This window comes from Rhinolophus sinicus, chromosome X (genome assembly GCF_036562045.2).
Source record: "Rhinolophus sinicus isolate RSC01 chromosome X, ASM3656204v1, whole genome shotgun sequence".
In the NCBI taxonomy this organism is placed as follows: Eukaryota; Metazoa; Chordata; class Mammalia; order Chiroptera; family Rhinolophidae; genus Rhinolophus; species Rhinolophus sinicus.
The window spans coordinates 105618445-105690533 of record NC_133768.1 but is presented as its reverse complement, the minus strand read 5'-3'; the positions used below and the strand labels follow the sequence as shown (position 1 = coordinate 105690533).

Sequence of the window (72089 nt, the reverse complement as noted above, 5' to 3'; positions counted from 1 at the left end):
ATGTATGCATTAATTATAACTTTTTATACATTAATTATACCCCCAATAAAGATTTTCTTCAAAAAATAAAAAACAAAATAATCCTAAAATTTATATGAAACCATAAAGGACCCTGAATAACCACAGCAATCTTGAGAAAGAAGAACAAAACTGGAGGTATCACATTACCTGATATCAAACTGTATACTACAAGGCCACAGTAATCAAAACAGCATGGTATTGGCATAAAAACAGACACATAGATCAATGGAACAGAATAGAGCCCAGAAATAAATCCATGCTTATACGGTCACTTAATCTATGACAAAGGAAGCAAGAACATACGTTGGGGTAAAGACAGTCTATTCAATAAATCATGTTGGGAAAACTGGACAGAGGCATGCAAAAAAATGAAACTGGACCACCATATACAAGAATAAACTCAAAATGGATTAAAGACTTAAATGTAAGTCCTGAAACCATAAAACTCCTACAGGAAGCTATAGGAAGTAAACTCTCAGACATTACCCTTATAATACTTTTACCGATATAGTTCCTTGGGCAAGGGAAACAAAAGAAAGAATAAACAAATAAGACTACATCGAACTGAAAAGGTTTTGCACAGCAAAGAAAACCATCAACAAAACGAAAAGACCTACTGAATGGGAGAAGATATGAATCAATGATATATCTGATTAGGGGTTAATATCCAAATATATATAAAAACTCATACAACTCAGCACTGAAAAAATGAACAAGCTGATTAAAAAATGGGCAGAGGACCTGAATAGACATTTCTCCAAAGAGGACATACACATAGCCAGTAGACATATAAAAAGATGCTCAACATCACTAATCATCAGAGAAATGCAAATTATTACCACAATGAGATATCACTTCACACCTATCAGAATGGTCATCATCAATAAATCAACAAACAAGTGTTGGCAAGGACGCAAATTGGTGCAGCCAATATGGAAAACAGTATGGATGTTCCTCAAAATATTAAAAAATACAACTGTATGACCCAGCACTTCCACTCCTCGGTCTTTATTCAAAGAAATCCGAAACACTAATTTGAAAAGAAATATGCACCCTTATGTTCCCTGCAGCACTATTCACAATACCCAAGATATGGAAACAGCCAAAATGCTCATCAGTAGATGATTGGATAAAGAAGAGATGGTACATATATAAAATGGAATATTGCTCTGCCGTAAAAAAGAATGAAATCTTACCATTTGCCACAACATGGATGGACCTAGAGGATATTATGCTAAGTGAAATCAGTCAGGCTGAGAAAGACAAATACCATATGAGCTCACTTATATGTGAAATCTAAACGACAAAATAAACGAACAAACAAAACAGACCTATAGATACAGAGAACAAACTGGTGATTACCTGATGGGAGGGGGTTGGGAGACTGGGTGAAAAAGGGGAAGGGATTAAGAAATACAAATTGGTAGTTACAAAAGAGTCATGGGGATGTAAAGTACATTGTGGGAAATATAGTCAATAAACAATATTGTAACAACTATGTATAGTGTCAGATTGGTACTAGACTTATCAGGAGGTCACTTCATAAATTATATAAATGTCGACCCCCGATGCTGTAAACCTGAAAGTAATATAAAATAATACTGAATGTCAACTATAAGTTTAAAAAAATAGTCATGGGGATATAGAGTACAGCATAGGGAATATAGTCAATAATATTCTAATAATTATGTACAGTGTCAGATGGATAATAGACTTATTGGGGAAACATATGTTTATTTTACTGTGAGGTATATCAATATCTAATCACTGTGTTCTGTGCACCTGAAACTAATACAAAAAATTGTTAAGTTTTAAATATAAATACATTAGGACGGTCTGTTGGCTCAGTTGGTTGGAGTGCAGTCCTCATAACACCAGGGTCGCCGGTTCGATTCTCACATGGGCCAGGGGTCTGTGCCCTCCACAACTAGAGGGAAAACAACGACTTGCCTTGGAGCTGATGGGTCCTGGGAAAACACACTGTTCCCCAATTTTAAAAAAAAAGAATTAAAAAAATTATGTTTAAAAATAAATACCTCAATATATAAAATAAAAATAAAAAACACACCAGAACTAGGCAGGAAAAATGTCCAAAGGGAGAATATAAAAGACAGCTCACAATAAAACTCGAGGTTAATGACAACAGTTACTGTTTTATTGAGAACTTGACATGATCGAGGCACTGTCCTAAGAGCTTTACACAGGTTATCTGATTTTAAAAGCACAGAAAATGAAAACTACAAGTGTTATAAACTAAACCATCACTTTTAAAAAGTAATTTAAATGTCTTAAAAGCTAGTTTCAGATATGAGCTTCTACACAGGACAATTTTCAGGAGGATGAATCTAGAGAAGAACAGGGATAGGAAACTGACCACAGTCCCGAGCTTTGTCCTTTGTGTTCAAACCGATTCATTTGTAAAGTCATTCAGTGGGCATCCATTATATACATGATACTGAACAGGGAAAGCACCTGGGTGGGGGGAGGAGACACAAATCTGAATAATACAGGGCCTCTGTATTGGTGAGAGCGACAGACTCAGGCATAAATCACATTGAGTTAAGGCTGACTCAAACCAGCTCTTCTCGTGGTCCCTTTACACTGACTGGATCTAAAGACATTCACCTGAGACTCTTGTTCCCACTCTTGTTCTAAACACAGCGCACTTTCTTTCTAAACTACATGAAGCATGTGTTAGTGGGTGTGTGCGTAGCGAAAAGACTGCAGGGTTTGAAACCTCACCCTTATCCTATTTATCAGCTGCAGCTGGGCAAGTTCTACCAGCACCTTTCACCTCCAGGTTTTGTTTTATCCTTGGAGCTCAGTAAATATTAGCTATTCTTTGAGGTAATTTTAATAAGTCATTTGATACCAGCTCCTGTAACAAACAAATCCCAAAATATATGATGGCTGAAGCCTGAAAGAAGCTAATTCACATAAATTCCCAAATGGATTTTTCTGATTAGCAGGTCGCTCTGCTTCACCTGCTGATTCAGGAACATAGGCACCTTCCATGTCATGGATTTACCGTCTTCAATAAACACCTTTCAAGGTCATCAGGCTCTGCTGCTTCAACCAGAAAAGAAAGAACCTGGAGAATCCAATGTGGAAGATTTTATGGACCAGTCCTGGAAGGAGTGGCTGTGACTTTCTCTCATAGCCCATTGGCTAGAACTCAGTCATATCACTACTCCATGGGAGGCTGGGAAATGTAGAAATCAGAAGAAATGTTTTGGCAAATAGCTGGTTAGTCTCTACCACAAAACCAAGTAACTCCCTATCACACTCTGAAGATCTTACCCAACATAACACCATGTGATGTCAGGTCCATGTACTCATTTTTCAATCAATATGGTAAGTATCGGAAATTTTTTAGGTACCATAGTTTCATATTTGGATACACGTTTGCAGGAGATAGTGTTTGAAGCACACTTTCTCTCTCCCGCCTTTGCTCTTGGTGATTTTCCAACAATTTGTTTCTGTCTTATCTACTTTTCATCAGCTTCTACCCCCTGGTACTCCGGTTTGCATGGTCTATTGTGTGGAACTGAAATGATAATAATAAAACACAATCTGAGAAACAAGCTAGGCATCAAGAATCAGAAATAAATCATGAATAAGTCCTAAGTTGATAAACGTGAAAAGGGGGCAGGAGAAATGTCAGAAGCCTAGCTAGACAGACACAAATGAAGAACTTTCAAGTGCTATGGATGGAGATAACCAAGCACCATATATCACAACATAATTAGAGATCAAGGTATTTGCTGAAACTACCCTATGTCTCAGAGGCAGAGCTAGAATAGACCGTTATTTGTATAATGCAAAAGCAACACACTTGATGAGAAGAATTAACAGATGTGTGAGTATTCAGTCTCATTGGCAGGGGTACTCTCAGAGAGCTCTATACTTTATTCATATGAATCATCACAATTTGTAATTATATATTCATTTTTGGATTATTTGTGTAGTGCATATCTTTCCAACTAGACTGAAGACCGTATGAGAGAAAACACTTTATATACATCAATGCTAATCACAGTGCTTGATACAGAGTATTAAATGCTCAATAAATACTTTTTGGATGGATGGATGGATGGATGGATGGATAAATAGTTACATTATTATCTTAGTTCAACTAAAAATTAAGTGACCCCCTAGAATATATCCTCCAACTTTAGTGATTTCTTTCTACTTAAAACTGCTTTTTCTCTTGTCTCCAGTCAACCTTTCCTATTTCTGTCCCCATAACTGATAACTTCTATTTAGCCCCTTCATAGGCTTCTGTTTCTCTGCTCATCCCCTAACTATTGAGTCTCCCAGAGTTGTTCTCATAGACCACTCTTCTTTTGTTCTATATGTTAGGTTGGTGCAAACGTAATTGCAGCTTTTGCATTTATTTTTAACCTTTTAAACCACAATTACGTTTGCACCAACCTAATACTTTCCTGAAATGGTGTCTTCCAACTCGACCAGCTCTTTGTTGATGGCTCTGATAACGCCATACAACTAACCAAGACCTTGCCCTCAAATTTCAGATGATAACTAGAACCAAACTCATCCTACTTTCTTGCAAACCTGCTTCTGTTCCTATGTTTTTTATCTGTGTTTTTCTATGTGGAAGTGTTTTGCCCTCCTGTGCAAATATATCTATGAAAACGATCAGCACATCCTATTGAAATTCTGCCTCCTATCAAATACATGGACACAGAATGCGCACAGAGAGAATACCACGTGAAGAAGGCAGAGATGGGAGTGACGCTTGTACAAGCCCAGGGAACGACAAAGATGGCCAGTATGAGAGGCCTGGAGCAGATTCTCCCTCGTGGCCTCAAGAGGAGCCAACCCTGCCGACACCTTGATCTCAGATTTCTGTTTTCTAGAACTGTGAGACAATACATTTCTGTTGTTTAAGTTACCCGGATTGAGGTACTTTATTATGGCAGCAAACTAATACAGGCACCTTTAGGGTTTTTTTTAATCAACAGAATATAGGAAAAATGAAGGAGAAAATACCTGCAATAAGGGCAAGGACCTGAGATTGTGAGTTTGACAGTGACTTGAATCTGGTTGCATATTTATCCAAGAGAAACTAAATTCTAAACCAGAAGTATCTGACGCATTATGACGTTGAAGTGAAGTGTGATAAAACGAGTTCTCTTCTCTGGGCATAGTGGGGGTTCAAATCTAAGAAGAGTTATGTACAGTTTTATGACTAGATCAAACTTTACAATTTTTCCCTCTCAGAGCAGGGCTGGCTTCAGATGACTGTTTCTCTTATATAATACACTACTTTGGACAGTCCTTTGTGTGTGTGTGTGTGTGTGTGTGTGTGTGTGTGTGTGTGTGTGTTGGAAAGTGGGTAGTTATGTAGTTACAAACTGTCAGCCTATTTATGGCCAATTATATTAAAGCATATTAGCCAAGTTTCAATCACTATTTAAGGAACAACCTAAGTGATTTTTGTAATATTCTGTAGTCTTGGTAAGTCCAGCTTAGCAAGACCTTAGCTGTTTTTCAGTTTAAGACCTGTGGCATTCATATAGTTCAAAAGAAAGATTAACCCTCCATGCAAGGTTCAAACCTGCTTCATAATTCTCAAAGATTCACTGGGCAGTTCCTAGATGCTTATGTAGACTGCAAGAAAACCAAATATATCCACTAGGTATTTTTTTTTTACATGATTATGTAGGCAAAATCCATTTTTCCTTTAAAGAAGTAAAATTGGAACAAAATGCAACATCAATATTTTCCGCCCTGGACGAGGAAAAAAAATATGGAGGAGATATACTTATAGCTGTCTTGCAATTCTAAAGATGCCTTCATTAAATTCTTTTTTAAAAAAAAAGATTTTATTGGGGAAGGGGAACAGAACTTTATTGGGGGAACAGTGTGTACTTCCAGGACCCTTTTCCAAGTCAAGTTGTTGTCCCTTCAATCTTAGTTGTGGAGGGCGCAGCCCAGCTCCAGGTCCAGTTGCCGTTACTAGTTGCAGGGGCACAGCCCACCATCCCTTGCGGGACTCGAGGAATTGAACTGGCAACCTTGTGGTTGAGAGCCCACTGTCCCATGTGGGAATCGAACCGGCAGCCTTTGGAGTTAGGAGCATGAAGCTCCAACCGCCTGAGCCACCGGCCAGCCCCATCTTCATTAAATTCTGAGTGCTCTAATATAATGATCCTAACTTATCTTTAGATGCATTTCAAATAATTCTCCGTACATAGATGCTTCCTGTGTGCTGTTATGTAGAGAGTCTTTCCTATTCATAATAACTTTATTTTTTGTATGTATATACATAAACTTTGAAAATTTCAGGTTTTTATTGGGGGAAGTTTTATACAAATTGAGTGGAAAATATTATATGACTTCACAGTGTGAACATTTGAAGTAATAAAGTAACTATTTGATTATTATAATGCCTGAAAACGATACACGGATTTTATTTTAAACATATTAGTGCTGGATCGTTTTGCTGAGTGGAAAGAATCCTTTCTCTGAAGATAGTATTCCAGTAGTGTTTGCTTTACCAGACACTGGCTGTGAAAATTTAGCTCCTTTGTGTCTCATTTGCTTCACTGATAAAAGAAACAGATTGGGCTAGATAAATTCCAAATTTTCTTCCAGTGCCAAAATTCTAAATTCATTCAACAAATATTTATTGCCTAATATGTACAAAGCACTGTGCTAGCAGTCACTGGTTACACACTAGTGAATAAAAACCCTTGTCTTTGTGCAAAGAAAACATTGTTGGTACCCTCCTGGACTCCAACGTCTGTCCCAGCCCTTCCCTTTCTGGGGCATGTGTCATTTGAGTCATTTTCTTAGAGCAGGCTAATGAGCAAGCCCCTCTCACATTCAATTTCAAGGCTCTCTATCAATTACAGAATAGGTTGGAAGCTCTTTAACCAGACATTCTCTACACAGTGTGCCCTGGCCCGATACCATGTTAACAATCTCATTACTTCAGAAGAAGTATTGGGTAGTACGAAAAGAACCTATGTGGGAGTCCAAAGCTCTATAGCTTTTTGGCAGAGCATAAATATTCTCTGAGCCTCTATTACTTCATTTGTATTAGGTTGGTGCAAAAATAATTGTGATTTAGAAGGTTGAAAATAATTGCAAAAACCGCAATTACTTTTGCACCAACCTAATAAAATAGGAACGCTAATAACCCAGCTCCATGGGGCAATATGGAAGCAGTAAATTATACTTGATAAAGATATGAAAGTACCTTGTAACTATTAAGGTAAGGTGGGATAGTGGAAAGGCTCCAATCACTTAAAACTAGATTGGAAATCTAGCCCAGCACTTCATTAGCTTTGTTACTTTCAACAAGTTAATTAGTATGTCTAAATTCCTTATCTATAAAATGGGATCAAAATAGTTGTTTTCCATGGTTATTATGAGTGCTAAATAAGAAAAATACTTGACAGTTAATGGGTAGATAGATGATCATTGTATAGTTGCTATTGCAATATTAAGGCAGCATTTATTTTAATTCTGCATAGAGAATGAATTGTATAGATACCATGTTCCTACTGGTCGACAAATTTGTTCAAACTTTCCTCAAGAGAAATACACACACACATACTCACACACACACACACACACACACACACACACACACACACACATTTAGAAGAGAGAAGGAGAAGGGGGACGGTGGAAGAGGGAGAAGGGAAGAAAATTATGAATGATTCCAATTGGAACAACGGTGAATTGCAATCCAAATTCCGAAGTCAGGCTCATCTTACAAGACTATTAAATAGCAGTAGATAGTCCACACTTAGAAATGCATAAGAAATAAAAAGAGTGAGGAGATAGATTTGGTATTATTTAGTAGAATTGAAGAGTCATAAACTTTAAACCTACAACTCTACTTTTAATTAATTAATTAATTTATTTATTTATTTTATCATAGGACAGGCATAAATTTATTAGGAAAAGCAAGTACACTCAGAGACATGGAGAGAGGGCTGACCCAAGAGAGAAAAGCCCTAACAAAATGGGGTATGAACGTAAATGCTAATGACAGAATTGTTTATAAAAGCAAAACATTGGAAACAAGTTAGAAGTCCATCAATTGAAGAGTAAGTAAAATAATCGTGATTTATTCAATAAATAGAATATACACAGCAGCAAAAATGGATGAACTATATAGCTTACATATCAACAGGATTTATTATTTTCAGACACAATATTGAGTAAAAAAATTTAGATGTACAGAAAAGTGTTTGCAGCCCAATGTAATTTATTTAAGTTAAAAAGCTTACGAAACAATACTATGTAATGTTTTAAAGCCTATACAGAGGGTGCCAAAATATGTACATACACATTTTAAGAAAGGAAAAAACTGTATTAAAATTGTAATAATATATACCAACAACAAAAGATGAATACAAGTTATATGTATACATGTTTTTGGCACAACTGGTATATGTGGTAAAACTATAAAGACCCGAACTGGAATGATAATCACTAAATTCAGGGTAGAGGCTAATTCTGGGCAAGGTGTGTGTGTGGGGGGGGAGGGCAGGGGAGATAGCGCAATCAGGATGAGGTACCCAGGGAGCTTCACCTGTGTTTACAATGCTCTGTTTCTTAAGGTAAATGGCATCTATATGGCCACTTGCTACATTGTTTTCTACACTTTGTATATATCGGAATTATTTTGTAATAGTAAAAAGAGTGTGATAATAAAGTGAGATGAAAGGAGGGGAGGGATCTTGTTGCCCATGTTAACTGATCGGGAAGTCATGATGAATTGTGGGTGCTGATTACCCAGCTGGAAGCTAAGAGAAGTAATCATCACACCCAGAGTGATATCAACATACTCCGGATTAAAAGAAAAGAACCATGAAAACTTAAGTAGATGATGTTTGTATCTCCTGTACTCAGATCCGAGTATCTATCAGACCTGCTCCTGGAGGCAGCTGGATGGGAGAAGGCAAGCACATAGTATCAAATGAGTGGGCGAGAAGTGCAGGCTTTGGAGGCAAACTGACCTGGCTGTAAATTCCCTTTCTGCCACTCATCCATGGAAATAAGCTGCAAACCCAGGACTGCAAATGATTTGTTGTATTGCCTTAGACAATTTTTAGTTTCAGCATGCTTACATGTAAAATGAAGATTGTAATATCTATGTCTATCTGTATCTATAATATCTACCTCACAATATTTCCAGGAATACAGACACACACACACCTAGCAAATAATAGGCACTCAATGAATGTTAATTTTCTTCCCTTTCTATCCACTAAGACATTTCTTACCCCCTGCGTTTTCATAAGATCGATTATTAAGTTTTAGTGCAATCTACTTGAGAATCAGTTTGAATAATCTCATTGTAACAATGACCTGGAGCAGTCTCGATGTAATGTAATTTTTCTCATTTTAATATCTCTTTGTTCACCCTCACTTTTATTACTATAAGTGGCCCAAAAATACATTAAATTTGTAAGACAGTTGGATTGAAGAAACAAATGATCTGTTCATGTTCTCCCCTGACAGGTGTTGCAAAAGCACAGGAGCGGCACCAACTCCGTTTGCCACCAAGATGGCATGCCTGTTGCAGAATGAACTTAGAGCATGTAAGCTCCCGGTGCTCTGGGTCACAGCACCATGTATTTTCTCAGCAGCATATGAGGTCTGACAATTAAGTTCGTGAACTCATCCTAGAAAAAGTGCTACATACCTCGTTGCTGAATATCACTACGGTCACCTTCGAAGTACTCCCCTTGGGAAGCTATGCACCGACGCCAGTGCCTAGTCCACCCTTCAAAGCAATTTTGGAACTCTTTTTCTGGAATGGCCACAAGAGCTGTCTTCATATTACCCTTGATGTCCTGAATGTCATCAAAATGTCTTCCTTTCAATATTTCCTTTATCTTTGGGTAAAGAAAGAAGTCCTTGGGGGCCAGATCAGGTGAGTAGGGAGGGTGTTCCAATACAGTTATTTGTTTACTGGCTAAAAACTCCCTCACAGATGGTGCCCTGTGAGCTGGTGCATTGTCGTGATGCAAGAGCCATGAATTGTTGGCGAAACGTTCAGGTCATCTATTTTTCTCACAGCCTTTTCAGCACTTCCAAATAGTAAACCTGGTTAACTGATTGTCCAGTTGGTATAAATTCGTTATGAATAATCCCTGTGGTATCAAAAAAGGTTGGCAACATCATTGCAACAAGTTCGTGAACTTAATTGTCGACCTCATACGTAGGTGGATTCTAGTTACAGAAGAAGCTGAGATCTCTAGAGTGAGCCAAAGGAGGACAGACAGAGGCCAAGAATCATGGGCCTATCACTACGAGGAAGGACAGTTTTGATTATAGTACCTGAGCAAGGGACTAGCAACTCAAATTCAAGAACTAATGGGAATCAGAGAGCTCAAACAGACGCCAACCTCTCACAAGCTTGTGGGTCCTAGAGACTCCCATAGCATATTCTTGGAGGAAAATTAAGAGGGACAGAGTTGTTAAATATCATACATAGCCCAGGTACAGACAACCTGATTTTTGTCTCCCATGACCAAGCTAACTTAAACTCATCCGGGATAACAAGCCAGGACCTTTTCAGTCAACAACTTTTTAAAAGAATTATTCTGCAAAGAGGATCAGGGACAGGGGTTAGCGGCTGGAAAGTGATATGTGAAGTTAAGAAATGTTTGTGGATTGTGTGGATGTCTGACCACAGTGGTTACCATCAGCATCCAGACGCTTCTGATTACGGCAAACTACTGCTTGAGCAACGTTGACCAAACTGTCCACTTGTATACATTTTTTTGGCACCCCTGGTATATATATACACACACACATACACACACATATATACATATATTTATATATATTTATACAAAATAATTAAATATATATATATATATATATATATATATATATATATATATAGTCACGGGGTGTAAAGTACAGCGTAGGGAATATAGTCGATGGTATTGTAACAGCTATATATGATGTCAGAGGGGTAGTAGATTGGGGGAGGGGGTTTATCACTTTGTGAGGGGGATAAATGTGTATTACGTTGCTTTGTACACCTGAAACTAATAAAAAATACATTTTAAAAAGAGAGGTTTGTTTTTTAAGACAGAAGATACTAAATTATTTTTGTATGTTGATGGGGAGGCTGCAGTAGAGAGGAAAAATTGATGATGCAAGAAAGAGGAAGCTTTGGCTTTAGCTAGGAGCACGTACGGTTAGTCCGTGCCAACAAGAAAGGAGTAGACTGTATGGACCCAAATGCAGGCAGGTGGTCAGATGTGGATTTGGGAGTTTGTTCAAATTCTTTTCTAATTATTTCAAACCTCTCAGTGAATTAAGAAGAAATTTCATCAGCTTAAAGTGAGGGGTGTAAGAGGATATTGGAGTTCTGAGGGGAGAAGGTATAAATAATCACTTTGGAAAGTGGGAGAAAGAACTTTTAGGTAACTAATATAGACAAATGTGGGAATTAGCATATAGACAAAAGTGGAAATTAATATATTAGAACAGAGTAAAACAATAAAATTTATAAGTGCATCTAAAGCTTATTTATGGCCCCGAGAGGAAAGATCAATAAAATAGCAAACTTCTGATAAAACTAATAAAGAACAAAATAAGAAAAGAGAAAATAAACATATACAGTATTTGAAATTAAGAAAGGATAAAACTACACTTTTGGAGATTAAAATACTATATATAGAAATTTAGGCTAATATATACAAATATCTTCACATAATGAATAATTTTCTAGGGAAATACATATCACCACAGCTATATTAAGAAGTAGGAAATTGGAATAGGACGATAATCACAGAAAATGTTTGGAAATTATCAAAGAGCTATCAGCAAAAATGACGGAAGGATGAATCCAGACCAACCAGATACCTAATTGAGACCCCTCTTAATGAGCTCTGTCCTGGCCATAGTATGGTGAAAGTGAGCTTTAGGGGTTATCACTTCCATCTAGGAACCAACAGAAGGAAATTCACATTCCATTAAAAGTATAACAATATGCAATGTGCTATCAAATGAGCTACTATTACTCCTCAGTACTCTGCAACTTTCCTAGCCATAGATGTCACATTTTCTCTGATGGTTGATATGAGATCCTGAGAACTGGTACACCGGGGACTAGAGCTTGAGGTCACCCCATTTTCCAAGCCTGTATTTTCTGAGGATCCAGGGAGAGAGGCAAACAACAGCCCTGATGTGCTGCAGGCTCCAAGTATGATGACAATGTGCTTGTGGCTTACTTTATTAGCACGACCTCTGGTCTCTGTCTTGTACAGGGATGGGGGTGGAGATGTCAAGATCAAGTGCTCTCTGCCCGAGCCCCTGCGACTTCCTCTCCACTGATTACTAAATGATTACACGCCACACATAGGAGAGGGCCTGAAGATATCAGAAGTGACAGAAGCATTTGAGAAGGGGTTAAGAGGACAGTGTGATTTTCACCTTTGTTACCAGGGACAGCCGATAATGTGATTCTTGTCATTACGGCCCATAGAGGAGAAATGACACAACTCAAACTACACTGACTGCTTCATTACAACCAAGAATGGTGGAAAGAAGAGAAAGATGGCTTTAAGAATTCATTTCCATGGTTCTTTCTTTGGTTTGGTTAACTGTCAGTTTGTATATCATACAAAGTAATGATATGCTGCCAATAAAATAATATTTTTGAAGAATATTTAATGACAACTGACAGTCTTATGATATAATCTTAAATGTAAAAAATGCAAAACTTCATTTTTTATGGGATCATTTACAGTATGATCCCATGTAGAGGGAAAAGCATGTAAGGAATTATATAAAATGATGGCATCTCCTGGTGATTGGAATAATTCTTTTTCCTTTTTCTTATGTTGCTGTATTTTCCAAATTCTCCATATTAAATTTCTTTTGCCTTTGCAATTACAAAAACGTAAAAGAAAAAAAAAACATTGATTTTTAAATGTCAGTTCTTTCCTTGTTGAAACCACAGGGTTCACTTCTAGGAACGGCTGAAATGACATTAGGTTGGTGCAAGAGTAATTGCGGTTTAAAAGGTTAAAAAAAATTGCAAAAACCACAATTACTTTTGCACCAACCTAATACAAGTAAAAGGTGGGAAAGGGAGGATGGGGTTGGTTTTCTCATTTTGCTTTTCCCTGAGCCATTTTGGCAGCTCAATTTGAATTACTCAAGCTGATGGGTTTTACTTTACCCTTGTCCAATGGAGAAGCAAGAGGGATAAAGTAAATGGAAGGACAAAGTACAGAGTTGGCTAGAAATTCCACTGTAATAAAGAATTAGAGGGAAAATGTGGGCATTGGAACAGATAGCCAAGTTTATTAATTCTTAGAAAAAGCAGAGGTGAGGACAGCAAGGGGATATATCTCTTTTCTGAAAGTATCTGAGAATGTCTCGGTAACAAAAGAATAAATAACAACAAATAAAGCTATGACATGAAGAATAGTTCATCAGCTCATCACTACATCTCCCTACATCACTGGTATAGTTTAGTTGTTGTTTTCCAATTTTAAACTTCAAATTTCAACTATTTCAGAGTAAAAACAATAACATAGTAGCAAAGAATTTTGAAGCTCCTTGTAATAAATTCAGGATTACTGAACCCAAACGGTCATCTCCATGGATCTCCTGGTTTTATAAGCTGCAAATGCTGTCCTAAAAATCTGCAGATAAGTCTACTTTGGAGGAATTTTTGTGCATGCTCTTGAGTCTGTACAATTTTAATAAGGAAAGAAAATAAAATGTTGACAATCTAATATAGGTTCCATCCCAAACCATCGCTAGATTCGAGGGCCTTTTTATATAATGTTACTGTTCATTGAAGTCTATTCGTAAAATCATTGAATGTTAGAGGCAGAAGTTATTTTAGAAATACAACAAAAGCCAACTGTCTCACCTTACAGATTAGAAAACTGAGGCTGAAGAGGTGAAGTGTGTGTGAAACCTAGACCTAAATTCAAATATACAATTGCCACTGCAGTATGCTGCCTATTCAACTGGTCAACCATCAGAGATTACTGATTCTTTTATTTGAAAAGTCACCAGAATCAAAATGAATCACCATAATATTTTAAAACTTAAAATTTTCCAGCTCACACTAAGCTATGAAATTCCTTCTCTAGCATTCCTGACAGGGTGTCGAGAAGCTACTGCTTAGGAGTGGGAAGACAGGCTTAGAAGGGTTCAAAAAGGAATATATGTTGTTTGTGAGTGTGGACAAATGAACAGATTGCGAGTGGCAAAAAAGGATGCAATGCCTTTTTAAAGTATTTCACTCAGCAAATAAAAATATCAATGCATCAAGGGTTAAATTTCATTTATCTTAAAAATTATTTCTCCAATGATGATGGATGAATTAAGGAGCTACGGTATTTGTTTCTCTTTTTCTTATTTCATAACACATAATATTTACTTCCCTCCTTGACCCCCATGCTTCCTGCTGATGGTTTTAGTACTGCTTTCATGTTACTGTATTTTGATTAATTTATTAAATATACTTTTCACATTTACTTTTAAAGCCACGATCATTAGCTTTGTAATTCTTTTACTTTGGCCACTATGTTCAATGATTGATATTCTTGGTTACAATGGGAAACAAAATAACCATAAAGAATCTGTCCTTTTGACCAACAAATAAGCAAGCCAATTGCTCCAAATCCAATTAAAGTTCACATACAAGGCCTTTGGTTGAACAGAGCCTTTCTAATAAAATTACAAGGAGTTATCCCATTCTCTAATACTATTTTTAATCTTCTAACTTGACATATTAAAGTGGTACTAACTGAATTCATTAAACATGTGATAGTGGATAGGACACTTAAGAACATCATACAAATATAATTCCACTCTTGTTACCTACACATTGCTGTAAATGAAACACATGTCTAAGGGCCAGCTAATCTATTCATTTTATAGCACTTCCATTTAAAATGTGTATTTGTATAATAATATATTCTTTCATTTATTTCTCAAATATGTGTTAAGTCCCTGCTATGAGCCAGGCACTTTTGTAGGTTCTGAGGATATTGACACTTTCATTCAGTTTACTTCTCAGTGGGGTGGGGTAGATAACAGAAAACAAATGAAAAAGACTAGAGGAAGTGTGGTAGGAGACGACTGGAGGAGGAGAGCTACTTTAGACTGGGTGGTTAGGGACATCTGACGTTGTCACACAGCAGCCTACCCATCTGTCTCCTGGTACCCGCCCTTAAAGAAAGAAGAATGTGTGAGACAGATTCTTTCAGGGACTTTGCTTCACCTTTGTGCTTGCACCTTCTGTCTCCTTGTTTGGCCCCACAATACGGCTGGTCAGCCAATGACGGGTACGACTCTCCACGTGGAAAGCAACCTAAGACAGGTGGAGCCCTGTGGGGACCAACAGGATAGAGGTGGGCACAGCCCCACACCTTCCCCAGGCTAAGGAGAGCCTCTGCCTCTGTGGCTGCATTCCTTCCCACAACCTTCAGGGGAAGAGATTCAATGATGTGCTCTCCATCTATTCATATGCATAAAGGTTTTGTCCCTTGGAGAAGTAGATACATCCTGAGACTTACGGTTCTGCTGCCTGCAGGCAAGGGTGATTGGCTTGAATTGGTTTCCTATTATGATGTGTGGGATTCACAGATCTTGAGATTGACAAGGTTTATCTCCTTTACTTCCTCACCTAACTAATAAAACTAAGCTAGGCCCAATTCGAGGTTCAGTCCTTGAGGCTGAAGTCCTTTGCCGCCCCCCCCTTGCACTCTATTCTTAGCTACTGTATTTCTTAACCCTGCACTGGCCTCCTCGCTCCCCACAACCCTCGTTGTTCAGGATGTGACATCCTAGACAGGGGATGTGAACTAACATATGAATGACAAAAGATCCAAGGTTTGAGAGACAGGTAAGGAGAAATTTGATATGGTGAGGGATCAAGCCACTGAATGTCTAGTGGAATGATATTCTAGGGAACAGGTCAAAAACTCTAAGGCGAGAATGAAAAGGACACATTCAAGGATTAGAAAGAAATCCAGTGTGGCTGGAATGCACTTAGTGACTGAGTAAGTTAACAGTGGAAGAAAAGGGGGTGTACTACTGAGCCATAGGGTGCTTCAATATTAGGAGGTAGAATTGAGGAGGAGATGACAGAAAAGGGAACTGAGAAAGAATAGCCAGGGAGCTAGGAAAAGAAAAGGGTGATATCATGGAAGCCAGAATTTAAAAAAAAAAAAATGGGGGGATGGTCAGCTGTGTGGAATGCTGCTGAGAGTTCTAGCAACATTAGGGCAGAAGAGTGCTTGTTGCCGTCGCAGAATGGAGGCCATTGGTGACCGTGACCTGTACAGTTTCAGGGGAATGGTAGGAGTCGGAGGTAGGATTGGACGGGTTGAAGAGAAGAGCGGGTGATGAAGTGGTGGCAGAGTACAGACAGCATTTTAGACAAGTGATTCTGTGAAGAGTGGCAGAGAGATGGGGATGGTAGCTGGAAGGCATGCAAAATTGGTCAAGGGAGGTTCGGTTACTTTAGTTTATTTTTAAAATTTTATTGGGGAATATTGGGGAACAGTGTGTTTCTCCAGGGCCCATCAGCTCCAACTTGTTGTTCTTCAATCTAGTTGTGGAGGGCACAGCTCAGCTCCAAGTCCAGTTGCTGTTTTCAATCTTTAGTTACAGGGGGCGCAGCCCACCATCCCATGTGGGAATTGAACCGGCAACCCTGTTGTTGAAAGCTCGCACTCTAACCAACTGAGCCACCTGACCTCCCTCGGTTATTATTTTTTTAAGATGTAAGATATTTGAGCATGGACCACATTTTGTTTATCCATTAACCAGTTGAAAGATACCTGAGTTGTTTCCAGTTCCTGGATGTTAAAAATAAAGCTGCTACAAACATTTGTGTACAGGTGTTTGTATGAACATAAGTTTTCATTTTTGATGGATAATGTCCCAGGACTGCCATTGCTGGATCATACAGTAGTGCCATGTTTAGTTTTTAATGAAACTGACAACCTGTTTTCCAAAGTACTACTTCATACTCACACCAGCAATGTATGAGCGATCCAGTTTCTCCACATCGCCATCAACATTTGGTGTTGTCACTTTAAAATATATATATATTAGCCATCCTTGTAGGTGTATAATGATATTTCATCGTGGTAAATGGCTAATGATGTTGAACATCTTTTCATGTGCTTATATACTATCTGTGTATCCTCTTTGGTGAAATACCCTTTCATGGTTTTTTGCCCATTTTTTAAATGGATTGCTTGATTTTCTTCTGTTGACTTTTGAAAAATCTTTATATATTCCAGACACTAGTCTCTTGTCAGATATATGGCTTGCATATATTTCCTCTCTCTTGCTAGCTTGTCTTTTCATCATCTTAACAGTATTTCACAGAGCAAAAGTTTTACATTTTGATGAGGTCCAATTTATCAGTCTTTCTTTTTATGGATCATATTCTTGGTTTCAAGTCTAAGAACTGTTTCCATAACCTTAGGTCTTGAAGAGTGTCTCCTATGTTGTTATATAAAAGTTTTATGGTTTTACATTAAAAACCATGATCCATTTTGAGTTAAATTTTATATAGTGTGAGGCTAGGTAAGGGTTCATTTTTTTTTGCCCATGGATGTCCAATATATGATATATTTTAATTAATATATTTAATTTAGAACCCAAGTGGAATAAGTGTTGCTATTGTTCACATCCTTCATCAATTTAGATATTTTCCTGTTATAAATGTAAGATAATCCTAGAAAAGTCAATTTGCATAGCAGTATAAAGCAGGAACAAATATTTTCATGAACATGAACAATTTTTCTTTCTACTATATGCAAAATAAGTTTTAACTTAAATGTATGATCAGTGATAACGTCAGGATTTCTGATTAGAAAGAAGAGTTTCTAAATTTCATTTTAAAAGAAAAAAAAACAACTTACTCTTTTGTCTACCTTGCTCTACACAGGTAACATAGAAGAAAGCCACCAATATAGACATTCAATCTACTTTTCAGAATTAACAGCACTGTTAAATTTTTTCCTTCAAATTATCAAGAAAATGACCTCAACCCTAACCTCAATTTCATATGCACTATGGCCATAGCTTCCTAAACTGTGTCCCTGAGTCCAGACTCATATACATTGAACTCATAATATATCATCTAAATCTTCTTTAAAACCCCTATATGGTCATATTTCTTTCTGCACCCCTCCCTTACAGTCAACGACTCCTCATTTATTAATAAATAGGCCCGATTTCTTACCTTGGCATTGCAGGCCCCCACCCCCGGCCTCTATAGTAAGTATTTCACTCTGTAAACCAGTCTAATTCTATCTCAGAATCTTCCATGCACTGCCTGCAACCATTCTTTTACTCATGCTATCCTCTTATAGCTGACATTCTATCTGTTGAATAGACGACTCCTGTTTTTCCTACAGTCAGTGAAACACTAATTCCTCCAGTCAAACCACCCTGGTCATTCCAGTCCAAATCTTTCAAGGGTTTTCCTTGTCACCCAGAATAAACTACAAAAGCCTTCCCATTACCTAGGAGACCCTACCTGATCTGGCCAGTGTTATCTTGCTGACCTTATCACTGAGGCCCATTTCTCTATTCACTACTGACCTTTTCCTCCATCTTCAAAGCCAGCATCATCACATCTTCAGGTCTTTCTGTCTCCCTCTTTTATTTATGAGTACAGGGACCCTGTTGATTACATTGGGCCAACCTGGATAGCCCAGAATAATCTCCTTATCTCAAAATCCTTAACTTAATCACATCTACAATCTCCTTTTTGCCATGTGAGGCACCATATTCACAAATTCCAGGGGTTAGGATGTGAATATCTCTGGGAGCCATTAGTCTATAAACCACAACTCCCTCATCTTCATGTATTATTTCCCTTACTTCATTCAAGTTTTCCATCAAATGCCACCTAATCACTGATGCCTCCTCTGAGTGCCCTAAATAGAATACCATACCTTCTTGTCCCTGAATATTCCTCCTCCTTACTTTCCTTATTAACACTTACTACTACTTGACATATCATTTTGGGCTCTAGCCTTACTATACAGATGGAAAAAAACAAACAAACAACAAACCTGGAAACACATTAGTAACTTAAATATCAGATCACATAACTGGAAATAAATTTTAAATAAACATTGGCTTAAAAGTATGCCCTTAAAATAAATAAAGGTCATTTAAAAAGTCACACTAAAGCTTAATACTCATTTTTCTGTTAAGGATACTTTTAATACAAAACAGAAACATCAGCATCTAATACAATCAATGGGGTGGAAGGAAGAAATGCAGGAGAAAGGAAATTTTGATTGTGTCAGTAGATTATTGGACATTATTAGATGAGATCATTTTTGTACTTCTTTGAGTCTCAGTTTCCTCATTTACAAAATGGTGACAATAAGGGCAACTATGTTTACCTATCTCCAGACATCCTGGGCAAAGGAGGGGGGCAGTCATGAAGACCACCCACTTTCTAAGATATATGCATGCTGCTACTGTGTTTCCCCAAAAATAAGACCTAGCCGGGCAATCAACTCTAATGCGTCTTTTGGAGCAACAATTAATATAAGACCCGGTATGATATGATATGATATGATATGATATGATATGATATGATATGATATGATATGATATGATATGATATATGATATGATATGATACGATACGATACGATACGATATGATAATATTATAGTATAAAGACCCGGTCTTATATTATAGTAAAATAAGACACGGTATAATATAATATAATATAATATAATATAATATAATATAATACCCGGTCTTATAGTAAAATAAGACCGGGTCTTATATTAATTTTTGCTCCAAAAGGTGCATTAGAGCTGATGGTCCGACTAGATCTTATTTTTGGGGAAACACAGTATTTGTGGATGCTCAGGTTCTGTGGCTTGGGTGTGTCACACAACAGCATAATCTCAGTATGGCAGTATTTTGGCAGTATTTTGTTTGCAGGTGAATCATTCTAATACAATGTCAGGCTAGGCTCCTGTTCCTGATTTTACGAAGTGGGGAAATGTCGGGCTAGGCCTGGTTAGAGACTGACAAATAATCGGAAAGCCTATTATCCAATTACTTCCATTAACATATATAATCACTTCGATTAATCACTTCTATTAATATATATATATATATATATATATATATATATATATATATATATAACAATAAACATGGTAATAGCATTCAAAACCTGGCATACAAGCAAGATCCAAACAAATGTTTACTTTAGATTTAAGCTTTTTGCTAATGCTCTTGCTTTAACATTGATAAAAATACCATCACAGTCCATTTCAAGAGTAGGGAAGAAGAAAAGAAGGTTAGGTAGATGATCTGTTAGCAATGATCGAAAAGAACCCAAATGAATCATTTGGGGCTGTCACTGCTGAGAAACAGATGCTCTGATATCTTGGCCTATTTCATAAAGGACTTGAATATATATATATATATATATATATATATATATATATATATATATATATATATATATACATTATATGTGTATATAATATATATAATATATGTATATATAAGTATATATATTGTATATGTATATGTGTGTGTATGTCTATATATATTAGAGGCCACCAAGTGACTTGCCATTATGCTAAAACAAGTGGTATTTCTGGTCACATCAAAAAAACAAATCAATTCGTTGAAGACAGATAAAAATGTAATTTGCTTACCAGAGTGTGGCTATAATATACTAACCCCCTCCACTCACAGCCCTATGCCATCAAATGCCTGTTTTACCACATTTTTCCCTTTTTTACTAGTCGGCTGTCTTACTGTAAGTACAGTGCAAACAAACGCCTCAACTCATTCATCTCCATGGATTAATTCACTCATTCGGTAAACATTTTTTGAGCATTTGACTAAGTGCTGAGTAATTCTCTAAGCCCTAAGAAACATATATGAACCAGACAACATCCCTGCCCTAAGGGAATTTAGAGTCTAGCCCCCAAACTTCACCCTACTGCTTACCTCTCAATACAGACTCCAGTGCTGAGGCCAGTGCAGTCACTCTCTGCTCCTTTATTTTCCCCAGTATTCCCTGCATGCATCCATGATGCCTTTCGGCACACCAGGTTGAGCTGTCTGCTAACTGGGAGTACCCTGTTAGGCTCCGAGCAGCTTGGGAGAGGCTGGGGTGCTGACTAAAGAGAATCCTTCTTCAGTTGAGATCCTGGGGAGGTAACTGCATGTATTGTCTGTCTCACACACTCACTGTTCTGGACTCTAACCAGACGGGCAGGGGCTTTGCCTCATTCATGGCTGTATCTCCACCACTAGGACAGTGTCTGGAATATAATACACACTCAATAAATATCTGCTGAATTAATTCATTGACAAAGAAGTCAGTTTTTCTAGGATCTGATTCTTTTCACTACACCCTAAACCACTGTGTTCTTGCTCATTTCACAAGACATATGGCAAAATTCCCAAAAGGGAGGATACTGCTGTCTCTTATGCCAGAACTTTGGCACCAGTGTAGTTTGTAAAACTGAACTTTATGTTGGCACATTTTCTACCCATGACTCTGACTCTAGCTGATTTGTCCCCTTCCAGCTGGCACCCAGCAAGTGAGAGCTCCAAGCCCCTGCACTCCGTTCATAGCTGAAGTTCGTAACCCCTCTTCCTGGATTCCACTTTGTTTCCTGACTTCTCTCTCCTTTTTCCTGGTTTTTTATTTCTTGTATGACTTCTCATGTTAAACCCTGCATTCACCCCCTTGGATCTGCAATTGCTGCTCCAGCTTTAAAATCCATACAGCAATGCTAAAATGGCCCCATAGTCTGTCCAGTGTTTCCTGGCTGTGCTGAGTAACTGCATTTCTTAGTAAGACCACCAAATGCCATCATCCCCTTCAGTGTTGGCTCACATGGCTGGCATCCCCTCGTTCTGACTTAATCCAGTCCCCAAGAGGAGGAATCAGATACAATAGGCATTCAATGAATGTTTGTTCATTTGAATCCCTTCGTAATAGTAGTGGACATAAAATGGGGCCATCGCCTGGCTCACAAAATCCCTTCAGTGACCATGCCTGTGTTGTCCTCCAAATTCTTCTCTGCCCCCAAAACACATAGTTTCAATGGAATCTACTATTTTCGTATATCACACACCTCCCTAGATATAGTTTGTGATCAAGGGAGGGAGAAATTGACCAAAACTTAACAAAGCAAGTGACCTAAATTAACCCTAATTCTCTTATCAGGAATGGCCTTGGAAGACTTGGAAAACGGACGCAGAACCAACCGCTATGAGACAGGCTGGTCAAATAATTCCTTCTCTACTCAAAAAATTAGTCAACAAAGGAATGTCTTCAATTCATTTTGCTATCACTGTCTATCAGGGTGAAGTATATGTACCCTTCCTCTTTCTCCCTTTCTTGAATTGAAGTTTTTATTGCTATTTTATTCTGGTTTTGTTGCACTATTATATATTAGTTATCTTGTGTGTGGTTAAATTTGTCATTTAGTCACAGGGTGTATGACCCAAAGCAAAATTTCAACTTGGTCAAAAGGAATAGATGTTGAAATCTTGGACTTGGAGATGATGTTATGTCTATGTATGACCAACTCTGGGTTGCCTGTCATGGGGAAACCTGGGAATGTTTATGGTTGCACGTGGGAAAATTGCATTATTCTTGGTGCTAATGATAATAGGAAGAGGGGTATTTTTACAAGCATATTATAGGAAGAAGATGTGTATATGCTAGGAAGTCTGGGGTAAGATAAATTTTTCATAAATTGACATGGCTACTTGGCTTCCAATGATTATCTTAATGGTGATATCTCTGCTATCGGCTCTTCTTTGTAGAAACTCTACCCCAAACACTGTCCATGGTTCAAATGAGTGCTTCCATAACCTCGCATGACCTTACTAAGCCAACCACAGGGGTCAGTTTTTTTCAGTGTGGGGAGAGGTCACATGTCCCAAAGTAGTCCAACCAGAATTTTTTCCCTGACATTTAAAAACTTCCTGTGGTAGCCATAGTATCTAGCTTTATAGGGAAGGATGTGAACACTCCAAAGCACAAATGAGATATGGAGAAAAATAGAGTAAGGAAAGAAAGAAGAGAAAAGAGGAGAAGGAGAGAGAGAGAGAGAGAGAAGAAATGGGAGGTTCTGAGCGCTCAAGCCTCTGCTTCTTGTACATCCAGAGTGTTCTGGTTATTCTTTCCTGGAAGCTTGGTTGTTCCTTTCTTCATTCATTTTTATGAACACTTCACAGCCTTCCAGAACATACTCTCTTTACCTAGGCTACTTTAAGTTAGGTATCTCTTGCCTTAAAACCATAACAGTCCACACCAATTTGTAATCCATTATTTGGTGATTAAATTTAAAAATTAAAATTAAAAAAATTAATAGAACAAAATAAGTAGAATATTTTAGTGCATCACCTGACATGAGGACAAGTATTGCTTTGACAGTTTTGTTTTGTGTGTGTGCACACGCGTGCATGCTCGGTCACTGAAGGGTCATGCGCAAAAAAGTTCAAAAGTTATGGCACTAAAGCATTTGAATCTGCAACTCAGTGGAGTCACTTTAAGAGTGTAAGAAATCAGTCTAGAAATTGTTTCATTTTTAATGAGCACTCCAGGTATGTGAGAGGTGAAAAAACTTCGAGAAAGGCTAAGTTATTAAGTCTATACTTGAAGCAAAATACTCTCCCCAGAGTGACACTGAGGAATAATTTATGCTTATGATTTGGTGAGGACTGTAAACCAAAAGACCAGAAAGAAGTTCCTTTCAGGATTTACAGCCTCAGAAGCTATAGAAGAGTCCCAGTTACCCAGGAGATTGGCTTGGTAGGAAATGTCCATATTACGCAAAATCTGACAGAGGATCAGAGGAAGTTAACAGAATCCAGGCAGTGCTGATTGCACAGTCATAGGAAGATAATGGGAAGGCAGCAAGACTTGCTTAGACAATAAAGCAAACTATCAGGATGACTTAGTTATTGAATGGACACCTAAGCTAATTTCCTTCAGTCCTGCTGGAATGACACAAGCCTCCTGTTTGTGGAATTCTGCTTCAAAGGGAGTGTTTCCAGGGAAGGATTCAGTCTCTAAATGGAACCTGCTGTGAGATATCAGCCTTATTACTGAAGTGGAAAACTTCAGTTGAGTGACACTTACAGTTGCTCTATGGTGAAGGGAAAGAAAATGAATCTGTATCAAGTTGAGTATGGATGCAGAGAGCAGTGTCTCGCCTGAAGGGGGAAGTACCGTTTCCCCGAAAATAAGACGTGGCCAGACAATCAGCTCTACTGTGTCTTTTGGAGCAAAAATTAATATAAGACCCGGTACTATATTATATTATATTATATTATATTATATTATATTATATTATATTATATTATACTATACTATACTATACTATACTATACTATACTATACTATATTATATTATTATATTATATTATATTATATTATACCCATTCTTATAGTAAAATAAGACCGGATCTTGTATTAATTTTTGCTCCAAAAGACGTATTAGAGCTGATGGCCCGGCTAGGTCTATTTTCGGGGGAACATGGTAATTCCTGGCTCTGATCAAATTATCTGGAGGAAAAACACAATCTTCATAACAGAAAGCAGAACTGTCAGAGAGTGTTAGGTATGCTTTAGGGTGCTTGAAACTCTAAAACAGCTCTGTCCAATCGTGTTTTATGGTGATAGCTAGGTTCTATGCTGTCCGATACAATAGCCACTAGCCATGTTTGACACCTGACCTTTGAAATAAGACTAGTATGACTGAGGAACTGAATTTTAAAATTCTATTTAAATTGAATTAATTTAAACTGAAGTTGAAATAACCACATGTGGCTTATGGCCTCCATAGCGCACAGCAGAGGCTAACCCACAAGAGTGTCTAGGGATTTAGGAGGCAGCTACCTGGTGGTGGGTATGAACCCTCCACCTGGAAACAGGGTTGGAGACAGGTAGAATGGACGTGATGGAGAGCTTTGAAAGCAAGCCAACTATAGGAGAAAGCAACATTTGCCTGTGTGAGGTGCTGCTTACTTCCTACACACTCCTTTCCCTGGAATTCTCACCTATCTATTTTGTGAGGTCCTTTGGAAAATCCCATTCTGCATGATTTGGGCTCAGAGAACTCACAGGAAGAAGTCTGCCTACAGGTTGATTTGTGTGTTAAAAGGGGAGCAATGCATCCTTGGGTTCTAGGTCTTACAGTTGCAGGAGGAATCATAATATTTTACCCTAATATTTATCCAAAGAAATCCAAAACACTAATTCGAAAAAATATATGCACCCCTATGTTTACTGCAGTGTTATTCACAATAGCCAAGGTACGGAAACAACTGAAATGCCCATCAATAGTCGATTGGGTAAAGAAATTTTGGTACATTTGTACAATGGAATATTACTCAGCCTTAAAAAAGAATGAAACCTTACTATTTGTGACAACGTAAGTGGACCTAGAGGATATTATTCTAAGTGAAATACGTCAGAGTGAGAAAGACAAATACCATATGATCTCACTTCTATGTGGAATCTTAAAGAACAGAATAAACGAACAAACAAAACAAATAGATACAGAGATACAGAGAAAAAAACTGATGTTTGCTAGATGAAAGGGGGGTTGAGGGATGGGGGAGAAGGTGAAGGGATTGGAAAATACAAATTGGTAGGCACAAGAGAGTCGTGGGGATGTGAAACACAGTATGGGGAATGTAACAAATAATGTTGTAAATATTATATAGGATGAAAATGGGGGCTGGACTTGTCAAGGGGATCACTTCATAGACTGTCTAGATGCCTGACCACTGTGCTATACACCGGAAACTAATATAAGATAATATTGAATGTCAACTATAATTACAGACACACACACACACACACACACACACACACACACACAGTCAAGGGATGTAAAGTATAGCATAGGGAATAGAGTCATTGAAATTTTAACAGTTATATACGATGTCAGAGGGGTAGTGGATTGGGGGCGGGGGATTATCACTTTGTGAGGGGTGTAAACATCTAATCATTATATTGTTTTGAACATCTGAAACTAATACTAAATTATATTAAATTAAAAAACAAGAAGTATCCCCTCAAAGAAGAATTTTACCCTAAGATATGTACAAGTTTTAGCAAATTGAAACTTTTAGTCTAAATTTTAAATTAATTTTGCCTTATAGCTAGATTAAACAAACAAAAAAATTCCGTTGAATTGTAGATTTAAAGAGACATAAATTGAGCTAAAACAGTGTGTCTAGACATAGCTTCTCATTAGTATCTAATTCATATAATATTGTACTGCTAACTGATTCTAAACAAGTTTCTTATGTTCTCTACAATAAATGGTGTCATTATCCTCCCACAAGTCATCTAGGTGGAAACCTCAAAAGCATCATTTTTTTCTTTGTAAAAGTTGAAAGATGTTTTTAAAGTATTGCACATGTTTTACTTGTCAACTATAGAAAAAATGATGATACAAGTAATCAAAAAGAAGGAAAACATTACTATTGATCCTGCTACCTACCGTTTAATTTTGTTTTCTATACCTCCAGAGATATTTTTGTCCCCTATGATTAATAAGTTTCTTTATACATGCATGCACTCACATATATATTAAAATGAGATCACCTAGTATCATTGTTTATAATCTGCTGTTTTTCTCTTTCACTGTATATAAACAGAGGTGTAATTAGTTTCGTTGAAAAATATACATATTTGCATTCGTTTTTACATTTTTAATAACTGTATAATATTTCACTGTATAGATGAACCAGAATTCATTTAGTTATCTCCCTGTTGTACATTTAGCTTTTCTTTTTTCCCACTATCATCAGCAACCCTCTGTTGGGCATTATTGTGGAGGCGGGGACCTCACACGTTTGCTGTCAGAAGGACTTGTGGGTAGAAAAATATACCAGGGTATCCATTTACGAAATGACTATTGATCTATAAGGAATTTGGCTTGTGAGCTGTGGCAGATCCCAGCAGGAGACCCTTTGAGATGGCTCTCAAAAGACAACAATATATATACATATATGTATATGTGTATATATATGTGTATGTATTTAAGGGCTCTTTTATATAAAAATTCTATGAGGGGACTGGATTATTTATCTTGGTTTATATTACTGTCTTATGCTCTCCCTGATGGCTACATCAAGAATCAACTAATGGGGCCGGCCCCATGGCTCAGGCGGTTGGAGCTCCGTGCTCCTAACTCCGAAGGCTGCCGGTTCGATTCCCACATGGGCCAGTGGGCTCTCAACCACAAGTTTGCCAGTTCAACTCCTCGAGTCCCACAAGGGATGGTCTCTGCCCGCTGCAACTACGATTGAACACGGCACCTTGAGCTGAGCTGCCACTGAGCTCCCAGATGGCTCAGTTGGTTGGAGCGCGGCCTCTCAACCACAAGGTTGCTGGTTCGACTCCCTCAAGGGATGGTGGGCTGCGCCCCCTGCAACTAGACCTGGAGCTGAGCTGTGCCCTCCACAACTAAGACTGAAAGGACAACAACTTGACTTGGAAAAAAGTCCTGGAAGTACACACTGTTCCCCAATAAAGTCCTGTTCCTCCTCTCCAATTAAAAAAAAAGAAGAAGTAGGTAAGTCAGAATGCAGTTTATATATATATATATTAGAAAAAAATCAGCTAAAAGTTATACATGACTCCACTGATCCAGAGAAGTTAGGTTTTTACCAGTAATATAAAACTCAAAGATATTTTAGTATTTAAAATATTACAAGAGGAATTCAGGAAAATGAGTGGCCATCAGAATGGAGTGTGGGCATATGCGTTTTTCAATCCTATTCCTATGCCCTGCTTATTTTAATTAGCAATGGAACCAAATAGTAAAATATATTAGATCATCAGTTGGGTTTGCCTTTTCATTTGGAATTGTAGGCATATCTGCTGAGAAATCTCAGGTGTGACAATGCAATCAAGATTTTAGAACACCATAGCCAAATGCAATTTATGTCAGTGCTCAGAGAGAAATTGATTGTGATATTATTTATATGATTTTTCTCTGCTTTCATTTCTCAGTCCATGCATATGAAAGTGTTACTTTGTAAGAAAATTAATGGACTATAGACACTATAGATTATATGAAATTGGTCATACATTTAAGATTTTAGCATCTTAGGGGGAAAAAACCATGTCCTACATAGTGATCCATCTTAAATAAAAATATCCATATAAAGAGAATGTCCTTTTGTGCTTCCGCTAAGCAGGAATCGGTTTCCTCTGTCTTATACTGCATACCGGTAGGGGGGCGTCATCACTGGCAGCAGTATTCGTTGGAGAGACTAAGCTGCAGCTGAAATCCCCATTTATATTTGTGAAGCAGCCCCTCTCCTCCTTATTTCCACATTTTTAAGTGTGGCCAGGGGAGTCATAGAAGGGGATTGTGCCTCTGCCTGGGAAGGGTTCCCAAGGGCAGGAAAGAGTTTGGCAAGAGATCATGTTTGTATAAATGATCAATTTTCATCGATCCATATTCTCAAAAATGCATTCAGTTCTTTCTTAATTATTTAGTTTTTTCAGTTACAGTTGACATTCAATATTATTTTATATTAGTTTCGAGTGTACAGCGTAGTGGTTAGCCATTTATAGAATTTATACAGTACTATGATAAAATAGGCCTCAAGATATGAAAGGGTCTGCTCTGGTCCCTGACCTCAGGGTCTGCTAGGATGGAATGGTTTCTTTTCTTTCTTTAGAACAACTTTAGGGAGATACAATTAACGTACCATACAATTCACTCATTTAAAGTATCCGATTTAATGGTTCTTAGTATATTCAGAGCTGTGCAACCATCACCACCATCAATCTTAGAACATTTTCATTTCCTTAAAAGAAACCCTGCACTACAAAGTCATCACCCCCAAACCTCCCATGACCCCCTCCGGCCTAACCACTAATCTACCTTCTATGCAGATTTGCCTATTATGTACATTTCATGTAAATGAAAGCATACAATAGGTGGCCTTTTGTGACTGGCATTTTTCTCTTAGCATGTTTTCAAAGTTTACTCATGTTGTAGAATGTGTTAGCACTTCTTTTATTTTTGTTATAGACAAATAATATGGCATTGTATGGATATACTACATTTTGTTTATCCACTCATCAGCGGATGGCTATCTGGGTTGTTTCCGCTTTTGGATGTTATGAATAATGATGCTGTGAATATTTGTGTACAAGTTTATGCGTGGACATATGTTTTTAATTCTCTTGGGGATATATCTGGGAGTGGAATTTCTGGGTCATATGGTACTTCTGTATTTCACATTTTGAGGAAATGCCAACCTGGTTTTTTTTAACATTTTTTACTTTTATTTGTTTATTTATTTTATTAGTTTCAGGTGTACAAAACAATGTAATAGTTAGACATTTATCATTTATATCTCTCACAGTGATAACCCCCCTCCCCCATCTACTAATCTACTACCCCTCTGACATCGCACACAGCCATTACATTTCCACTGTCTCTATTCCTAATGCTGTACTCCACTTCATATATATATATATATATATATATATATATATATATATATATACCATTTTACATTCGACAGCAGTATATGGAGGTTCTGATTTTTCCATATCCTCACCAACACTTGTCCATCTTTTTTATTATAGCCATGTTAGTGAGTATGAAGTGGTATCTCATTATGGTTTCGGTTTGTGTCTCCCTGATGACTGAAGGAACACTTCTTAATGAGTGATTAAAAAGAAAGAAGGAGAAAAAGGCTCCTGGATGGCTGTAGGAAGTAGGGCGGTGCTAGGGATTCACTCTTTGAGCACAGCACAGAAATGCTTGACCCGGACCTGGAAGCACCACCACTTGCAAAGCTAGAGAGTAAGTTTTGTTTTGTTTAGTTAAGTGTTGCTTTGTTTTGTTTCACAGCAATAACAGTGGGGATAAAAGGATATAGGTGCATTTTCTAAAATCATATGGTCCAAAAATAAATTGGTAGAGAAAAAATTGGTCAAAGTGACAAATTCTTTGAGAAGACTGAATATTTGAAATGACTCATTGATTAAAAATGAGAATTCCCAGTCAGTGATATGGGAGTACAGAATAATGGCTCAGAAGTCCTTATTTTACTGCTGAAAGGGGTTGGAGAAATTTTTATGGAAAGGACGAGGAAAGCTGAAGGATCAATTCAAGGTTTAACAATCTGTGAATAAATGACACTGATTTTTTTTTTTAAGATTTTATTGGGGAAGGGGAATAGGACTTTATTGGGGAACACTGTGTACTTCCAGGACTTTTCTCCAAGTCAAGTTGTTGTCCTTTCAATCTTAGTTGTGGAGAGTTCTGTTCAGCTTCAAGTTGTTGTTCTTTCAGTCTTAGTTGTGGAGGGCGCAGCTCAGCTCCAGGTCCAGTTGCCGTTGCTAGTTGCAGGGGCCACAGCCCACCATCCCTTGTGGGAGTCGAACCTGGCAACCTTGTGGTTGAGAGGATGCACTCCAACCAACTGAGCCATCCGGGAGCTCAACGGCAGCTCAGCTCAAGGTGCCTTGTTCAATCTTAGTTGCAGGGGGCGCTGCCCACCATCCCTTGCGGGACTCGAGGAATTGAACCAGCAACCTTGTGGTTGAGAGCCCACTGGCCCATGTGGGAATCAAACCAGCAGCCTTCGGCACTAGGGGCACGGAGCTCCAACCGCCTGAGCCACTGGGCCGGCCCTGATAACAATTTTTGACCATTATTAAAATCTCCACCCCCTATGGACATCTATTAGATTGGCTACATTCTTTTTTTCACCTTGGGAGTGACCATTTATTTTCATTTCTCTGTACTTAGTACATACATGCACTTTGCAAAATTGTTTGCTCTGGGGAAAAGGGTTGAGTTTTGCGAGAGCAGAAGACATTAATGATGGCAGATGTGAATTCTGTAATTCTTTGTTGTGGTTTCTCTCAACTCTGAACTAGGCCTAAGATGTATCTAGTCTGCCACAAAAATCATAGCTTTTATTTGAGTTTAACTATGTACCTCCATGTGTAACATCTGTTTCCAGTATCCTTTTGACAAAACACACTACTACTCACACTAAATTGGTATGCCTGTCAGGAGTGTGGATTTCTTTTTATCATTGCATTCAATTAAGTTCCACACAAAAAAACTATTTGAACTAATTTGCATAATTTCATTCTTGTCTATGCTGATATTTTCTAACTTGTGAGTTTCTTTGTATGAGTATCAGAGTATCGAAGAAGTTTCAGTGTTTTTAAAATTTCAGTATCTTTCTCTACATGTAGATGAGTAGAAAAGCTAGACCTTTTTAAAATTTCTGTTCATACATTTCCTTTGGAGAACTATGAGAGACTTTGGCTGTTTCTGGAACCTGATTTGCATTTGTATTCTGTGCTTTTCTTTTATTCCAAATTTTTCAAGAGAATCAGAGTCCACGCTTTGAGTGACTAAAGGTTTAGTGAGAGAGAGAAAGCTGGAAACAAAGTAGGTAATCTACATATCTTGAGTGCAAAAACCAGTTTACACAATAATAATAATACATACTATTTATTGATTACTACCTATGTACCAAGTAGTGAGTTAAACACTAACATGCATTGCATTCTTTTTATTTTGTTGCATTTTCTTAGACTATTTTCCTTTGATTTTATTGGGGGACTGTAATTATTTTTAATATGCTGCTTTTTTATAATAAACTTTCTATTTGCCATCCAAGTACAAAATATGTTTATGATTTTAAAAATTGAAAAACACAGAAAGGCAGAAAGCAGGGAAAAATTACCCGTTGTATACATTTCATTCTTGAGACAAACATATAAGGTAGCCACTCTCATTATCCCCCTATTAAAGATGACAAATTGAGGCTTACAGGAGTTAAGAAACTTGCCAAATTAAAAACCATCGCTTGTAAATAGCATTTCTGCGATTTGAATCCAGGTTTTGTCTACATTTGAAACCCAACTGAATCGATGCATCAATATATAATTAGATTATTCTGCCATTGGACAAGAACTACATAATAAAAGCATGAATGGGGACAGGCTAACTTTGCTTGGGGGCGTTGTGGAAGATGAGAGAATGGAGGGGACCTCAGAGCTGGTCTGAAAGGATGAGTGTAGGTCACTGGGGGGAAAGCAAGAGCTGGATCTGTGGTTGCCTCAGGCCACTGTGGCTGAAGACACTCTGCTGCACTTGAAGTTGTGATTGCAAGGTCTGCAGGGGATAAAGCCCAGGAGTCAGAGTGACCATGGCGAGTCAAAGAGTTGCAAGTGGTCAGTAGGTGTGTGAAATTGGGAAGCACAGAGAGAAGAGGCTAGAAAAGTAGGTTGGGCTAAGTATGTTTCTAAAGGGCTGTAACTTTAGTGTGGAGATTGGATGAAGGAAGACCAGAGGCATATAGAGTCCTTGGGTAGCTATGGCATGAATCCAGGTAGGGCTGGGGGAGAGGAGATTGATTTGAGATTTGGTGAATGGTTGAGAGAAGTAGAATGTCAAGCTGGGGAGAATTTACAGTTTAGATAATGTCTCTCAGCAAAGGATCAGCATTAGATCCCTGCCCCTTGAATCCCCTCTGCTGTGTCCTGGGATGGAGTTTTAAGAGATTTTCCTTGTCTCAGGGTGACTATTCCCATGCATTAAGTATTCTAATCTTCATTCTGCCACTTAGTAACTGTGCAATCTCAGGTAATGCATTTGTTTTCTAGGGCTGCTGTAGCAAGATACCACAGAATGGATAGCTAAACACAGCAATTGATTTTCTCACAGTACTAGGCCAGAAGTTCAAAATCAAGGTGTCAGCAGGGTTGGTTAGGAAAAGATCTGTTCCAGGTATTTCTCCTTGGCTTAGAGACCGCCACCTTCTCCCTGTGTCTTCGTATTGTCTTCTTTCTATGCCTGTCTGTGTCCACATCTCTCCTTTCCATAAGGACATCACTCATATTGCATTAGGGCCTACCCTGGTCACCTCAATTTAACTAAATTAACTTGGTAAAGGCCCTGTCTCCTAATATGGTCACATTTTGAGGTAGTAGGGGTTAGGATTCCAACATATGCATTTGAGGAAGAGAAGATGCAATTCATCCCAGGACAGGTAACTTACCTACAGAGTACCTACATAGTAGATTCTGGTGTTCTCCCAGCTACTTCCCCTTAACGGGCGGCTCCACCCACTCCCAAGCTGTGAATGCCGGGACTGAGAGCTTATACTTGTGACCTATTCTTGAGAATTCCTCTTGGCGAATGAGAGCTCTCTGGCCAGGAGATGCCTGAGAGGTTAACCTCCCACCGCTGGGGATAACAAATGACTGACTATTGGGGTGTAAGCTACAAAAGCCCTGTGGCCCTCTTGTTACAACATGGCATAACTCTGTGGTGTGATTTATGCTCCAGAGCCTATGAGGTCTGACAATTAAGTTTGTGAACTTGTTGCAACAATATTGCTAACCTTTTTTGATATCAGAGGGATTATTCATTATGAATTGGTACCAACTGGACAGTGAACCAAGTTTACTATTTGGAAGTGCTGAAAAGGCTGCATGAAAAAGTTAAGACGACCTGAACTTTTCACCAACAATTCATGGCTCTTGCATCACGACAATGCACCAGCTCACACAGCACTGTCTGTGAGGTAGTTTTTAGCCAGCCAACAAATAACTGTATTGGAACACCCTCCCTGTGCTCACCTGATCTGGCCTCCAATGACTTCTTTCTCTACCTGAAGATAAAGGAAATATTGAAAGGAAGGCATTTTGATGATATTCAGGACATCAAGTGTAGTACGACATCAGTTCTGATGGCCATTCCAGAAAAAGAGTTCCAAAATTGCTTTGAAGGGTGGACTAGGCGCTGGTGTCGGTGCATAGCTTCCCAAGGGGAGTATGTCAAAGGTGACTGTAGTGATATTCAGCAGTGAGGTGTGTAGCACTTTTTCTAGGATGAGTTTGCGAACGTAATTGTCAGACCTCTTATGATGTTCCCAGTGCCCGCCCCCATACACACATCCCACGGATTAAATCAAAGCTACGCTTTACCTGTGACCACATGCTTTCTCAGTTGTTTCTGATTTCCTGCTTTGTTTCCATCCCTACCATACAGGTTTTACCTGAATAGCACACTCAGAAAAAATCACCTCTAGCTGAATCCCCATCTCAAGTGCTATTTCCAGGAAGTTCAACCTCACATATTACCTAATCTTTCTGCGCCCCACTTTCCTTATCTAGCACTAGTAAGTAGTCAATAAATGTTGGGTATCGTTTCTACCATTGATATGGTATCTAATTTGGTATTTAATTTACAATGAAGTATTATATATATATTGGCAATATATTGCAATGCATCATAGTGAAGAGAAATATTTATTCTTTAGTATATCTTGGTAGCCCAGAGATTCTGCCTTGGGGAGGTGTGAGTCAATTATAGAGACCTTATACTTTGAGAGGATCCTAAAATTCCTAGCTAACAGAGCTTACAGACAGTTATGCTGTTTGTGCACTAGAAAGATATTTACATGTATATTGAAAACTGGACGTTAGGGTTTCAGAGAGCTGAGCAAGGTCTACAAGAACCAGTCGTAGACAAAATGATAGATTCTTTTAAAATGTGCCACCATCTGGAAATCTCCAAATTATTAGCAAGACACGTTACAGTGAGCTGGAATTGCTGCAGTATCAGGTGCAGGTGAGAATCAACTTAATAGGGATGATAACAGATCCCGTTTCAAGTATTATCTAATGTAACCTTAAGGAAACACCAGTTTGGAAACAAAATTCATGGATACATGAAACAAGTCATTCACCACAAGTGAGTGGGATTTTCCCCAATATAAGGATAATGTAGTATTGAAATATTCACAATGTGATACTGACCTGCTTTTGCACAAGACTCAAATCGAGAAAATAAAAAGGTTGACAGATTTTTTTTACCACTTAAAAAATACCATTATTGACTCCACTGACAAAATACACTCCGACAAGTTAGAAAGCCTACCTTACAGAATAAAAGAATGCCACTGAAAATATTGGCATGACATTTTAATTTGCTTCTAGGCAAAACTGAGGAGAAGCAACATAAAGATCATTTCTTAAGCTGGTGTGCTGATTTAAATTTTGAAGTTAGGTATGAAGACAGCAACATAATACCTAACATGAATAGTTCCAGTACAAAAAGCCATGGCATTAACCTAACAGATATATAAAGTCATTTTATAACATTCAACACCAACTACAATGCCTGGCATATAGCATATACTCTAAATATGTGTTGAATGAATACTTAATTGTCTCATAAGAAAAAGGGGGGAAAAACTTTTAGAAGGAAATGAGTTTTATAAGGCTATTTCCATAGGTCTGAACCTAACAGCCAACATTATATTAATAGATTAATTTTCAAAATATTCAAGCTCTCATGGTTTAGAAGGTCAGTAAATAATACCACTCCTGTCGCCCCTTCTTTAGTTCTGAAGGGGGAGGGAGAGAGAGAGAGAGAGGGAGACCAGAAACAGAAACGGATAGAAATATCAGCTTGATTACTGACCAAGCTCTATTGGAGGATGTGGCTTAGGTGTGCAGCTAACTGGGCTTACTCTCACTTTCTGAAGTGGACATGCTTCTCTCCAATTACAGGCATTCTGGGGTAGGCTACTGGATGTGCAATAGAACCTCACCACAACGGGCAAGGGTGAAGACCAAAATTCACACTCTCTGCACACAGGTACATCCTATGGAAGAAACTGGAAGAGTATAGGACAGAGCCCGGTGTGCTCAGTGTGTTCTCTTAAATTAATCAGATAAGTCTCTTTTTACTTGAAGACCAGCCAATGACACAGAAGAACGAATGAGGGGGGTGGAAAAGTGCTGAGAGTGTCACTCTAATGGAAGCATGGGAATGGAAAATAAGTGATCCCTCTAACACTCACCATTATCATTCTCTGTCTATAATTAGCAAATGTAGTTGGCTCTAATGCCAATATATATGTTGGATCTGATGACTTATTTCTATCCCACAATTAGCACTCTAATATAGGCCACTGATCTCCTGCCTAGAATAATAAAATTGTTTCCAAACTGGCAGAGTTTCCATATAATTATGTAGTTTGTGCACTGAATTACTCCATGGATTCTATGGTACTCGCTGGGGTTGCACAGGGCACAACCTGGACCACTACCGTGTTTCCCCGAAAATAAGACCTACCCCGAAAATAAGCCCCAGGTAAGATCGTCAGCCAGACAGACACATTTAGTAGTCATGACGATGTTCCAGAAGATGACATGACTGTATTTGAATAAATGTAGATTGTTGTAATGAAAAAATAAGACATCCCCTGAAAACACACCCTAATGTGTCTTTTGGAGCAAAAATTAATATAAGACCTGTTCTTATTTTGGAGAAACACAGTATATGTGGGGACTCCCACATAACTAGTGTTTATGATGTACTACTTTAGACTAATATTATTGGCTGGGAATACAATGGTGAGCAAAGCAATACTTGTTATCATGGAGCTTACATTCCAGTGGAGGAAGAGACAAACGTGTATATAAATGAACACGTTCATTTCAGATAGTGACAATTGCTGTTACTTTTAGACGGTGGCAAGAACTATGAAAATAGCAAATACTGTTGTGGGGACAGAGCCCCAGAAAGCAGTTTCCAGGCTCTCGGCCTCACGTGGAAAGGTGCTCACTTGGGTAGTAAATGGCCATCAACTGTGATTGGATGGCCATCAGCTGTGGCTAGTTGGCCGTCAGCTGTAACCAGTGAGCCATTGGCCACTAATATAACTGCTGTGGCTATGCTAGCAGAAAAATGGGGGCTAGCAAGAAGATGGTGGCTGAGCCTGCAAGCGACGCAGTGAGGGTTGAGAATTGTGTGGCTCCTGTTTCCTGTTTCTCCAACCCAGCCGCCAGCGAGAATATAGTGGTATGACTCCCCTATCTATGGCTCTGTGGGTGTTCCTTTTTGGCCTCACCATGTCCTGCTTTCTTATGTGGGGAGCGGGAGCTGAGACCCCGCCAGATGCCCCGCATGACAACTGTGCACTGAAATAAGGCTTAGTCCCCTATGGAATGATTGAAGACTCTGTGAGCTGTCCTTGGAATGGGACTGTGTCGTGCGGGGGACCCTGCTCGCTGCGCCATTTGTCATGCGGGACGGCCTGCAGGGTCTCTGGTCCCGCTCCCCATACAAGAACGCAGGATATGGTGAGGCCAAAAAGGAACACCCACGGAGCCATAGGTAGGGGAGTCATACCACTATATTCTCTCTGGCGGCACTATACTCTCACTGGAGGCTGGATCCACACTGTCTGCAAACCGCCATCCACGCTTGCCAGCCCAGCCGCCATCTTCTTGCTAGCCCCCATTCTCTCTCTCTTTCCTCTCTTCTCTGCTAGCGTAGCCACAGCAGTTATATTGTGGCCAATGGCTCACTGGTTACAGCTGACGGCCAACTAGCCACAGCTGATGGCCATGCAATCACAGTTGGCCATTTACTACCTGAGCCAAGCACCTGTCTATGTGAGGCCGAGAGCCTGGAAACTACTTTCTGGGGCTCTGCCCCCACAGACTGGATCTTGGCATTAATTCAATTTGGACAATAAGCTAAAAATGCTGGGCAAAAAGAGTCTGGAAGCAGTCTACTTAATAAATGATGCTGGGAAAACTGGACAGATACATGCAAAAAAATGAAACTGGACCACCTCTTATGCCATATACAAGAATAAATTCCAAATGGATTAAAGACTTAAATGTAAGACCCGAAGCCATAAAACTCCTAGAAGAAAATATAGGAAGTAAATTCATAGACATTACTCTTAGTAATATTTTTACTGATATATCCCCTTGGGCAAGAGAAGCAAAAGAAAAAATAAACATATGGGATTATATCAAACGAAAAAGTTTTTTCGCAGCAAAGGAAACCATCCATAAAACAAAAAGACATCCTACTGAATGGGAGAAGATATTTACCAATGATACAGCTAATAAGGGGTTAACATCCAAAATTTATAAAGAACTCATACAACTCAACACCAAAAAAACAAACAACCCAATTTAAAAATGGGCAGAGGACATGAAGAGACATTTCTCTGAACAGGATATACAGATGGCCAATAGACATATGAAAAGATGCTCAGTGTCACTAATCAGAGAAATGCAAATAAAAACCACAATGAGATACCACGTCATTCCGTTCAGAATGGCTATCATCAATAGATTAACAAACAACAAGTGTTGGCGAGTATGTGGAGAAAAGGGAACCTTCATGCACTGCTGGTGGAATTGCAGATTGGTGCAGGAACTATGGAAAACAGTATGGAGGTTCCTCAATAAATTAAAACTAGGACTACCTTATGACCCAGCAATTCCACTCCTGGGTATCTATCCAGAGAAATCCAAAACACTAATTTGAAAAAATATATGCACCGCTATGTTTATTGCAGCCCTATTCACAATAGCCAAGATATGCAAACAACCGAAATGCTCATCAATAGAGGATTGGATAAAGAAACTGTGGTACATTTATACAATGGAGTGTTACTTGGCCATAAAAAAATAATGACATTTTACCATTTGCAACAACGTGGGTAGACCTAGAGAACATTATGCGAAGTGAAATAAGTCTGACTGAGAAAGACAAATACCATATGATCTCACTTATATGTGGAATCTAGAAAACAGAATAAATGAGCAAACAAAACAGAAATAGACTCAGAGATATAGAGAAAAAACTGATGGCTGCTAGATGGGAGGGGGAGGGGATGGGGAGAAGGTGAAGGGATTAGGAAGTACAAATTAGTAGTCACAATGTAGTCGCGGGGATGTGAAATACAGTATGGGGAATATAATCAACAATGTTGTAAAGACTATGTAGGGTGTCAGATGGTCACTGGACTTATCAGGGGGATCATGTCATAGATTGTGTAGATGCCTGACCACTGTGCTATATACCTGAGGCTAAAGGAGAACAGTATTGAATGTCAACTATAATATATATATATATATATATGGCAAAAAAATGTATACACATTTTAAGAAAGGAAAAAACTGTATTAAAATTGTAATACTCAATACCTGTAACAGAAGATGAATACAAATCATGTGTATACATTTTTTTGGCACCGCCGGTATATAGTCACAGGATGTCAAATACAGCATAGAGCATGTAGTCAATGAAATTATAACAGCTATATATGATGTCAGAGGGGTAGTAGATTGGGGTGAGGGGGTTATCACTTTGTGACGGGTGTAAATGTCGAACTATTACGTTGTTTTGTACACCTGAAACTAATACTAATAAAAAAACAGTCTGGAAGAACAGGGGAGACTGATTTCTGAGAGGCTATTGCTCCATTGAGGGAACCATACCTCCCTTAAGAGACAGAGGTTAACTTTTATAGGCTGGGTGCTGGGAGTTAATAGGTGGGTTACAGTTGTTTTATTTCCAGAAAGTGAGAAAATACGTTTGCTTGTAAATTAACCTGAGGCGTACTTAGATAAAAATCTCTCAAACTCAATTTTTACAGGGGCCAGACAGGTAATTTAAATGTGTGGGGCAGGCAGGCAGAGGAGCAAGAAAGAGCTAATGCCCCCCTTTGAAGGGCAGCCAGCAGTAGCTCAGCTTCCCCTAAGAAATGCCACATGGGAATATCATTCCAGCATTGCTAAATATTCTTATTTTTCAATAGCAATCTGGATGTTATGTGAAATTTCTGGATTTTTAGATGTTATTTCTTAAAAAATAAACTACATAGGTCAACACACTTTCAAGCTGAGGACGAGCCATTTTGACCTCAAGAAACACCAAAAGAACTCTTTCATTTGGAAACCTGAACATTATCTCTTTCCTCAAGATATAGATATATACACATACTACCACATGTTTATTCTCAGGAGGTTGTTTGAAGAATGTTCGTTATTTTTACGCATTTTTTCCTAACAGCCTTCCATGTCCTAAGACTGTAAACCTATGGGAAATAAAGCTCCATTGTGTATATTTCTAGTTAATCTCTAGGTACTAAAAACGAAGCAGATGATCTTCAGAATCCGATTCTGCGAGAAAGAAAAGAATAAAGAGGGTCTTGAATAGTTTCCTGGGCTTATACTAAGTCTACTAGAGTTAGCTATTTTGCCCTTCAAAATGAATAATTTAAGATGCCGTGAGCCACTGGCTACAGAGTAGACCATTCAAATCCCACTACTGGGCCCTTACGATCTACTTTTGATGTTAAAGGGATTCCATAATTGGAATCACATAGAGAACACATGGCATGGCTATTATATTTTCATGCTGAAAATTTAATTCAATTCAATATTGCTACCAAAAAGCTCTTTCCATACATGCATACACACATATATGTTGTTAAGCTAAATTTAAAAACAAACGCACAAGGCAGCTCTGATACATATTTGACCGTGAGAGATATAATTATTTTCCGAATGTCAAATATGTGGTTTTCAAACATTTTTATCTATCTGAACCATTTTTATAACACATTTTTGAGAGGCTGAAAATGTAAAAATACAAGCTATTATTCTAAATGGGACTTTAAAATCCCTGAAAATTCAAAGTCAAAATCTGTCATTAATATATTCTGTTTGCCTCAATACTAAAGGACATATGTTCCATCTGAATCATGCTATTCCATGATGTCCCTAGGATTTGAAAAAAAATATTAGCTTTCTCTATATCTTTACAGAGAAATAAATGCACAGAAGTTCTTCATTGATTACTGTGGTACTTATTGGTGTCAAATGCTACTTTATTTAGATAACTTGATAAGCTTTCTTGACTCTAACAGCTAAGGAAAAAAGAAATCAATGTTTCTGTTAGCAGGTCAGGTCCTTATTGAATTGTTTTGTCCAAAGACTGTTGCTAAGCTTATAAAGCAGAGTCTACATGATCTGTTGCAAAAACGTATTTATAAATTTCAAAACAGAACAAAGAATGAGCTTCTGTGAGTGAACATAAGTAATATTTCAGGACAATTTTTCAGAATTAAAAAGAGTCTTCCATGTATCACCATGTCACTTTACCCACAATGTCTGAAGGAACTTGGGGTCCATCATTTTAAGCAGTCAGTACAAAAAGAGATGTTTTAAATAGTTAAAATTATGCTTGTGTCAGACAGTAAATAACATATCCTTCCCAGTATTGTTCTCTAGCAGGGTCTTATTATATAATTTATAACTGTATTTATTTAAAATATGTGATTCTTATGACATTGACAAAATGCATAACTATAGACATCCTTTATTTAGGATTAACAACATCCAAAGGTACCATATTATTGATGGAGCCACATAGGTTGGAAGGGTATGGGGTGTGTAAATTGTCATAAGAACAACATAAGACATGCTTTATACACAATATCTCATATTATCATAACTACCTTAAAAAGTGGGTTATATGATGTTATTTTACAGATGAGAAAAATGAGGCTTGCAGCGCTATTTGGGGTGGAACATAGAACTATTTAACTACCCTTCACTAAGGATGATTTACCTAGGCTCATAGTCTCTCAAAAAGTTGAAATGTAGACATTAGGGTTCTCACAACATCCCCTAAATTTATGTGTGCAATTTTGTCTATAAAAGTGCATTTTTAAAAAGAGAGAATCTATAACTTTTATGATAATCTCCAAGAGGTTGGTGGCCCAAAAGAGATCCCCATGTAAACTTTTTCATTTCAGATATAAATTCCATAAGGGCAAGAGCCATAGCATTTCTTTGATATGTTCTATTCTACATTGACACATAGAACATCTGATGACATATTCATAACTTAACAATTATGATGTTTGTAATTAGATTTTCAAAACTAGGAAGTATTTTTTTATGACCAGAAGTGAGTGAAAAAGAGCATAAGCCAAATCTTTGTGATATAGTCCCATTTTGTGGATATGGAGTTCACCACACTTAGTTGATAAGATGGCTGAAATATTAAAGACAATGCAGTTCAATTATTTTGGCAGAAATTGAGCTAGTCAGTGGAAATAGGACATTATGTCTTAGGATATTCCAATCATCTGTCAAATTCAACACAATCCAAATAGAAGGTCTCATCTGAACTCACTTCTAAACCAATTCCCTTCAAGAGTTCCATGTTTATGAGAATAGAATCAACATTCTCCCAGTTTTCCTATACTCTAAAGGACACTTCAGATAGAAAATGAAGCACATTAAAAGGCATCAAGGGGTGAAATACTGTATATTCTCTATTAATTTATCCATGGAAGGACACACATGCTGTTTACATCTTTTGGGTATTATGAATAATATTGCAATGAACATGGAAAAGCAGATATATCTTCAAGACCTTGATTCCATTTCCTTTAGCTGTATACCCAGAAGTTGGATTCCTGGATCACATACTAGTTCTATTTTAAGTTTTTTGAGGAACCTCTGTATTGTTTTCCATAATAGCTATACAAATTTACATTTCCACTAATACTGAAAAAGTGTTCCTTTTTCTCCACATCCTTGCCAACGCGTGTTGTTTCTTGTCTTTTTAGAACAGAAATTCTAACAGGTGTGTGCAAGGTGATATCTCATTATGCTTTTGATTTGCAATTCCCTAGTGTTTGACAGTATCAAGCACCTTTCCATGTACCTGTTGGACATTTGATGTCTTCTTTGGAAAAATGTCTATTCATGTCCTCTGCCCATTTTTAAAGAAGATTATTTGTTTGCTTGTTTGCTGTTAAGTTGTATGAGTTTTTCACATATTTTGGATATTAACCCCTTATCAGATACATGATTTACAAATATTTCTCCCATTCCATTTCTATAGGTTGCCTTTTCATTTTCTTGATTTTTTTTTTCTTTTTCTTTTTTGCTGTGCAGAAGCTTTTGAGTTTGATATAGTCCCACTTGTTCATTTGGCTTTTGTTGCTTGTCATATCCAAGAAACTTGTTGAGAGTTTTTATCATGAAAAGATTATTGATGAGACTGTTCTTTTCCCATTGAGTATTCTTGGATCCCTTGTGAAACATTAGTTGACTATATTTGGGAATATATTTCCATGCTCTTGATTCTGTTCCATTGGTCTGTGTGAGTTTTTAAGCCAGTCACTCTGGTGATTGTTAATGAGGCCAAAACAAAAAAGGATTTTCTTCTCCAATTTTGTCTTGTACAACCACATGTCTTTGTAAAGCCATTTTCTTTGTTTCCAGTGAAACTTCAGGTAGTAGGGTTTGGAAGAAGCCTGGAGATTCCCTCTAGAGAGCCTTCCATCTGTGTGTTTGGGTCTTGCAGATGGATGACAGCCAACTTTTCTGTTTGGCCCATCTTGAGAATGTGAACAGCAAGTAGAAAAGGTTGCTGGTTCTCCTATATCCTCAGTTCTAAATCTATTCTCAGAGCAGGGCTTGTCACAAAAGCAGCTAGCGGGTGAGATACCTGGTTGCTGGGTGTAGAACGATATGCAAGTATTCAATGTTATGAAAGCATGATTTTTAAGGTAGAACTCCCGAAATACTTTCATATGTGATGTTTTGCATGATGTTTGGTTCACATATTTTTGATTCCCTACCACACATTTGACCCTTCTCCTTTGACAGTCCCACACCAACCATAAGCTTCTCCAACATTTTACTTTCATCTCAAGTCACATAGTTTCCTAATTGGCAAAATGCAAGGCTGCCTTCCAGTGCTTACCCTGTGTGCCTACAGCATCTGAAACTGTTAGAGATTTCACTCTCTTTGAATTGTCTCCTCTGTCGACTGACCAAATAATTCCCCAGATAATCCACCAAAAGAACAGTTTATTCGGGAAAAGAAAAAGAAACAAAGCCACCAAGGAGTATGTGTAGGCACACTTGCCGGTAGGTGTCCCAACCAGCTCCCCACATAGAAAAAGCCCCAAGATCAACATGGCTTCCCCCTTTATTCGCATCCCTCCACTGGAAGTTACCACAAAGTTCAACAGGAAGTCAGGACTAGAGAGTTAACAAGGGGCCCAACTCTACCCGTAGTCCTCCCAGCTCTATGGTTAAGCATCTTAAGACACCAGTTCACTTTTATCACCTCAGATAGTTTTATTTTACTGATTTTTCTTCATCTGTCATTTTTATCCTGCCTATCATCAGAAAAGATTTATGTCAAGTTGAAATATAGAGTTACAGGTGAAAGAAAGAGGATGATAAAACTAAAAAAAGAAATCTGAAATCATTAGGAATGAGAGGGATACATCAGCTATTTGGGATAAGGCAAATATTCTATTTAGGCACTGAATTAATTTTGGACTTCCTGGCTATCAAGCAGAAAAGGTCAACTTGACAAGAACATCCCTAACCTCCAATGCCTGAGGTGGTTCTCTCCTGTTAATTCCTCTAAGTTGTGGATACTGCCCAAGTTCCATCTTAATTCAGAGACTCATCTCTCCCTCTGCTTTGTTTCATAACTCTCATGCTTGCAAATAGCAACGCTGAGGGTAACTTTCCAAACTCCAAGTCCCACTGTTACCATGCAAAATGTCTGACTGCTCGCCACACAAAAGCCAAAACTTGAGAGGCGAGGTTGGTGAAAACAAAAGCAGGTTTATTCCAAAATGCCAGCATTAAGGGAAGACAGTGGACTCCCTGTCACAAAGACTGCCTTCCTCTCTCAATATCGCCAGAAGGTTTTATAGACATGCAAGGAGGGGCAGAACAAAGGAAGGAGAAGTTGGCCAGGCAGCTCCAGAAAAAAGCACTTCCCGGAGGCTGTCTGTCTCAGGGTCAGGAGCAGATCCCATACAGATGCAAAAACCTCTCCCAAGTCCCCCAGGCAAGCATGCACTCACAAGTAAATAGAACCACTGAAACTGGTGGGTATGCATAGTAAGTGCACAGCAAACAGAGTCCTTAAGGTTTGGAGGGAGGAAAGACAAAGAAAAGAAAAAAAAAAACCTCAAAAAGTCCCAAGCCAACACATACTGTCAAATCGAATTACATTAGACGTTTAAATCTCAAAATAGAAGGTATAGGGTCACCGTTATACTATTATCCATGGGCTCTGTGTTCTTCCTATTAGTCCTTCACACTAATATGAGTACAACTCAACTTTGATCTTTTCCAAAACAACAACAACAACCCCCTGCCCCCCCCCAAAAAAAAAAGAGATACACAAAACAGCTCAAATTCCCTTGGTTACTTGAAATTTTCCCACATTTCCCCAGCTGTAAAAATCAGGAATTTTGTCTCATATTTTTTTCTTGGCCACCCTCATCTAATCGGCAAATTTTGTTGATTCTCCCATTGCAATCTCTTCTCTTCCACTGGCCTCAGATTCCCTTAATAACCTCCACACTGGTGACCTGATTCTTGCCTTTCCTTCTCCCCGTCTGTCCTATAAATTGGGTTCAAAGAAATTTTTTTCCAAATTTTCTTTCCTCTTATTCCTCCTTTTCTGTAAAGCCTTCAGTGGCACCTGATTATAGGAACAAAGCTCGTACCCCTTCCCCCGACATGAAAGATACTTCACAATCGCACCCGTAGATCCATGTATTTTTTTTTAACTTTTATTTATTTTAAGTGTGCTTTTCCAGGACCCATCAGCTCCAAGTCAAGTAGTTGTTTCAATCTAGTTGTGGAGGGTGCAGCTCACAGTGGCCCATGTGGGTATCGAACCAGCAACCTTGTTGTTAAGAGCACCGCGCTCTAACCAACTGAGCTAACAGGCCTCACCCCCATGTATTTCTTAAAGAAAAGCCGAGATCAAACCTCTTGCACTTCCTTTTTGCTGATATCTTTATTCCCATAAGTCTCTATACTTGAACATCCCTTCTCTTCTTCTCTTCTAGCCACACAGTTCTTTAAAGAGCCCATACCAGTTTGCCCTTTGTGCTGGAAATATTTATCTCGTTGCCGAATGACACTGGAACTTCAGTATTTGTTACCTAAATATCCACGCATCATTATATCTCTCATCTCTCCAACCAGATCACCAGCTCCCTAAGGGGGATGTCTTATACATCTATGCTTTCTCAAAGGCACATAGTACCGTAAACGTTTTGTAAATATTTTTTAAAATTTTATTTAGAGCTATTTACACAATTACTTCCCTACTCCATTATATCTATATGGAACTGTTGTACATTAACGCAACAAAAGAAATGAAAAAGGTTATTATATTGCCAAATAAAAAGTCACACTGCTCCCTAACCTTTGTATCAAAATAGATCTTATTGGTTTGTTGTTATAGTATCCACAGCCACCTATGCTCCAACCAGCAGTTGGAATCTATCAAGGAGACAGGAACTGCCACAAATTGCCATTCCATGAGTAGAAAATGCCATTAGCATCATTGTGCTAACACCGGGGAAGGCCCAACTGCAGAGTTAAAATGGGCCTCCCTTTCCAAGTTGAGCCTCTATGTGAAGAACCATGGACTGGAAGAGAAAGGAAAGCCTTGAGGACTCATATAACCTGACTAATTATTTGGTTGTGGTGAGATGTCTCCTGGAGGGAATAATAACAGCAATGGTTGTCATTGTTTTGCTCTCATACTGTGTGCCAGGTACTGTACTAAGTGCTTTTCATGAATTATGTCATTTTATCCTCACTACCATCTTAGGAGATAGAGACCAGTATTTTCCTATTTTAAAATGAGGAAATTGAGAGTTTAAAAAATGACTAACTGAAGAAAAAGAAGAAAGAAACAATGTTTTAAAAGAAAATACAGAAAAAAAATGCAGTCTCTTTAATTAAAAAAAAGAAAAGGAACTTGTACAAAGTCACACAACTAAGAAATGATTAAAGTGGGATTTGAATTGGGGTAGTCTGACAACCAAGTTTACACTATTTACAAGAGTTACTTGTAAATACCCTAGGAATTGTTCTGTATTCTTTAAGTGGACATATGACTTGTAATCAAGCAAGATTCATCATGGATGAATGAAGACAGAATTGGGTTCTCTGAATACTCATCCAACAGCCTAATGCTTCCATAGGTTGGTTCCCTGTGAGATATTCAGAAGGAATGTGAGATAGGCAGAAAGAAGACTCCAAACAAATGTGTTTCATTGCAATATACAGCCCATTCCATTTTTCTCCCAGTGTTTAACTGAACTGTATTTAATGCATATAAACATAACTCACTATCTTACAATCTTTGACAACCAGGGAAAATTTTTTGGTGTTTTTGTCTGTGTTGAAGACTTCATATACCTTCACAGAATACAATTTAGCATCATGTTCTTGGCTTTCATTAAAGGCTAGTATAAGGAATGAACATATAAAGAACATCTCTAATATTATTTTGCAAAACTTCTGCTGACAACATGATCCATTATGTCACTTAAAATTTATACATAAAGACACACATGAGAAATTCCTCTTGAAGTTCAGAGTAAAAACAAATCAAACCTTGGCTACCCTTTGTCTTTTAAGTATATCATGCCTTCTCACTATGAATTTACATGTGTTCAATCTACTAAGACTATGTCTCCCACTAACCACCAAATAGAATTTTCATATTTAATATACTTAATACTCATGCCATGTCATTTAAGAATGACTTAAAGTAGCTTACCTTAAACAAACAAAAACAGGCTAAGTATAATCATTGAGGCAAAGATAAGCATAGGAATAACTATAACTAAAATTATTATCATCATATTGCAGGATATAAAATCAACATACAGAAATCAGTTGTGTTTCTATACACTAACAATAAAATATCTGAAAAAGAAATAAAGAAAACAATGCCACTCAAAATAGCATCCAAAACAATAAAATACTTAGGAGTAAATTTAACCAAGGAAGTGAAATATCTGTACAATGAGAACTACAAGACTGACGTAAGAAATTAAAAAAGACATGAACTATATAGAAAGATATTGTGTGTTTGTGAATCAGAAGAATTAATATTGTTCAAATTTCCAGACTACCCAAAGTCATCTATATATTCAATGCAATCCCTATGAAACTTCCCATATTTTCACAGACATAGAAAAAGCAGTCCTAGTGTGGAACCACAAAACACCCTGCATAGCCAAAGCAATCCTGAGGAAGAAGGAAGAAACCTGGAGGAATCACACTTCCTGATCTCAAACTATATGACAAAGCTATACTCATCAAAAGAGAATGGTACTGTCATACAAATAGACACATAGACCAATAGACCAGAATAGAATAGAAAGGCCACAAATAAACCCCCACATGTATGGTCAACTAATATTTGACAGAGATCCAAGAATACTCAATGGAAAGAAGATAATCTCTTCAATAAATGGTGCTGGGAAAACTGAATATCCACATGCAGAAAAATGAAATTGGATCCTTATATTACATCACTCATAAAAATTAACTGAAAATGGGTTAAAGACTTAAACATACGACCCCAAACTATAAAACTCCTAGAAGAAAACACAGGGGAAAATCTCATTGACATTGGTCTTGGCAATAGCCTTTTGGGTACGATACCAAAAACAAGCAACAAAAGGGAAAAAAAAGCAAAACAAGTGAGACTGCATCAAACTAAAAAGCTTCTGCATAGCAAAAGAAACAATCAACAAAATGAAAAGGTCAGAGGGTAAGGGGGGTGGGGGGGAGGTGAGGGTAAGGGGGATCGAATATATGGTGATGGAAGAACTGACTCTGGGTGATGAACACACAATGGGATTTATAGATGATGTAATACAGAATTGTACACCTGAAATCTATGTAATTTTACTAACAATTGTCACCCCAATAAATTTAATTTAAAAAAAAAATGAAAAGGCAACCTACAGAATAGGAGAAAATGTTTGCACACCATATATCTGATAAGGGGTTATATCCAAAATAGGTAAAGACTCATCAAACTCAATAACAAAGAACAAAAAAATCTGATTTAAAAAATGGGCAGAGAAACTGAATAGATATTTCTCCAAAGAAGACATACAATTGTAAGGGTGACACTATATCTTCTATTTTGAGATTTAAACCCCTAGTATAATTTGATTTAACAGTGTACTTTATTTAGCTTGGGACTTTTTGAAAGGTTTTCTTTTCTTTTCTTCCCTCCCCTCCCGCCAAACCTTAATGACTCTTCATACCAGTTTCAGTGGTTCTGTTTGCTCCAGACCAGTCTCAATGGTTCTGTTTACTGCAGACTGTATGCATACCAGGCTCAATGGCCCTGTTTCCTCAAGGAAACCTCCAGGACACTGACTTGAAAGAAGTTTTTACATCTGCTTAAGATCCACTCCTATCCCTGAAACAAACCAGCCTCTGGGAAGTGCCTTTTTCAGGAACTGCCTGACCAACTTCTCCTTTCCTTTGTTTTGCCTCTCTTTGCTGCCTATAAAGCCTTTTGGCCAGGCTGGGATAAAAGGGCAGCGTGGGGTAGGGGGGACAATGGCCTTTGGACAGGAGTCCACCATCCTTCCAGAGGCATTCTGAATAAACCTGCTTTTCTTTCCATCAACCTCGTCTCTCAAGTTTTGGCTTTCCTGCAGGTGAGCAGCTGGACCTTTAGCATGGTAAAAGAATGACCAACATGAAAAGTTGCACATCACTAATCATTAGGAAATGCAAATCAAAACCACCGTGAGACATCACTTTACATCCCTTAGAATGGCTATCATCAGGAAAAGAAGAGATAACATGTGTTGGCAAGGATGTAGAGAAAAGGCAACACTTCTGCACTGATGGTGGGAAAGTACATTGGTGCAACCACTATGGAAAACAATATGGTAATTACTCAAATTAGAACTAACATATGATCTAGCAATGCCACTTCTGGATATATATATATATCCAGAGGTAAATGACAAGACTGTGATAACTGATGACAAAAAAAATCACTATTACTATGAACAATTTTATTTCTTTTTAAATTTCTGACAGCATATTTGTGTTATCTCTGATTCATAATTAGATTTTGCTGAATTATCCATTTCAATGATCTTTTCAATGTGCTTGGATTAATTTTAACTTATATTTTCAATCCAACAATTTATGTCACTAAATTTAATACTTCATTTCTCACAGTTCCTTTTGTTTGTATTTTTGACTTTTTAAATTGCATCTTCAGTTTTGTTTTCATTCATTCTTCAATGGTGAAACCTCTTTGGACTATGGATTTTCTCATTATGCAGTTTGCCTGCATTTAATAATAATGCTAACTAATATTTGTTAAGTATTTACTATGTGCCACTTTTATAAATTTTTTTTAACGGGGGGGGGGGCGCAGCTCGCAGTGGCCTATGCGGGGATCGAACCAGCAACCTTGGTGTTATAAGCACCATGCTCTAACCAACTGGGCTAACTGGCCACCCCAAATTTTTTACATATATTTATTTAATCTTCCCAATAACCTTAATGACTGGACAAATTGCACAGAGGTGTTACATTTTCTCATATTTACCCAAGTTCACACAAAGAGTACACAGCAGAGCCAGGACTGGAATTCAGGCAATGTGTGTCTGCAGATTCTATCCTCCAAATCACCATAGTTTTAAGTTATCTAAAGCACATCCTGTGTTTCCCTTTGTCCCATGGAAAATTCTGGCTGGGACACAGTTCCTAATTATATCATACTGGTACAAATCAAGATAAATTGCAATATACAATACCCTGAGTCTTCATAAACTGTTTATTAACATCTGTGGCTTGGAGCTTAACTATTTTTTTCCACAGCAAGACTATTTCTTTTAAACTGTGATGATAGGTAACTATTTAGTGGAAATCTTAAGTTGAATACAGAACAGTGAATTGCTGAATTAGTTTTAAAACCTTCGTTTTTTCTTTACTTCTCACTTCAGACTATGTAATCCTGAAACTGCTACCAAGTGAACACTCCCAGTACATACACTACGAGGTCTGACAATTAAGTTCGCGAACTCTTCCTAGAAAAAGTGCTACATCCTCATTGCTGAATATCACTATGGTCACCTTTGAAGTACTCCCCTTGGGAAGCTATGCACTGACACCAGCGCCTAGTCCACCCTTCAAAGCAATTTTGGAACTCTTTTTCTGGAATGGCCATCAGAGCTGTCATCATATTACCCTTGATGTCCTGAATGTCATCAAAATGTCTTCCTTTCCATATTTCCCTTCTCTTCAGGTAAAGAAAGAAGTCATTGGGGGACAGATCAGGTGAGTAGGGAGGGTGTTCCAATACAGTTGTTTGTTTCCCGGCTAAAAACTCCCTCACAGACAGTGCCGTGTGAACTGGTGCATTGTCGTGATGCAAGAGCCATGAATTGTTGGCGAAAAGTTCAGGTCATTTTTTTTTTTTTTCAATTTATTGGGGTGACAGTTGTTAGTAAAATTACATGGATAGTTCAGGTCATTTTTGTCTAACTTTTTCATGCAGCCTTTTCAGCACTTCTAAACAGTAAACTGGGTGAACTCTTTGTCCAGTTGGTACAAATTCATAATGAATAATTCCTCTGATATCAAAAAAAGGTTAGCAACATCACGGCAACAAGTTCGTGACCTTAATTGTCGGACCTTGTATATGTCCAAAGGAAATAAAAACAGGATACTGAAAAGATATCTGCACTCTTACGCTTTTTTGCAGCATTATTCACAATAGCCAAGATATGTAAACAACCTGTGTCCATCAACAGATGAATGGATAAAAAAAAGATGTAGTGTACATATACTATGGAATGTTATTCAGCATGGAAAAAGAATGAAATTCCGCCATTTATGACAACATGGATGAACCTTGAGGGCATTATGCTAAACGAGACCAAGACAGATACTATATGATCTCACTTACATGTGGAACCCAAAAATGCCAAACTCGTAGAAACAGTGTAGAAAGGTGGTTACCAGAGGCTGGGGGTGGGGAGGGGAGAAATTTGGAGCGATGTTGGTCAAAGGATACAAACTTGTAATTAGAAGATGAGTAAGTTCAGCAATTATAGTCAGCAATATTGTATTATATACTTCAAAGTAGCTTAGAGACTAGATCTTAAATGTTTTCACCACAACATGAAATTATAATTATGTGACGTGATGGAGGTAATGCAATGGCGGTAATCATATTCCAATAAATAAATGTATCAAACCAATGCATTATCCACCTTAAACTTACACAATGTTATGTCAATTATATCTCAATAAAAAATGCCTGTGACCTTTGTGAAGATATATATTTCTAATTCCAGCTTGCAAAAAAATGTAGTGTTTTATTGAATTATTTGAATAAATGATGAGTCAGAGAGAAAATTGGTAATGTAGATGATAGATTGTATTATGGATGCAACACAAGTTTCTTTCCCAATATATGCCCAGAAAACACAGCAGAGTTGGAACAGACTTTACGTAGCTTAAAATTTTCACCTCATAAAAGTTTCCTCCATGCCATATCTTTCTACTCTTTAGCAGCAACTGATTAAATACTTCCTCAAAAGGTTGCCCATTGAATTTGGGGGCTGTATTAATTTTTAAAACATTGTTTCTAGTACTGAAATAAATTTGGCTCCTCAAAGATCTGCCCATAAGCTTTAATTTTAAAAAATACTGAAATTTTCGTCACCTTCTAATTTTCCCAGTGCTTCACAGCTGGATCAGCTCCTATATACTGGGAATCTTTGGTACCCTCTAGCTATCAAAATTTATGTTAATGGAACCCCTTCCATGTTGACCCAATTCATAGGATTGTACTGCTCCCTCACTTTCCTCATCTAGCACCTCACTTCTCTACTGAAGCCACTTTATTTTTTAAAGATTTTTATTAAAATATAGCTAACATGCAATATTATATTAGTTTCAGGTGTATGCCATAGTTATTCAACATTTATATACCTAAAGAAGTGATCACCATGATAAGTCCAGCAACCATCTGACTCCATAACACACTATCACAATATTATTGACTGTATTCCCTATGCTGTACATTATGTCCCCCATAATTTATTTGTTTTGTACCTGGAAATTTGAACCTCTTATTCCTCTTCACTTTTTCTCCCTTTTTAAAATTTTTTTCAATTATAGTTGACATTCAGTATTATTTTGTATTAGTCTCAGATGTACAGCATGGTGGTTAGACATTTGTATAATTTATGAATTGATCCTCCTGCCTAGTCTAGTACCCACCTGGCACTATACATAGTTATTACAATATTATTGACTATATTCCCTATGCTGTACTTTACATCTCCATGACTGTTTTGTAACTACCAATTTGTACTTCTTAATCCCTTCACCTTTATCACCACACCCTCCAACCCCCTCCCATCTGGCAATTATCAGCTTGGTACCTACATCTATGAGTCTGTTTCTGTTTTGTTTGTTCGTTTATTTTGTTCTTTAGATTCTACATAGCTTGTTTCCCCAAAAATAAGACCTAGCCAGACAATCAGCTCTAGTGCGTCTTTTGGAACAAAAATTAATATAAGGCCCGGTCTTATTTTACTATAAGACGGGTCTTATATAATATACTAAAATATAACACCGGGTCTTGTTTTACTATAAGACTGAGTCTTATATAATATAATATCATAATATAATATAATATAATATAATATAATATAATATAATATAATATAATATAATATAATATAATATAATATATAATATAATATAATATAATATAATATAATACAATACTGGGTCTTATTTTACTATAAAACAGGGTCTATAATATAATAATATAATATAATATAATATAATATAATATAATATAATATAATATAATATAATATAATATAATATAATAATAATGTAATATAATACCGGGTCTTATATTAATTTTTGCTCCAAAAGACGCATTAGCTAATTGTCCGGCTAGGTCTTATTTTCGGGGTAACAGGGTATAAGTGAAATCACATGGTATTTGTCTTTCTCTGTCTGACTTATTTCACTTAGCATAATACCTTCCAGGTCCATCCATGTTGTCACAAATGGTAACATTTCATTCTTTTTTATGGCCAAGTAATACTCCATAAGAGGTGGTACACATGTACCACCTATTCTTTATCCAGTCATCTATTGATGGGCACTTAGGTTGTTTCCATATCTTGGGTATTGTAAATAATGCTGCAGTGAATATAGGGCTGCATATATCTTTTCAAATTAGTGTTTTGGATTTCTTTGGATAAATACCCAGAAGTGGAATTGCTGTGTCATAAGGCACTCCTATTTTTAGTTTTTTGAGGAACCTCCATACTGTTTTCCATAGTGGCTGCACCAATTTGTAATCCCACCAACAGTGTATGAGGGTTCCCTTTTCTCCACATCCTCTCCAACACTTGTTGTTTGTTGATTTATGGATGATAGCCATTCTGACTGGGATGAGGTGATATCTCATTGCGGTTTAAATTTGCATTTCTCTGACGATTAGTGACGTTGAGCATCTTTTCAAATGTCTATTGGCCATTTGTATATCTTCTTTGGAGAAATGTCTATTCAGGTCCTCTGCCCATTTTTTAATTGGATTGTTAGAATTTTTGGTGTTGAATTGTATGTGTCCTTTATAAATTTTGGATGTTAACCCTTTATCAGATGTATCATTGGAGAATATCTTCCCCCATTCAGTAGGATGTCTTTTTGTTTTGTTGATAGTTTCCTTTGCTGTACAAAAAATTTTTAGTTTGATGTAGTCCCATTTGTTTTTCTTTTTCTTTTGTTTTCCTTGCCTGAGGCAACATATCAGAAAAATTATTGCTAAGAACACTATCAGAGAGTTTACTGCTTATGTTTTCTTCTAAGAGTTTTAAGGTTTTAGGTCTTACATTTAAGTCTTTTATCTATTTTGAGTTTATTCTTGTATATGTTGTAAGAAGGTGGTCTAATTTCATTTTTTTGTATGTGTATCTGTCCAGTTTGCCCAACACCATTTATTGAAAAACTGTCTTTACCCCACTGTATATTCTTGCCTCCTTTATCATAGATTAAATGATCATATAAGTGTGGGTTTATTTCTGGGCTCTCTATTCTGTTCCATTGATCTATGTGTATGTTTTTATACCAGTACCATGCTGTTTTGATTACTATAGTCTTGTAGTGTAGTTTGATATCAGGTTGTGTGGTACCTTACCTGCAACTTTGTTCTCTTTCTCAAGATTTCTGTGGCTATTTGGGGTCTTTTATCATTCCTTATAAATTTTAGGATTATTTGTTCTAGTTCTGTGAAAAATGCCATTGGTATTTTCATAGGGATTACACTGAATCTAGAGATTGCTTTGGGTAATATGGACATTTAAATGATGTTAATTCTTCCTATCCATGAGCATGGTATATGCTTCCATGTATTTGTATCTTCAGTTTCTTTCTTCACTGTCTTATAATTTTCTGAGTATAAGTCTTTTACCTATTTGGTTAAATTTATTCATAGGTGTTTTATTTTTTGATTCAATTATAAATGGGATTGTTTGCTTAATTTCTCTTTCTGATAATTTGTTATTGGTATGTAGAAATGCAACCAATTTCTTAATATTAATTTTGTATCCTGCTACTTTACTTTATTAGTTCTAATTGTTTTCTGGTGGAATCTTTGGGGTTCTCTCTATGTAGCATCATGTTATCTGCAAATAATGAGTTTCACTTTTTCCTTTCCAATTTTGATGGCCTTTTATTCATCATATCTTTTTAAAGATGGAATAGTTTTTCATTAAAATATAATTGACATATAATATTATAGTAGTTTCAGGTGTACAACATAGTGATTTGGCATTTATATACCTCACAATGTGATCACCATGATAAATCTAGTAACCATCTGTCACCATACTACGTTATTATGATATTATTAACCGTAGTCCCTGTACTATATATTACATCCCTGCGCCTTATTTATTTTATAACTAAAAGTTTGTACCTCTTATTCCCCTTCACCTTTTTTACCCATCCAACACCACCTTCCTCTCTGGCAACCATCAATTTGTTCCCTGTATCTATGAATCATATCTTTTTTCAAACTGTATATCAGACTCTCTGCTATACTAATCTCCAACTCACTCTCTCTGTTGGCCCCAGAGCAGTGTGTTTCTCTGAAGAGTAAGCATTAATGAGTCTAAGGTTCCTTCTCTTCCTCACTGACATAACGTGTTCCATACTGTATCCTACTCAAGATACAACATAAGGATTTCAGTGGACTTCAAAAATTTGAATTTCCTCCTTTAGTACAAATAGTTTCATGTTACTTTAAAAATGACACAACTGACAGCTTCTTATTAGTGTGTGTGCAGTAAGTGAGGATGTGTTAAATCTACTTGGTCCCGGAACCAAGTGGATTTAACACATGACCAAATAAATCTATGGTCATTATTTAATGACCATAGATTAAATAAGGTCATTTAATCTATGACAAATAGCATGTTCTGACCAACATGCTATTGTTTGCCTGGGCTGGTGATTTCTGGTTGTGGCTGACTGACTGAGCTAAATGATCCTATCTGCATTGTGCTCATTTGCCTCAACTTACAGACCCAGAATGGGATCGAACTCCATGTTTTATTTTATGTAAATCTTCCTTTGGAATAATAGATATTTCTAGGATCCTCTGCTCCTAGAAGATGACGTTGTATTACCATTTCCCCGAAAATAAGACCTAGCCAGACAATCAGCTCTAATGCATCTTTTGGAGCAAAAATTAATATAAGACCTGGTATTGTATTATATTATATTATATTATATTATATTACATTACATTACATTACATTACATTACATTACATTACATTACATTATATTATATTATATTATATTCCTGGTCTTATATTATAGTAAAATAAGACTGGGTCTTATATTAATTTTTGCTCCAAAAGACACACTAGATGTGATTGTCTGTCTAGGTCTTATTTTCAGGGAAACATGTTAGGAGATAAAGGGCTGGCACTCTGACCATAAGTAGATAAAAACAAAGTACAGCCTCTGTTTAGCATATCCACGCTCCCACAGTGCAAGTCCAAATGAGCAAATCTCCCAAAGAGAGAACTTTCCTGTAGAAAGAGCACTGTGAGTAGGGAGAGGCTTTAATAAATGCTCGTGTATATTGAATGGTATTTATAGATCACAATCGAAGACTCATCTGAATAGTTGCCTTTTCATTTCCTTCCATAAAATTGAAAGGTAACCAACCATACTTTATAATTTTTTTTGTCACATGGAAGAATAATGGCCTTTAACAGTGGCTTTTTTATTTGTAAGTTATTTGAGCCTAATCTTCTAAGGCACACAATTGCCAAGGATACTGTCACTCTTATATTGTCCTTGAGTACTCAGTAGTGAATTTGAAGACCCTAGAAAGCTTTCTTTACATGAAATCAAGTCTCCTGAAAAGATATAGATAACTGGTAGTGAAATGGAGCCTAAGGTCTTCTGCAAATATTATATTCTTCCTTCATTACCACTTTCTAATGGAATGCAAGAACACTGCTTTATAGTCTATGCTGAGAACAGCATGTATTGACCTCTTGCCAGTACTTCAGTCTAGTGTTCTCAGTTTACTGTTGAGATATAGTATAGCTATTGACAAGCAAAAGGAACTGCCAAAGATAGAGCATATATTATTAAAGCAGTTCATTTTCTCATCAACAGTTTATGTCTTGCTCCGGATAATTAGTGAGGTCTTGGAACGAATTAGTATAGTATTTGGGAATGTGTGTGCCAATAGAATATACATACATTGAGTTAGAAAAGAAATGGTTCTCATTTATGAGGGGGCTGAGCAATGTGAATGGCATGCACATAGAAATTGAACTCTGAGATCATGCACATTATACGCCTACAATCGCCCCATTGATTACTCTTTGTCTATAAGTCTGACCTGGGGTCATTATGTTTCTAATGTTATACCATTGCCTATCTCAGAAGCTAGTTTTTAATTCACCCCCATCACCCTGCATAAACTGAAGAAAAAGACTCTATTTCAACTCAGCAGTCTGGGGATATGTCAACCAGAGGAAATAATCGATCAAATGAACTCATGCCATTTACATGGCCGAAATATGGACAGAGGAGATGGGAATCCGGGAATTAATCCAGACATGCTGTCTCTAGATGATTCCAAGCATCTAGATGCTCTTACGGAACGTAGGCAGTCTAGTATTCTGTCCCTGGTATGTGCTGTATAAGGCTACATTTCTACCTAATTCTGTCTTCAAAGAGTAGGGATTCACTTCAAGACTTTCACTGTTTGTATGAACATGTGGCATTCTATGCTTGTGGTCTATTCCAATCCTTAGTACTTTTAGGTTTCTGTCTTTCTGAAATAATTGTTTCAATTGTATTTTGTATAATCATGGTTCTAGCAGGGAACCTTCACCTCAGGTGGTTCAAATGAAAACACTTTAATGAAGAGACTTCTTACAGATATGAGGCAGGATTAAGGGAAATAATTATGGATGCTGAAGCTCCCAAAGACTACCGACAGCAGGAAGCCATAACCATCTCTAGGGCTGAAGAGGTGAAGAGAGTTAAGGGTACTTGCAAAGGTCACTGAGAGCTGGGCCCACAGGAGAGAGGCCACCCAGCAGGAGCTGTAATTGTGAAGGAATGCAATTCCTGCCAGAGAAGGAGGGAAGATGCTGGGGAGAGATACTGCCCTTACCTTTGTCTCCTCCCATCCTCTAGTGTCCTGTTGGTACCTACCATCCAGAAGACAGCCAGCAAGGGAGTGAGGTTCCATCTCCAGTGCACAGAATAGGCAGAGAAAGGTATAAGGTAGATCTGGGGAAGGCGGAGTGAGGGGACAGAGAACAAATCAGCATACATTTAGAGGTTACTGCTTTTGCATAAAAGAAACAGGTGGCAATCTAAGCATCTGAGACTATTCCATGTCACCATCATTTTTGACTGGACAACGGCAATTCTATCCTAACCAGTCTCCGCACATCCACACTTGTCTCCTTTCAATTACAATGTTCCTGAAGGCAGAGAAATCAGTTCTAAACAAATTTGATTCTTACCCTGCCCTCTGTTGCCCTCTCCCCTCAGCACTTGACCCTTCCGTGGATACTGTTGCTTTTAGGACAGAAACTAAAACCCTTAAAAGGGCTTGCAGTGTCCTATCTGGTTTGGTTCCAGCCAAATTCTCTAGTCATTTCTTGCTCCCTTCTCTCCTTTCTTCAGCTCCCTCCAGCGTTTTTGGCTTTCTTTGCTTTCTCTCTGATTCTGAACCTTTGAAATACTGCACCTTCTTCCTGGAATGTTACTGCTTCTTAATCCCTCAGATCTCATCCCAAAAGTCACTTCCTCCTGGAAGCTTTCACATAACTCCTAGATCAGCTCAGCTACCAATTTTTATATATTTTTCTTATCCAGTTTATATTTGCTTCATTGAATCTTCTCAGTTTAAAATTCTACATGTATTTGTTTGATGATTAGCTTGATTTCCATCTCTACTAGATAATAAGCATCATGAAGCAAGGAATTTATTTGTTTTTGTTGAGGTTGCATCTGCAAGCCCAAACTCAGCACCCCCACAGGTAAGCTTCAGCAAATAGTCATAAACAATTTTGAAAGACCAATTATGTACCTCAGCTATAGTTTCAGATGTTAATGTGAGATAAGATGCTTGCATGTAAGTTTGACTACTTGATCAGTTATGAATTTATTGTTCTGTTTTCTATGCAGAAAAACGTATAACAATATACCCATTGTTTATATTGGATCTTCATGGATTTTACAGGTAAAGCAATCTTTTTCTTTTCCTTTCTTTTTTTTTTTTTTTTAGAATTGTATTTTCAGGTTATGTCCTTGAAATGTCGGAGCTGAAAATCATGGGTAGCGTTATTTATGCATGATAGAGGTTGAGTTTCTGTCTAAGAAATGAAAAATAAGGTTCTCTGCAAACTGTTTAAAAAGCACCTTTTTACTATCTTGCATTTTTCTTCCTATAAAACTCACATTTTCCTGGTCATGAAAAAGAATGCAGTTGCCAGGAAAAAGATATGAGCGTGAATGCATAATATTTAAAATTATTCAAAATAAATGTTCTTTTAGAGAGGAAAATTGTTACACCAGGGGAAATGCTGTCTGCTTTCCAAGAGACCATTTCTAACCAAATAATTATAAACCACATTTTGATGTGGTCTATGAAATTCTGGATGGTAGGATATTTTTGTAATTGGCTTAGCTATGTTTAGGTAGACATGAGTTTGGCCCTGTTGCTGCATCCCTTATTAAGGCTGTTTCTACACAGGCAACAGGGAATATATGTGAGGGAAATACTTTAGAATTTTTTTGAATTAATTTAGTCAGTGACACAGTTATTTTCCACATTCTAAGAAGCAAAGAAAAAGGCATAACTCCTTTAGTACAGCTATTGGAAAGGGGTGTAAGGTGGTGTGTGTAAATGAGAGAATATATAGGAAGTAGTTACCGGTGAGAGTAAATATTATGTAAAATCACACCCAAGATGCTTTGTAAATATTAGTTCCCTTTTCTCTCCATTTATGGAGATACGAAAGTTGTCAGGGAAACACTAATGACAAAGTACAGTCACGAAGTTGGAGGGGCATCTCATAGGGAAAAGTAGTGTATTCCCTACCTTTATTTGTATTCCTTCCCAACTGGACATGAAGGAGACAGCACAAAAGGTTTAAAGAGTCAAAAATAGAAGGCTCAGTGGGGGATAAGAGAAGCTATGGGAGAGAAAGGTAAGTGCTGAAAAGACAAACAGTGACATCATTCTTATGAGGTATAGGCAGGTAGTGAAAAGTCAGAACTCAGCAGCGTATCATTTTTACTAAGTAGTAGTACCTGACTTTCCACCAGAGTCATACCCACGATTCTGATATATTAAAAAGACAAAAGGAACTCACAGGGTTGTTGGGAGAAGGGGGAGTAGGGTAAGATTCCTACCCTCTCTTTCTTTCTACCCAATTCCACCCCACCTGGAAACTTTTGTGGTTCTGCAGAACTCACCATGGAGTGTAACCCAGAGTGTAACCATAGCAGAATGGCCAGAAGGCATTGTATAGCCAAGTCTTGAAGGAAAACTGAGTTATTACATAGTTTCCAACTGAAGTTTAGGAAAAGAAGGTACTTAATTTATGTTTAGGAATGCCTTGCTTTAAAATGGTATCTTTCATGAATTGCCAATTCCATAGATTGAATTCTTAAACTACTTGACAGTCTTTGTTGCTTAGGCAATTTCAGTGCATTTTGTTACATATTTTGTAGGAAAAAGATTGGATCAGTTGTTAAATTATTTATTTTACTGAAAAAAAATGAGTAGATTCTAAAATTGCTGACTTGATATACCGTGTTTTCCCGAAAATAAGACCTAGCCAGACAATCAGCTCTAATGCGTCTTTTGGAACAAAAATTAATATAAGATTCGGTCTTATTTTACTATAATATAAGACTGGGTATAATATAATAATAATACAATACAATATATAATATAATACCGGGTTTTACATTAATTTTTATTCCAAAAGACGCATTACAGTTGATTGTCCAGCTAGGTCTTATTTTCGGGGAAACACGGTTAGTATTGAAACTGAGTTTTATGATAGAAAAGGGATGGTGCACATAAATACAAAGCTTGCCTTTGAGGTAGATGGTTTTACACCATTTTTGCCAAATCGCAAAGTTGCTAAAGTAGGATGAGAAGAAATTAAGGAAATAGTCTGTTGTGCTCACTGTTTATTGTATTTAACTTCTATTCGGATTAACAACAATGGTTTTAAATAATTTCAATTAAATTGTCAGCTGGCATCACTGAATGGAAGCCAAAACATACAGCATTATCAACAAAGCCTGTCTTTGGCAAACCCAAGTGGACGAATGCTCTGCTGATGCCAGGCTAAGTTGGGAATGTAAAGTAAATGTAAGCCAATAGTTAAAAAGCAAAGATGGGAATAACAGCAGTCAGACAAGAAATACTTTGTTTTCCTACTGCCAAATCTATCACTCTCCTAGTATATGTGTGCCTGTATATTTTGCCTTCTACTTCCCACTGAAATGGAGGAGTGAGTCTGCAATGAATTAGGACCATACGTTGTGTTCTGGCCACTAGAATGTGACCAATTGGTTATGGGCTAAGGCAGTTAGTCTGTGGACATTTTTCACCTTCGTTCTCTGTCCAACCTCTACGGCTGGAAGTGATGGACTTGTAAATGGTATCATCACACGGGGCAAGGAGCATAGATCCTCAATCATGGCTTGGAGAGTAGTCTGATCCACAGGTCACTGTGACAGGAATGACAAGCCTTTGTTGAGTAAGGCCACTGAGAATTCAGGTTTGTTCCCACAGCACAGGCTTCATCATTCTACTCAACTAATATAGATGGCCATGGGTTTTGTCAGTTTCACAACGATTTCACAGTTTCAAGAAACACTACATTACATATCTGGCTCTGCTGTTCTGTATGTAAACTTGTTTTGTCTGCACTTTTAGCTCTGCATTTCTTATCTCTATATTGATCATCAATAGATCATATCCTTTAAAAAAGGCAATGGCATAGAAAATAATTGAATTTGGTTTTAATCCAGCCTTTGCCAAAGCATTTTTCAAGAATCATTACTTCTGGAAGCTATTAATATGTGTACCTAAACAGAATTTCCAAGCTTATATAATTTTGGAAAATGCTGTATTCAACAGACCTCTCTTGGAGACACTTGATATGATGGTATCATATTGAAAGTTCTGAGCAGACCTGCAATGAAGGAGCCAAAGGTACTTTGTACCAAGTGTTTCCCACATTTATTGACCATGACTTTTTTCCCTGCAAACCTTTCTCAGAAGTAGTTCCATTTGTGGAAAAGTAGCTAAAGAGATACCTGAGAAAAGGGTCCCATAATTTCATTTACAAAGATACATTTTTTACCAAAAGAATATTGTATTGGTTAGGATTCTACCAAAGAAACATAACCAGTAGGTTAAGTAGGAGTATTCGTTTCCTAGGGTTATTGTAGCAAATTACCACAAATTAAGTGGCCTGAAGAAACAAAAACATTATTCTCTCACAGATCTGGAGGCCAGAAGTTTGAAATCAAGGTGTCAGCAGGGCCATGTTCTCTCTGAGGGCTCTGGGGAAGAATCCTTCCTTGGCTCTTCTAGCTTCTGATGGTTGCTGACAATCTTTGACATCCCTCGACTTTTTTCTCTGCGTCTTCGCTCTGTCTCTTCTGTGTCTTCACATCTCCCGTTTCTCATAGGGATACTAGTCATTGGATTTAGAGCCCACCCTAATCCGATATGATCCCATCTTCATTTTATTACATCTGCAAATTATTTCCAAATAAGGTCATATTCAAAGATTCTGGGATTAGAGGTTATTACTGCAACATATCTTTTTGCAGCATCTGATTAGGCAAGACAGAAATATATAGGGCAGGCCACAGCCTGGAAACTCTTGGGCAGGAACTGAGACCGCCATCCACAGGCAGAGTTGCTTCTTTGTCAGAGAAACCTCAGTTTTGCTCTTAAGGCCTTTGACTTGATTGGGTGAGGCCCACCCACACCATCGAGGGTAATGTCTTTATTTAAAGTCAGTTGGTTATAGAGGTTAACCACATCTGTAAAATGCCTTCATAGCAACATCTGGATTAGTGTTTGATTGAATAACTGTACTGCCCAGCCAAATTGACACAAAGAACTAACCATCACAAACATAAAATTAAATGGTCAGGCCAAGAACTTCCTAATGTTCCAGCACATTCTAAAGCTCTCAGCATACAAAAGCTTTTTTTTTTTAATTAATTAACAAAATGTTCTTGGGTTGCCTTTATCAGACACAGGTCTGGTGAGGTAGCCATTATTATACTTATCTGTGAATCAAAGGGAGAATTAATGTGATAGAGTTTCATTCTGTTCAGATATTTAACAAATAAAACATGACACCTCTTTGGCTGTTTTGAAATCTTTACTTTGAAATGATCTGAGGTAGCACCTACGCTAATATTCTTATTTTATCCGTAGGTGAAATGGGCCCAGAGTGTAAAAGTACCTAGCTCATATTTACCTGACAGGTTTAGACCCAACATGTGATGAGAACCCAGGTCGGCTCTGTTTCCACCATGCCTCTCAGACAACTATCAAAGGTGATATTAAGCTATATCAAGAAAACGAATAAACTCTGGCTTTGTTCTTCCAGCGATTATACTGAGGAATCTTCTCGTGCCCCTCCACGAGGGCACAGAGCTCAGCAGCCAGGAACTGTCACTGTTGGAGAGGGAGGGTGCTTGGGCAGGAGGGTAACTCTCCCAGTAGAATGCTTTTTTTGCCCCAGACCTCTCAGGACCCTCTTTCAGCATGGGTCACGTCCTTCATCTGCGTCCCATTTGGAACCCAATGTTTAGCCACTCTGAGCATCCAAAGTCGGCCGGCCTCTGCATTTCAATGACACTCTGTGTGTTGATGTCCGAGGTGATATGTCCGCATAAATACATTAAGACAGGAACAGCAAAGGTCATAACTGTCCTTATTACTGAAGCTAAAATTTAATGAGCTAGATCACAGGCTGCTTTAAGAACGGCCGTGCCAGGTTAATGGGGCTCTGCCACTGAAGCCAATTACACTGGGGACAATTACATCCTATTCTAATAGCTGTAAGTCAGGGTTACACAAAGATTCTGTCGCTGGGTAATTACTAGCTAGGAAGCAGGTGAGGGGAAACCAAGCAAATTGTCACTGATCATACAAGAGACACACAGAGAGCACAGAGCTTGTAGCTATTCCGGGTGCGTGTGTGTCATCTGTTGCTAAGAAGGAGCTGGCTTCACAGTCAGAAAGCCCTCTTCTTCTAGCACTGACCAAAAGGATATGTGATTTCAAAGACGCTTTTAGAAAAGTAGCTGAAATGTGAATAGTAGGAGAGGGGGAGGAAAAACTCAGAAAGCCCTTCTCTATTGAGACTGTTTCCCTGAGGATTTTGGAAGATTTAGTGGGCTGACATTATCGAAATCTTCTTCCAACCTAAATACAGGAGAGTGTTAACAAAACCCAAAATGATATTGTCAAATTTGAACAAACAAACCTCAAAGATTGACTTAATAAAAGACCTCTTTTAAATTCCCTCTTATTCCCACCCTTGTGGCTATTTACAGGTCCTTTCCTACACATGGCTAAGAGGGGCCACTGCAGAGCCTTCTGACAATTGAAAGATCCATCAGAAATATAGATGAAAACACTTTGAAATTTCAAAGTAACAGAATTTCCCTATGATCTCATGGATCAATTTACATGCTATTGATTTTTGCAAAACATTTGAGGAACCAACACATCTATTGCAATTGAAACACATGCATTCATGTTATCAGTGATTAAATGTTTAAAAATCCAGGGATGTGAGGGTGATGTTTTCTTAATGAAAGCGTCAGTGACACTTATTGGAGCTGTGGGAAAGTCACCGCAGACAGGGCAGCTGTCGTTCTGAGTGCTGCCTTTTGAGTTAGTACGATGTTTATAAGGGAATGAGTATTAAATAAATGACACAAGCAATGTCAATTTATTAGAATGTTCTTTGTTTCCAAGAGGTTAAAGATTTTTTTAAAAGTAATCCTTAATATTAGTTGTTCAGACCACAATTGGAAAGACTTCCAGAATGACTCAAGACTTTTAAAAGATCCTTTCAAAGTAATGAAGTAATTCGTGGTAGAGTAGAAACAAAGGAGCAAGAGGGAGTAGTTGGTATAGAGGGAAGCCGGATCATGTCTTGCTACTGCTTGCTCTGCGATTAAATGCTGGTGATATTACTCTTTTTTATCATCAGAAGAGGAGAAGAAAGAGGCTTTACAGTGGTTATATTATATCGGCTCCAGGCAAATTGCTCTCCCCACTGTTTCTCAGATACGCCAGCCATTATCTAACCTCACCGCATTTTCACTTGGTGTTTGCTGTGTCCAGAATGTTCCTCCTTCTGGTATATGCCTGGGTTACTGCCTCACCACCTTCATGTTTTTTGTTTTTGTTTTTTAATGTCAACTTCTCTATGAAGCCTACCCAGTCACTCTGTTTAAAATTATACATTATTTCCCTATACTCACGCTCATTCTTAACCTGCTCTATTTTTCCTCCATAGCGTTAATTATCCTCTAGTGCGGTATTGAATTTATAATATACTCTTTCTGTCCCTTTTCCCTCTCTAAACAAAACTCATTTCTCCAAATCCTTCAGCGTTTTCCACACTCTGCAGAATATCATCTGTTTTTACTTCTAATTTAAGACTGCTGTTCTTTTCTTGGTTATCTTCCTTGGAGACTGCCCTTAAAGAATTAAATTCAGTAAGTATGTCTAATAATTTGAAAGAGACTCAGTCACTCCTAGCAAGGCTGCCTTGTTGAATTGCCCTTAGGTAACAAGGCCTCCGAGAACCCTAAATAAATCAAAGGACAGAATACTCTCCAGTTTAGTGTTCTACTTCTTTCAGTATTCGGTTGTAAACAATGCCATCCCAGTACGGAAGAAAACTCCACTGTAAGTGTATTGTATGTGAGAGATACTCAAGAAATGATCCAGCCATCCTTTCAATTGAGTAGATCCAGTGCCAATCTATCTTGAATAACAGCAGTATTCCAAATGTGTAGATTTTCTACAAAGGCAAACACATAGATATTCTTCTTGAATATTTATATTGACTGTGACAATTCAGAGAACATAGTGGTCAGCCCTGTCAATCATATAGGTGCTATTACTGAAAAGTATAAGAGAGAAAATAGAAGGACATATAAGAACCAATACAAGAGAAATGAAAAGGTGCATCTCATGGGGAGCAATGCATCCAACACTATACATTACTTACCCCCACCTAGAACTAATACAATCCAAGAATAAAAAATGGCCAAGCTTCAGAGACATAAAAAACAACAACAACCAAACTCAGATACACTGGCATTTTACTGTCATATCAATGGGTCCACATTAGAGGCAAAACAAAACAGGATCACGAATGAGTTTTCCTGTCACTGGCAGAATTAAACTTTCTTAAAATGGAGTTCAAGAATGACCCAGATCAATGCATATTCTATAATCGTGTTACTTAAAGAGTGGTCCATGGACCAGAAGTATCAATATTACTTGGAAGCTTGTTAGAAATGAAAAATCTCAGGCCCCACCCCCAGACCTACTGAATCAGCATCTGCGTTTTATCAAGTCACAAGATGATCTGTAAGCACTTTAAAGCTTGAGAAGCACTGCCTAAAACACAATAGACCACGAGGTTCCAGTGTCTACTTTTATTATGATCTCTGTAGAACACTTAAAACCTTCCAGATCCATCTTTTTTTAAATTTTCATGTCTTATTCATTTTTAAAAATTAGTTTCAGGTGTACAAAACAACAGAATGATTAGACATTTACAAAGTGACACCCCCCCCAGTCTACTACCCCTCTGACATCGTACCAGATCCATCTGTAGAGTCAGTTTCATGAATCTCCCAACAGGTCTATATTCATATTTGTCTTTATACGAGGTCAGGCAACTAAGTTCACGAACTTAATTGTCCAAACTCCATTTTAAGAAATACCTAAGAGTGTAAATCTCATAATATATGAGAAATGAAAGAAATTATTGGTAAATGACTACACTAAGGACAGCATAGCCTTAGTGCAATGACCACTAAGCTTGGACTCAAAGACAATGAAGCTCAATTTCTGACTCACCACTAGCTGTGTACACTTGAACAGGATGCTTTGTTTTTTAGTTGTCATTTCTTTCACTTAAAAAATTGGGTGAACACTACTGCCTGTGTCACTGTCTGTAAGAGAATGGACTGAGGTGACAGACGCAGAGTATTTAAGTAATTTTAAGTTTGATCTGCTGCCCTAGGACGGACCATCTCTAGATTTCCCTCCCAGGACCTCAATATTGATTTCTATTCTCTGGTTAACTCTGTAGTTTGTTGCTTCAAAGGTATTAGGCAAGTTCACATCAGTTAGGTTTTTATATTGAAGGCTCACATTTTCTCAAAGCAGTCGCTTCTTAGTTCTCCTCGCAAAGTCATCGCTACTCACTCTGACCAGATTTAGCCCAAATAATGGCATGTGGATAAAGAGCAAATGAGACGTAGATGATTTCCAACTAGTTCTCTTCCAACACAATCACTGAGGTGAAACAATTTTGTCCAAGCCTCACTGAAATTAGCGGATGCCCAGAGAGCCCCAGAGACATTTTATGACCATATGTCACTACGGCTTGGAGAATGCTGAGCCCTACAGATAACATAAAATAATTAATCCAGGGGGCTTGACAATTTGTCCTTGTCTGCCCCGCACAAGCCTAGTTTACTCTTCTTTATCCAGGTATGATTAACAGTACTCCCAATTTCACTTTAAAAAGTGTCCCACTATAAATTCGATAGTCATCTAGAAGCAGATGACTTTGGCTATCCAAAATTAAACAACAAGTGCAGAAGAAATGCTGCACTTGTTCCCTTGCTTTGCCTAAGCTGCTCTTCAGAAAGTTGCTTCTGATCTAGAACCCTGTACATTTCCCCAGGCCTCCTAGTCCTATGCCAGGCCTCGTATTCTCGGCTGGCATCCAGTACCCTGTTACATCCCTCTCTATATCTTCCCCTCTGCTGCGGAGGATGAAAACTTGGGGCTACGTGCACCACATTGCCTTGCCAGCTGAGGTCCACAGAGTGGTCGATTCCATGGGAAGATGCATTAGTGTAAGGTTTGAAAGGCAGATGAGAAACACAATCCATTTCGTTTTTTCTTCTATCAGTGGCAAGCAGATTCATAGATCCCCAAACACAATTTTTTTTTGGCTGCAGCTTCTGCGTTCTCCAGCCATTTAATCCGCTTTGAGGCTGAAGATCTACAGAGTTGGCAGTGATTTCCTGGAGATCCCTTACCCTAGGCAGCAGCATCTCTGTAAGCCTTTTCGTATGTGAAAATGAAAGCTAGTGGCCGTCAGCTTGACACATACCCCCTTTATCCTTTCCAGTGCTTTGTTGTTGTTTTTTTCTTTTCTGTTGTTTTTTATTAGTTTCCGGTGTACAAAGCACTGTAATAGTTAGACATTTACACCACTCACAAAGTGATAACACCCTCCCCCAAGCTACTACCCCTCTGACATCATATACAGCTGTTACAATTCGATGGACTCTATTCCCTATGCTGTACTCCACATCCCGTGACTAGATATATTTAACTAAAGTTGACATTCAGTTTTATTCAGCTTCAGCTTCAGGTGTACAGTGCAGGGGTCAGGCATCTACACCGTCCATAATGTTGTTGTTGGTTGTTTGTTTGTGTGTTGATGTTTTAACAACTCTGTTGAGCTATAATTGGTACAATTAACCCTCTCCCTCCTCTTTGTCCCCCACCCCCAGGCAGCTAATGATGTGCTTTCTATTGCCATAGTTTACATTTTTAAGTTATATATAAATGGAATCTTCCAGTATGTGCTGTTTCTTATCTTTTTATCTATTCTATCACTCACTATAATGTTTTTTGATATTCATCGATATTGTTGCAGTGTAAGATTTCATTCCTTTGGTTTTTTGTTTTGTTTTGTTTAATTTGGGGGGGGAATATTGGGGGACAGTGTGTTTCTCCAGGGTCCATCAGCTCCAAGTCGTTGTCCTTCAATGTAGTTGTGGAGGGCGCAGCTCAGCTCCAAGTCCAGTTGCCGTTTTTAATCTTTAGTTGCAGGGGGCACAGCCCACCATCCCATGTGGGAATCGAACCAGCAACCTTGTTGTTGAGAGCTTGCGTGCTAACCAGCTAAGCCATCCGGCCGCCCCTCCGGAAGTCCAGCAGCAGCTCATTGTCTTCAATCTAGTTGTGGAGGGCACAGCTCACTGGCCCATGTGGGAATCGAACTGATAATCCTGTTGTTCAGAGCTCGCGCTCTAATCAACTGAGCCATCTGGCTGCCCCAGATTTCATTACTTTGTATTACTGACTACAGCCTTCCATTATGGATACACCTTGTATACCCACACAGCCATTGATGGACATTTGCATTATTTCCAGTTTTCTGGCTGTTATAAATAAAGCTATGAACATTCCTTCAAGTCTTTGTATAGACATGTTTTCATTGCCCTTGAATAAATATCTCAGGGTGTAAATAGCTAGATCATGTGGGAGGTTTGTTCAATGTTTGAAGAACTACCAGTTTTCCAAAGTGATTGTACCATTTTATAATGATGTGCCAGTTGTTCTGCATCTTTGTCAACACTCGTAATTGTCTGTCTTTTTTATTTTATCCATTCTAATAGGAGAGAAGTAGGATGATCCACAGCGCCACCAAGACTTAAATATGGCCACATTAGCTTGGAAGGATTTTAGGTAAGACATACAAAATACTAGGTGATTGGGGGCCGGCCTGGTGGCTCAGGTGGTTGGAGCTCCATGCTCCTAACTCCGAAGGCTGCCAGTTCGATTCCCACATGGGCCAGTGGGCTCTCAACCACCCGGCTGCCAGTTCAACCCCTCAAGTTCCATAAGGGATGGTGGGCTCTGCCCCCTGCAACTAAGATTGAACACGTCACCTTGAGCTGAGCTGCCGCTGAGCTCCCAGATGGCTCAGTTGGTTGGAGCTCGTCCTCTCAACCACAAGGTTGCTGGTTCGACTCCCGCAAGGGATGGTGGGCTGCATCCCCTGCAACTAGCAATGGCAACTGGACCTGGAGCTGAGCTGCGTTCCCCACAACTAAGATTGAAAAGACAACAACTTGAAGCTGAATGGTACCCTCCACAACTAAGATTGAAAGGACAACGACTTGACTTGGAAAAAAGTCCTGGAAGTACACACTGTTCCCCAATAAAGTCCTGTTCCCCTTCTCCAATAAAATCTAAAAAAAAAAAAAAAAAAATAGGTAATGGTGGAGGGTGGGAGAGAATGGAAAAAACTATTGAATAGGGGTGGTCATGGGGAATGACTTGGATAAAGTACCAAGTCATGTGAGCCTCCAGAATTGAATGTGAAAAATGAGGAAAGTGAGGAGGTCAATTTGGGAATGCTCTTTAGAGGGTGCTAAAGAAAATCCCCTTTTATCTAACCAGAGAAATGTTGCCTCCCCCAGATGGCCACAACAGAGGTGTTAAGAGTAGTACTTTAATGTCAAAGCCATTTTATGGCCTCCTCAGCATTCATCACCCCATGTTGATGGTTGAAGTGGTGCTTTGTGATGTCTAAGCCTTCCTTAGCAAACATTGGCTGGTGTAGTACCTAACTGACCAATCAAACTGAAGGGTGTGGCTCCCCATTGTCCTGGGAGGGTATATATAGCGAGGTCAGAGGCAGCGGCACTGGGTTAGGCTCCTCCTTGGCTTAATCATGACTAAAGTAGTCAGAAAACCACGGGAGCCTAGAACATTTACAGTACAATCGATCTCAAGGATCAAAGGGAAGAAGAGGAAGGTCCCCTGTCACCGGAGGTCCAGAGAGACTGTCAAGGTGAGATGACCCCAACCAAGCTCCTCCTCTTCCCCATTGACTTTGCCTCACAAGATGTCTCCCTATGCTTGCCTGACACAAAACCCCTCACTGACCCACACCCCTTTTTCATGAATTCTCCCTTCCCGTTCAGTCATCATCCTCTTTCTCTAAACTAATGCCCCACTGGGCTCATTCTCTTTCCCTTCCAGATGCCAAAGGCATCCATGAAGGCTGAAAGACCCCTTCAAGAGCACTCAAGAAAGAAATCTCAAGCATTTACCACTCAGTCAAAACTTAAAAAATCAAGAGTATTCATCTGTCACCATCTGCTGAATAAGAAATGGAATCAAAGTAAAAGAAGAACTCATAAGAGAGAGAATCCAAAGAAGACCCATAATCAAAAGAAAAGGAATCAAAATAAGACAGCTCGTCCCAAGAAAAAGAGACTCGGGAAGAGCCCATCACTTCATATAACCCGTGCAGCCAGAGCTAAATAGCAAAGTCCAGAGACCTCAGAAATATCTGTTGTGTCTCCAGATGCCTGGTTTACTAAATCTTACACCAACAGGGTAACCCATTGGCTGTGATGAAAATAAAGAGAGTTGTGAAAAGGTGATGTTTGTGTGTGTGTGAATTTTCTGATGATGGGATGGGAGTGAAGGAAGAGAAGAGGCAGGTACACGAGAGGGGAGGGTTGTGGGGTGCTGGATGGATGGGAACCAGTCTCTCAGGTCCACAGTGAGGTATTAGAGATAAGGACTGTGTCAGTACTGACCACTGCAGACAAATTAACACTTTATCTCGGGCAAAAAGTAAAAGGTAGTGGTATTGTATTGGTTTGGGGTACGGAGCAACATTAGGGTTTAGATTGCCAGAACCCAGA

General features: G+C 38.1%; 1 long non-coding RNA gene and 1 other non-coding gene across 4 annotated transcripts; one reads left to right on the top strand and one right to left on the bottom strand.

Annotated features, from left to right (window-relative positions):
- Window positions 1-50168: 50168 nt before the first annotated feature.
- On the bottom strand, window positions 50169-50242 carry TRNAI-UAU (transfer RNA isoleucine (anticodon UAU)). Its single transcript has one exon. It is a non-coding gene; the product is annotated as a tRNA-Ile (tRNA).
- A 504-nt stretch (window positions 50243-50746) lies between these two features.
- On the top strand, window positions 50747-71802 carry LOC109456652 (uncharacterized). Of its 3 annotated transcripts, XR_012493347.1 has the most exons (4): window positions 50747-51066; window positions 59499-59553; window positions 70044-70113; window positions 71416-71802. It is a non-coding gene; the product is annotated as an uncharacterized LOC109456652 (long non-coding RNA). The 3 variants fall into 3 exon arrangements; XR_012493345.1 differs by lacking the exon at window positions 70044-70113; XR_012493346.1 differs by lacking the exons at window positions 70044-70113; window positions 71416-71802 and adding an exon at window positions 63796-63920.
- Window positions 71803-72089: the final 287 nt, after the last annotated feature.